General features: G+C 43.4%; 2 protein-coding genes across 6 annotated transcripts in view; both read left to right on the top strand.

Moving 5' to 3' along the window:
- The window catches only part of LOC135552044 (protein unc-45 homolog B-like), an 11,012-nt gene extending 380 nt beyond the window's left edge, over positions 1-10,632 (top strand). The window contains exons 3-19 of one of the 3 annotated variants that reach the window (XM_064983541.1): positions 96-271; positions 482-571; positions 724-891; positions 1,070-1,235; positions 1,470-1,640; positions 1,867-2,038; positions 2,297-2,597; positions 2,776-2,870; positions 3,262-3,403; positions 3,541-3,681; positions 4,335-4,462; positions 4,597-4,663; positions 4,812-4,925; positions 5,060-5,175; positions 5,668-5,785; positions 5,906-6,061; positions 7,982-10,632. In XM_064983541.1, the coding sequence (XP_064839613.1) occupies positions 96-271; positions 482-571; positions 724-891; positions 1,070-1,235; positions 1,470-1,640; positions 1,867-2,038; positions 2,297-2,597; positions 2,776-2,870; positions 3,262-3,403; positions 3,541-3,681; positions 4,335-4,462; positions 4,597-4,663; positions 4,812-4,925; positions 5,060-5,175; positions 5,668-5,785; positions 5,906-6,061; positions 7,982-8,254 (2,594 nt within the window). In that variant the 3' untranslated portion in view covers positions 8,255-10,632. Of the gene's footprint in view, positions 1-95; positions 272-481; positions 572-723; positions 892-1,069; positions 1,236-1,469; positions 1,641-1,866; positions 2,039-2,296; positions 2,598-2,775; positions 2,871-3,261; positions 3,413-3,540; positions 3,682-4,334; positions 4,463-4,596; positions 4,664-4,811; positions 4,926-5,059; positions 5,176-5,667; positions 5,786-5,905; positions 6,062-7,981 lie in introns of all 3 variants that reach the window. The other 2 variants (XM_064983456.1, XM_064983614.1) reach the window with 2 other exon arrangements.
- A 15,167-nt stretch (positions 10,633-25,799) lies between these two features.
- Positions 25,800-61,980, top strand: LOC135542693 (kinesin-like protein KIF2A). Of its 3 annotated transcripts, none has more exons than XM_064969822.1 (21): positions 25,800-25,988; positions 39,284-39,378; positions 40,234-40,356; positions 40,703-40,757; positions 40,862-40,978; positions 45,757-45,857; positions 46,060-46,155; positions 46,238-46,292; positions 46,476-46,638; positions 46,893-46,983; positions 47,206-47,269; positions 47,371-47,462; positions 47,870-48,012; positions 48,140-48,344; positions 49,646-49,756; positions 50,039-50,106; positions 50,380-50,502; positions 58,915-59,059; positions 59,213-59,314; positions 59,569-59,704; positions 59,969-61,980. In XM_064969822.1, exons 1-21 carry the CDS (start codon positions 25,928-25,930, stop codon positions 60,055-60,057), a joined length of 2,235 nt encoding a protein of 744 aa, XP_064825894.1. In that variant the 5' UTR covers positions 25,800-25,927; the 3' UTR covers positions 60,058-61,980. The 3 variants fall into 3 exon arrangements, with proteins under 3 accessions (XP_064825894.1, XP_064825911.1, XP_064825902.1); XM_064969830.1 differs by lacking the exon at positions 25,800-25,988 and adding an exon at positions 26,463-26,868; XM_064969839.1 differs by lacking the exon at positions 50,380-50,502.
- Positions 61,981-62,411: the final 431 nt, after the last annotated feature.

The following is a 62,411-nucleotide window of genomic DNA, read 5'->3' as shown; positions in this document are numbered from 1 at the left end:
CATAACATAAACTGACAAATCATGGATTATGCTCATACTACAGTGGTATTTTCACTTCAACCATGACACTTGTATTATTCTCTGCTCTCCATCAGCCATTGACGTGGATGCAGCAGACGTCAAAGCCCTGTTCCGGCGCTGCCAGGCTCTGGAGAAGCTGGACAAGCTGGACATGGCCTTCAAAGACGTCCAGAGGTGTTCCACCATCGAGCCCAAAAACAAGACCTTCCTGGAGACCCTCAGGAGGCTGGGGGCGGAGATCCAAGCCAAGGTGTGCTACCAACTGGGACCATTTAGACACAAGCCATTGGTTTACTTACTGATAACTATGTGATTATAATATTTGTTTGACTTATGAACAAGACATAAAAACACACATTACGGTACTTATCTGCATCTCTCTTTCCCTCTTATGCTCTCGCTCTCTCTTATGCTCTCTCTCTCTCTTATGCTCTCTCTCTCTCGCTCTCTCTGTCTACAGCTGAAGACAACCTTCTCCACAGACTCACGGGTCCAGAACATGTTTGACATTCTGCTTGATGAGGAGATGGACAAGGACAAGAAGGAAAAGGTTTGAATGACACTGAAGTAGAGATCAGTTCCATTGATTCCACTTACTGTGATAAGCATGATGCTGTGGTCTTTAATATTTTTACAATCTGATATCAAATGCAATGTGTGTAACGTTTATGCCAGTATGAATAGTATTTACTTCCCATGTAGGCTGCTAACAATCTGGTGGTTCTGGCCAGAGAAGATGCTGGTGCTGAGAGAATCTTCCAGAACAACGGAGTGCCTCTGCTGCTGGATATGCTTGAGACCGGAAAAGTAGAGATGGTCCTGGCCGCTATCCGTACCTTCGCGGGAATGTGCACTGGACACAAAGCACGGGTGAGGGGCAGGTGAAGACAGGGCAGTGCATAAGGGATTCTATAGGAAGGGGAGCCAATCCTCCCAATTCCTGGTCCTTTGTGACAGATATGGATCCTTTTCAAAGTTTCTATTGTAATGTCTAGCCATAGTCCCCCTTGTGTACACTCAGTTGACCTGTATGTTTGTCTCTAAACAGACCATGGCCATTATCCACCTGGTGGGCATTGACAAGCTGTGCAGCATCATGGCTGTCGACAATGAGGACATTGCCTTGGCAACTTCCGACCTGTTCCAGTGCATCAACGACTCCCTTACCGGAGGAGACCGGAGGATTTATGGGAAGGAGGAAGCCCTGGTTTTGGGTGAGACATCCACTTATGTTTCTGCATTCCTATCCTGTTCCAGTCAAAAGCCCTACATTTATATACATGTATGTAGGTTTTTTTTACCCAATGCGAATTGCCTCCGAATAGCATCTATTAGCTATATAAACACATTGTTCTGTTTTATATTTATTTACTTGTTATATAGTTACTTGTTTGTGTTTTAAAAACGCTTCATAAAAGTGGTCTGACACTTATTCTGTTCCCCTGCAGATGCAAGCAAGGACTTGAAGAGCATCCTGATGGCCCTGCTGGAGATGGTTGCCAGTAAGAAGGTTTCAGGACACGGCAGAGACCAGGCCCTGAACCTGCTGTGCAGGAACGTGCCTCGCAAGGACAAGAAAGACCATGACCACTCCAAGAGCCTCTTCACCATCGACCATGGTGAGCGAGCCGGTTAGCTTTGATCATGATCTGTGACACTAAGTAGACCTTTGACAAATGTTTGTCATGGAAATTCTTACACAGGGACACTGATTGTTTATGACACCAAAGACGAGATGAACATTCTCAAGACTGTTTCTTCACAAAGTAAAATTTTCTTCCTCACTGTTGTTCAACTTAATTTCGGGACGTTGTCATTCATCTGGCTTTGTGAACCCCCCGCCAGGTCTGAAGAAGATACTGAAGGTGTGTGGCCAGATACCTGACCTCCCAGACCAGCTGCCCATGACGGAGAACACTCAGCTCATCGCCAGCGTGTTGCTTGACAAGCTCTGGGACGACCTGCGCTGCGACCCCGAGAGAGACCACTACAGGGAAGTCTGTGACGAGTACATCAAGTGAGTTACATATTAGTAACATAACAGTAACATACGAGTAGCATATCTAATCAGAGTAACATCATACAGAGATTGATAGGTATCTGTGATGCACGTGTGCCTCATGAGTAATGTTACAACGAGGGAAGTATCTAACGGCACTATAGTTGATGATGGTGACGAGTACTAAATCAGCTGACTAACATTTATTCCTGACCTCTCCCCACCTCCCTCATCTACCCTTAACACTACTCCCCCTGACCCTGACTCTCTCCACAGAGGCAAGTTTGACCCCAACGACATGGACAGGAACATCCACGCCATCAACGCTCTGTCAGGCCTGCTGCAGGGGCCATTTGAGGTTGGCAACCAGCTGGTGGGTCGCCAGGGCATCATGGAGATGATGGTGGCGCTGTGCGGCTCTGAGCGTGAGGTGGACCAGATGGTTGCCGTGGAAGCGCTGATCCACTCCTCGACAAAGATGAGCCGCGCCTCCTTCATTATCACCAACGGCGTGTCGCTGCTCAAAGACATCTACAAGAAGACCAAGAACGAGAAGATCAAGATCCGTGCGCTGGTGGTGAGTGAGCTGTAGATTTCCATACTTTAGAATAGAAATGTGCTCTTTTTAGGGGTTCATTGATAGTTCTTCATGTTTGGTAACGTTACAGTGACTCTTCAGATTGATCTAAGTGTAACTTTCCCTCCAAGTTCATGAACTCACTTTTGTGTGTGTGTCTGTGTGTCTCTTTCTCCAGGGTCTGTGTAAGCTGGGCTCAGCAGGTGGAGATGACTATAGTATGAGGCAGTTTGCTGAGGGCTCCACTGAAAAACTGGCAAAACAGTGCAGGAAGTGAGTCTGTTTTTTGGAGTCGGTAGCTTTGAAAGCTTATCTGCCATTATGTAACTTTGTGGTCTTAATATCACTGAAGTATTCATAGACACTGTCGATCACAGACAACAAAAAAGTATTATGGACTACAACTATCAGGAGTAATAGAATGTGAACATATCTGTACCCTTATACTTGACTAATTACACACCAAGTCCAGACAATTATGACTCTTTATCTGGATAATTATGTGCTATTTGTATTGATATATTGACGTGTTTCAGTTTGCAGAGAGAACAATATTATATTCCCACAGTGTGATTTAGAAATGGCTTCCCATTGTCATAATCTGAAGATGTAGGACCATTTCCTGTGAGCCCGGTTCCCTGTTAACCCTCTTCCTGTGTGTCAGGTGGCTGTGTAACTCTGCCATGGACACGAAGACCAGGAAGTGGGCTATAGAAGGTCTGGCCTACCTGACCCAAGACGCTGATGTAAAGGATGACTTTGTTGAGGACGAGCCTGCTATGAAAGCCATGTTTGAACTGGCCAAGGTAGGTACTGTACTATTAAAGACAGAGCAGAGACCCAACTCATAGAAGATGACCGGAGCATAGTGGCATTAAAGGGTGAATATGGGACCTGGAGGAGAGTACCTAACTTCACTCTTCCCTGTTTCCCTGTGATACAGTCTAAAGATAAGACCATCCTATATGCTGTGGCCTGTACCCTGGTGAACTGCACCAACAGCTATGAAAAGAAAGAGATCATGCCTGAGCTGGTTCAGCTGGCCAAGTTCTCCAAGCAGCATGTCCCAGAGCAGCACCCCAAGGTAAGATGAGAGAAAGACACAGTCTGTCCAGCAGGCAGGGGGAGGCAACTTACGCACAGCTCTGACACACACACACACACACCAGACATGCCACCAGCTGTCTTTTCATAGCCCCCAAATGCAGAACAAATTCAAGACAGCATACATTATATAGAGCCATTATTGCATGAAACTCCCTTCCATCACAAATTGCTCAAATGAACAGAGAACCTGGTTTCAAAAAACAGATAAAGCAACACCTCACGTAACAACGCCTCTCCCCTATTTGACCAAGATAGTTTGTGTGTATGTATTGATGTGTAGGCTATGTGTGCCGTTATTAAATGTATGTAGTTCTGTGCTTGAGCTGTTGTTGTCTATTAATGTTCTGTATTATGTCATGTTTCATGTTCTGTGTGGACCCCAGGAAGAGTAGCTGCGGCTTTCACAAAAGCTAATGGGGATCCCAATAAAACAAATACCAAACAAGTCATCCTTATTTATATCAGGAAATAACTGGACACCAAGTCAATGTAAACTAAACTAGTATAAAAGCTATATACATGTGACTATGCTGCTCTCTACAGTTAGCAAAGTTTATTATTTCTATTTTGAGGTCCTAGGTATATTGACTGGGGGAGGTGCTGACAATACACACGCTTCTCTGCCCTTAGGACAAGAAGGATTTCATCCAGAAGAGAGTGAAGAGGATGCTAAAGGGAGGGGTCATCTCAGCTCTCACTGTCATGGTGAAGGCTGACAACCTTCTCCTGACTGACCAGACCAAAGAGATGCTGGCAAGGTGAGCAACCTGGGACTGTACTAGGCTTGAACATTTAGCTTCTTATCCAGAGCCAACCTACAGTCAGTACACGCAATAAGCAATGCTGCAGAACAAATCAGATTGAAATCAATGGTGTTTGCTTTCATCCGCAGGGTGTTCCTTGCCTTGGCAGATGATGCCAAAGACCGTGGCACGATTTGTGCCCATGGAGGGGGCAAGGTGAGTGACAGACACAACAGACTCATCAGATCCTCCATTCTAGAATCATCACTATTTCCTATAGCCAGCCTTACATTTGATGTATTACTCTTATCTAACCAGAGGGTTTCTGACTGTCTGAACCTCTGATCTCTTGTGTGTTCCCCAGGCTCTGATCCCATTGGCTCTGGAGGGATCAGCTATAGGGAAAATAAGGGCCTCCCACGCCCTGGCCAAGATCGCTGCTGTGTCCAACCCAGAGATTGCCTTTCCAGGAGAGAGGGTAAGAACCTGTCTGACCACTTCCTGTTACGTGGGGGAGAGGGTGTGGGTTCTTTCTCATTCTGCTTCCTGCTCTCTTTCTCTCTCTTACCCTACCTCCCTCACCCTGCCTTGTCATCTCTCTCTCTCTGACAGATCTATGAGGTGGTGCGTCCTCTGGTCAGCCTGTTGCACCCTGAGAGAGACGGGGTGCAGAACTACGAGGCACTTCTGAGTCTCACCAATTTGGCTGGTCTCAACGACAAACTGAGGTGAGGCCTGTTAATTTACCAACCACACCACAGTATGTATAACCCAACTAAACACCTGAGACTATTACAGATTATTCAACAATCACTATAAGGTAGTCGATGTGTGAGAGGATAAGTGTTCAATAAGTTTGTCAAAATAAATATGACTCTAAGCAGAAAACAGCTGTGAGCTCAGATATGCTCTGGGGACATTCCAGAGTTGTTAGTGTTTTTTCACTGTTGCTGTCAGAGCGTTTTGAGTGGAGGAGATGAGATGGTTGCTGTCAGAGTGTTTTGAGTGGAGGAGATGAGACGGTTGCTGCCAGAGAGTTTTGAGTGGAGGAGATGAGACGGTTGCTGCCAGAGAGTTTTGAGTGGAGGAGATGAGACGGTTGCTGCCAGAGTGTTTTGAGTGGAGGAGATGAGATGGTTGCTGCCAGAGTGTTTTGAGTGGAGGAGATGAGACGTTTGCGTGGTTTCTTAACTATTACTTCCCATCCTCCACGGCTCCAGAGTGAAGATCCTGAAAGAGAAGGCTCTCCCTGAGATTGAGCAGTACATGTTTGAAGACCATGATCATATCAGACAGGCAGCCACAGAGTGCATGTGCAACCTGGTGACGTGCAAAGAGGTGAGAGGACACCCCTCAATCTTAGGGAACAGTGTCATCACATACAGTGTGTTGTGTGTGTGTGTGTGCAGGTAACAAACGTGTCACCCAGTGTAACTAACATCACCATTGTGTGTTCAGGTGCAGGATCGGTACCTGGAGGATGGGAATGATAGGCTGAAGCTGCTGGTGCTGATGTGTGCTGAGGACGATGAAAAGCTCCAGAGAGCTGCAGCCGGAGCACTGGCCATGCTCACTGCCGCCCAGAAGAAACTGTGCACCAAGATGACCCTGGTGGTATGTCTGTCTGGTTGCATTCACACTAGTACACTCACCTTGGGGTGACCCAAAGGCAGTTCCTGTGCAAAGATATTAACTGATTTGAACTGCCGAATTGTCCCAATCAATCACAACGCTGTATCATCGCAACATCGATTTATAGTTGTGACAGTCGGTATGTATCATGACAACAATGACTAGTTATGTGCTACGTAATCAATACAGTGCCTTGCGAAAGTATTCGGCCCCCTTGAACTTTGCGACCTTTTGCCACATTTCAGGCTTCAAACATAAAGATATAAAACTGTATTTTTTTGTGAAGAATCAACAACAAGTGGGACACAATCATGAAGTGGAACGACATTTATTGGATATTTCAAACTTTTTTAACAAATCAAAAACTGAAAAATTGGGCGGTTTATTCAGTTTATTCAGCCCCTTTACTTTCAGTGCAGCAAACTCTCTCCAGAAGTTCAGTGAGGATCTCTGAATGATCCAATGTTGACCTAAATGACTAATGATGATAAATACAATCCACCTGTGTGTAATCAAGTCTCCGTATAAATGCACCTGCACTGTGATAGTCTCAGAGGTCCGTTAAAAGCGCAGAGAGCATCATGAAGAACAAGGAACACACCAGGCAGGTACGAGATACTGTTGTGAAGAAGTTTAAAGCCGGATTTGGATACAAAAAGATTTCCCAAGCTTTAAACATCCCAAGGAGCACTGCGCAAGCGATAATATTGAAATGAAACGAGTATCAGACCACTGCAAATCTACCAAGACCTGGCCGTCCCTCTAAACTTTCAGCTCATACAAGGAGAAGACTGATCAGAGATGCAGCCAAGAGGCCCATGATCACTCTGGATGAACTGCAGAGATCTACAGCTGAGGTGGGAGACTCTGTCCATAGGACAACAATCAGTCGTATATTGCACAAATCTGGCCTTTATGGAAGAGTGGCAAGAAGAAAGCCATTTCTTAAAGATATCCATAAAAAGTGTCGTTTAAAGTTTGCCACAAGCCACCTGGGAGACACACCAAACATGTGGAAGAAGGTGCTCTGGTCAGATGAAACCAAAATTGAACTTTTTGGCAAAAATGCAAAACGTTATGTTTGGCGTAAAAGCAACACAGCTCATCACCCTGTACACACCATCCCCACTGTCAAACATGGTGGTGGCAGCATCAGATGGTTAAAATTGATGGGAAGATGGATGGAGCCAAATACAGGACCATTCTGGAAGAAAACCTGATGGAGTCTGGGATGGAGATTTGTCTTCCAACAAGACAATGATCCAAAACATAAAGCAAAATCTACAAAAGGAATGGTTCAAAAATAAACATATCCAGGTGTTAGAATGACCAAGTCAAAGTCCAGACCTGAATCCAATCGAGAATCTGTGGAAAGAACTGAAAACTGCTGTTGACAAATGCTCTCCATCCAACCTCACTGAGCTTGAGCTGTTTTGCAAGGAGGAATGGGAAAGAATTTCAGTCTCTCGATGTGCAAAACTGATAGAGACATAGCCCAAGCGACTTACAGCTGTAATCGCAGCAAACTTAAGGGGGCTGAATAATTTTGCACGCCCAATTTTTCAGTTTTTGATTTGTTAAAAAAGTTTGAAATATCCAATAAATGTCGTTCCACTTCATGATTGTGTCCCACTTGCTGTTGATTCTTCACAAAAAAATACAGTTTTATATCTTTATGTTTGAAGCCTGAAATGTGGCAAAAGGTCGCAAAGTTCAAGGGGGCCGAATACTTTCGCAAGGCACTGTATGTATAATCACACTACTGAATATTGTTATATATTACTTAATACATTTGTATCATCACAACACTGATTATATAGTTATACTTATTCAAAATGTATGGTGAGGCCTCATCCACTTCATCACTTTGACTGACCAGTGTTTTCTCGGTTCACTCCGCAGACTTTGCAGTGGATGGAGATCCTTCAGAGGCTCATTCTCCATGACCAGCCCCAGATCCAGCACAGAGGTCTGGTGATTGTGTACAACATACTGAACTCGGACGACAACGAGCTAGCCAAGAAGCTGATCGAGAGCGAGATCCTGGAGATCCTGACAGTGATTGGCAAAGCAATGGACAACCCCAAGAGGCAGCTTGTGATCGATGTGGCACGCACCTGCCTGGTCAAGGCCATGGACCTCGGCCTCATCAAGCCATTCACAACCCCTTCTTAAAGCAGTGTTTCTTAAGCTTTTTATAGTACTAAGGACTGGCTTGCAATGGACCTACTCCCTTCAAGGCACGACCCAATCAACCAGAAACAAATCACACAGAAATAAGAACATGTATGACAGTTCCATTTTAGTCCAATGAGTGTGTATATTTGGTGGGTACACTTGCAAACGCCCATACCCCTCACTGCCCACAGTCCTCCCAAAGTGTCAGGCCAACACTTGTTACAGTACATTGGACTTACAGTTTGTGCCTTTTAATGAAAACTGCAACGTGTGAGCTAATTACAGTCTGCCTAACTTGCTGATCAGATACACCCCACAGATTGAGGTCCAGAGACTGAAGATTGAGAAACTCTGTGTTGAGTGTGGGCCTATGGACAGGGAGGCCAGGAGATGGGACTGATGGTGCACCTGAACAGCTACCTATCATGAAATCAGAGACAGTACAAATTAATCTCTTGAGATATTTTATTTAGAATTTTCAGAAAGAAAACACCACGTGAACCATTTATTAGAAAAGATAACAATGCCTGTCTTGGCATTAGAGCTCTGTCCTGCAGGGTAGCTCACTGCCAGATCCAAGCGTCATATGAATGTTATAATAAAACTATAGGCAGTGAGCACGCTACGCTATGTCAAATCCCCCCCCGATGGAAGAAACAGAATCCACAGGTGGAGGCTGGGCTGGTCGATGGATATCAGAAACAGAACCCACAGGTGGAGGCTGGGCTGGTGGTGGGATATCAGAAACAGAACCCACAGGTGGAGGCTGGGCTGGTGGTGGGATATCAGAAACAGCAAGCATAGCGAGTAACAGCTAGTTACAGCAGCAAGAGACATCAGCGCATGAGAGCGTGTGACATACAGCATTGGGGAAGCATGTGCAGAAGTGGTGGACTTCAATAGACCGCATGTATTAATGGGAATCCAACTGGTGCAATATCCGCTGATGCGATCAGCTGAAGCCACCACACTCATGTTTCCCTTCTGAACCGGCTACACTTTATATAGATTTTTTTGTAAGTTAAGTAGAGTTTATTTGTGTGAATAAGAGGTGTTTGTTTAATGTTATTTGTATTTTACACTTAAGGATAAAGATGAGAATTTTGACTATTGTCTATCTTGATTTTAGTGGACAATTTTATTCTACTGTTTGTCAGTACAGCCTCGTATGATTTTCAACAGTGGACATTGGTCATGACTGTTTTTGATAAGCAGTTTAAAACAGTCACATGGGCAAAATATATATTCTTTTAAGGTTTGGACTTTTGCAGCAGGAAGAAGAGGAAAACATTTGTAGCCCGTGAAAGCTCAAAGTTGTCTGGCTAAAGGCAAACGGAAGAAATGGGCGGGGCTGTCGGCATCCAATGACCATGAAGTGGGAGTGGCATTTTTATTTCCATCCACTGTGTTCACTTGGTTTTTAACAACAGAGATGGAAGAGGATGTGAGACACCCCCATCAATTTTTTTTTAATGGTTGAATGAAAGTCAATTAACTAAATAGACCAGACACAACTGCTATTGCATTGGTGTCTATGGGAGACACCCAGTTAAGTAGACCGGAACTGAACATTTCTTTCAATGGTAAAAAGCCTGAGTGTAATATTTTCAATTATCCACCATCTTGGTATACAGCTTATGTCAGAATTGACCTCCAGGTGACCCCTACCCCCGCAAAAATAAGACTTCCATCTTGATGACTTCCAGAAAAAGAAGGCAAATAGCCTCACACAGATGTTGATGTGTGTGTGTGTATTTTTGCATGTGCAGTAAGCCCACAGGCTGATTCTTTCCTCCTTTCTTGGCAGAGATCTCAGAAAAGGTTCATTTGTAAACCCCAAATTGATCACGTAGAATGTACACTGAGTGTACAAAACATTAGGAACACAGACTGACCAGGTGAAAGCTATGGTCCCTTATTGATGTAACTTGTTAAATCCACTTAGATGAAGTGGAAGAGACAGGTTAAAGAAGGATCTTTAAGCCTTGAGACATGGATTGTGTATGTGTGCCATCCAGAGGGTGAATGGGCAAGACTAAATATTTAAGTGCCTTTGAACTGGGTATGGTAGTAGGTGCCAGGCGCACCGGTTTGAGTCAAGAAGTCAAGAAGTGCAATGCTGTTAGGGTTTTCACGCTCAACAGTTTCCCATGTGTATCAAGAATGGTCCACCACCTTAAAGGCATCCAGCCAACTTGACACAACTGTGGGAAGCATTAGTCAACATCCCTGTGGAATGCTTTCGACACCTTTTAGAATTGAGGCTGCTCTGAGGGCAAAAGGGAGTGCAACTCAATATCTTAATGTTTTGTACACTCTGTGTATATGGAATATCTCACATCAGGCCTTTTGAATAAAGTAATGTTTTGCTGTGACACGTTCATTTTTTCCGTAGGTCTGTATTATTCCACAAAGTTCTGTCTAGCACTGCTCTGAGGGGGAGGAGCGCATAACCTTGTGATGTAGCGCCAAAGATTGTCTATTATATTGACAAGATATACATGTGACCGCTCTAACAAAGGAAATACATGGCCTCAAAGATGGCAGGCAGGCGGGAGGAGGCGAGATCAGGTGGGACCATTCTAGCCAATGAGAGTGCAGATACGATTGAAAACAACAGGCCAGCGAGATAGAGGACTCATCTTTGTATCTGTTCCATTACAGCTTTTGTGACAGCATTGGCAGCACCATTGAGCCTAACTCCATTTTAAAGTAGATGCATGCCAGCAAAGCCACTACACAACACTAAATAATACATTAACTGCACTATAATTGTGACAAATGGTGCCCACAAACTATTAGGGCCTACATAGAACTGTCCCAACAGAAAAGCTTTCTTTTCAGCACCATGGAGTGAATCCTTACCACCGCTACTCCTGGCAGATACTTATCTGGCAGCAAAGCAGTTATTTCAGCCTCATCTACTGCCTTTTAAAAAACATAGTTGTTATTTTAGTCATTAAATTGAACCTTTATTTAACTAGGCAAGTCTGTTAAGAAACAATTATTATTTACAATGACAGCCTACACCAGCCAAACCCAGATAACACTGGACCAATTGTGCTCTGCCCTATGGGACTCCCAATCACAGCCAGTTGTGATACAGCCTGGATTTGAACCAGGGTGTCTGTAGTGACCCCTCTGGCACTGAGATGCAGAGCCTTAGACCGCTGCGCCACTTGGGAGCTATGGCTGACTTGTGTCACGCCCTGACCATAGTGAGCTGTTTTTTCTCTGTGTTGGTTGGGGCGTGATAGTGTCTAGGGTGGGTCATCTAGGGTTTTTTGTATGTCTATGTTGGCCTGATATGGTTCCCAATCAGAGACAGCTGTTTATCGTTGTCTCTGATTGGGTATCATATTTATGTAGCCATTTCCCTTTTGTGTTTGTGGGATCTTGTTTAGTTGCCTGCCTGTTCTTTATTGTTTTGTTTAGTGAGTTTCTCTGTATTAAAATTATGTGGAACTCTATGCACGCTGCGCCTTGGTCTCATCATTACGATGATAGTGACAACTTGCTTAAACAAATGTGGTTTCTACTGACAATTGAGAGGTACAAACTATGGCATAAGGGAATGTCGAGCAGATTAGAAGCAATCCGTAATTTCGATTACGACATTAATGAGCGAGCTAGGACGGACGTAGTCAATAAAATTATTTGTTCAGCACTTTTGAAATGTACAGCGACAGAATTCAGAACATGGGCCATTCTTACAGTATTCTCCCTGTACACCAAGCCAGAACTGTAGGCTATGTTAAGAGGGGGAAAGGGACCAAATTATTAGGGTGAGACATATGGGTTACTTACAGCTTACTACACAACATACACAGTATTACTTTCTAAGCTACAGTATACATATCTACCTGGCATATTACATCATCATACAGTAGCATACAATGCATTTTTGGACTCACCTTGTTCTGTACTCACTTGAACAGGAAGGTGGCGCAGCAGTCCTTCTTGTGGGAAAATTTTGACATCAAACTTTGTCATTAAAGTGTGGCATTCTCTAGATTTATGGTGCTGTCACGTCTACTCCCGCTCCTCCATGCATTTGATGTTGCCGGTTTACTAACCACCGGCTCTGGCAACCATCGTTAGGCACACCTAGTATCCACCATTACGCGCACCTGTGTCTCATCATGATTCCCACCTGGACTCTGTCACTTCACAGAATACCTCCCCTATATCTGTCACTTCCTTAGTTCCATTCCCCAGGCAGTATTTACTACGTGTTTCATGTCTATACGCCACTCGTGGTTCTTGTATTGTTTGTTTATTATTAAACTCATTACCTGCACTTGCTTCCCGACTCCCAGCGTATACGTTACAGAATACATCCTCAACAAATGGAAGAGGCAGATAATCAGGACATCTCCCAGACGGTTGACGAACAGGGATACCTACTCACGCAACCGGGGAAGGCTGTGGAAGAGGTTCTTTGCCGCCTTCAACGTCTCGAACATGCCCAAGCGGCGTTGCCTTCATCTAGAGGAGGACTGTGCCACCAGTCAACCTAGTGAGGTAGCACCAGTCCACTCAGTAGTCCCACCCAGGTCAGCGATGCCTGTCTGTCCCTCCTGGATAAATATAACAGAACCCCATCTAAGTGCCAGATCTTCCTACTCCAATTATCCCTCTATTTTGCTCACCAGATGGGAGCTCCCATACTGAGAGGTCCAAGGTTGCCATTGTTATTTCTCTGCTGACTGGGCGGGTATTGAAATGGGCTACAGCCGTCTGGGAGAAAGGAGAGGAGGAACTGGGGGTTCGTATGGGGGGTTCATGGCTCTGTTCAGAGGTATCTTTGATCATCCACTGGAGGGCAGAGAGGGTGTGAACACTTATTCCAACGAAGGCAGGATGACCAGACTGCTGCCGAGTATGCACTCACCTTCAGGACTGTAGCAGTATCCAGTGGATGGAATGAGCCGACGCTCCGTATGCTATTCAGAAGAGGACTGCGCGAGGAGGTCCAAATGGAACTGGCATGGCGAGATGACAACCTCTCCTTGGACGCACTCATTGTGATTGCCATCTGTTTGGAAAACCTACTTTGGGAATAATGTCAGTACCCTCATCACTTCTCTCCCTCCCTCATTGACCACTCTGTATCAGAGCCTGACCCCGTGGAGGTAGAGGTCACATGCCTCCCTGCGGCTGAACGACATAGACGGAAACAGCTTGGGCTCTGTCCCTATTGTGGTCAAGGAGGACACCAGCTTCAGCAGTGTCTGGTACGTCCCAACTCGGATTTCACGAGAGCAGAGGGACGGTCACGTAATCTTCCACCTCCTGGGGCAGGCGTGAGTATTCCATCTTCATCATTTTCTGCCAGTCTGTTTTTGTGTCGATAGCTGACTGTCCCTCAGGTACTGTTTCTACAGCAAGTGGACTCCGGTGCCGCAGGGAGCTTTATTGTCCATTTCCGGTCCAAGCTCTTGATAATCGACCACTAGGATCCGGAACCATCACACACATCACTCACCCCCACCCTGTAGTCCATTCATCAGGACAATATTCCCTTCCTTATCAGTAGTGCATCAGCTCAAAAGATCATCCTCGGCCTCCCATGGCTTCAACACCATAACCCCACAATCTCACGGTCGAGGATGAAAATCACAGACTGGTCACCTGAATGCCGGAGGACCTGCTATCCCTTTCCATCTCATGTCGTATCTTCTGTGGTCTGGGACGTAGATGTGGACATTCACCAGGCTCTGGAGAGGGAACCCGCACCCACTACCACTACTACTGAGCTCATCTACATTCCCACGGGGATAAGGTAGTGGATGTTGACCTGGGCACACACAGCTGTCGTCGAGATCCTGAAATCACCCATACCATCCAATATCTCTCCGAGAAGTATTGGTGGCCCACCTTGGCACAGGATGTTATTCAGTACATCAACTCCTGTTCTGTGTGTGCTCAAACTAAGTCCCTCTGGCACACCTCAGCAGGGAAGCTCCTTTCCCTTCCCGTGCCTCGGGGTTCCCTGGTCTCATCTGTCCATTAACTTTGTTACCGATCTCCCCTCCTCTGAAGGTTACAGATTTTCAAAATAATGCGGGTTGATTCCTCTCTCTGGTCTCCTCGCAGCTCTCCAGGTTGCTGAGGCACTGTTCCAGCAGGTCTTCCGGCACTATGGCCTTCAGGAGGACATCGTCTCCGACTGTGGGCCCCAAGTCAAGTCACATGTATGGAGGGCGTTCATGGAGAAACTGGGGGTCACGGTTAGCCTCACTCCCAGGTACCGGCCTCAGTCCAATGGGAAGGTGGAAAGGATGAACTAGAAGCTGGGGAGGTTCCTGAGGAGTCAATGCCAGGACCGGCAGAGAGAGTGGGCCCGATTCTTTCCCTGGGCGGAACACGTCCAGAAATCCTTAGGTCTATACCTAGGAAATGCATTCATCTTAACATAGATATTGCGACCTGCTAATGAAATGGGAAGAGACAACCACCTTATTAAATCCTGCTTAGTGCGCTCCAGGACTGTTTTGAAGTTCCAAAAATAAGTAAAGACCTGATGCTCCACCTTAAAAGGCAAATGGTCATACCCAATCCCTTCTGCTAACGGGGAGGAGCACACTTTTTGTTAGGTTTAACTTATAACCAGAGAATTTCCCAAAACCTTGTAGTATGTCCAAGTGATAGGGTATAGACTCCACAGGGTTAGAAGTGTATAAAAGAAGATCGTCTGCATATAAGGGCACCCTGTGAGTTATGTCGCCCCTTAATATTCCCTCCTCTCCTCCACCCGCAGGGCGGTATCAAAAAGCTCAATAGCTATATCAAATAGGAAAAGGGATAAACAACAACCCTGCCTGGCCCCACTGTGGAGAGGGAAGAAGCTGGAGGTAACATTGTTGGTGCGAACAGAAGCCACTGGGGACGAATACACAATCTTAATCCAGGAAAGTAATGACGGGCCAAACCCAAATCGGAGGACGCATGACTTTCGACCTTCGTCTCTCCCGAGCCCGTACTGGAGTTGTAGCGGTGAGACAAGATAGTAGCTACTAACATTTGGATGTCACAAAATTGGGGAGAAAAAGGAGGTAAAATTCAACAAAAAACCAAACAAAAAAAGGAGATGAATACATCTTCTTATTTAATGAAACGAAGAACATTTAAACAAACTTACAAAACAACAAAACAAATGTGAAGCTATATATGATAAGTGCAGGCACAGGCAACTAACACATAGACAATCACCCACGAATTACCCAAGGAATATGGCTGCCTAAATATGGTTCCCAATCAGAGACACCGATAAACCGCTGCCTATAATTGAGAACCAATCTAGGCAACCATAGAGATACAAAACACCTAGACTAGTATACAACCCCATAAACATACCAAAACCGTTGACAGGTGTCACGTTCTGACCTTTATTTCCTTTGTTTTGTCTTTATTTAGTATGGTCAGGGTGTAAGTTGGGGTGGGCAGTCTAAGTTTGTTTTTCTATGTTTGGTTTCTGTTTCGGCTTAGTATGGTTCTAATCAGAGGCAGTTGTCATTAGTTGTCTCTGATTGAGATTCATACTTAGGTAGCCTGGGTGTCACTGTTGGTTTGTGGGTGTTTGTTTCCGTGTCAGTGTTTGTCGCCACACGGTAGTGTTTCGGTTTAGTTTCTTCACGTTTCTTTAGTTATTTTTGAATTCAGTGTTCAATGCTTTCTTTGATTAAAGTTATGGACACTTACCATGCTGCATCTTGGTCCGATCCTTACTCCTCTTCAGAAGAAGAGGAGATCTGCCGTTACAACAGGACAAAACACAACAAAACACCCCTTGTCACACCCTGACCTAACCAAAATAATAAAGAAAACAAAGAATACTAAGGTCAGGGCGTGACAACCAGAGCTAGACGGCTAGCTAACAAGCATTGTGAAGAGTGGCACCAGAATTAAAATAAAACACATCTTACTTTTTGTACTTAATAAATCCAATGTGAAACGTGATAACTATAATATCTTTAACTAGCATTGAAAAGGTGTATTAAAAAAAAATCTCTCCTTAATTTCTGAATCATGTTTGTAACCTCAGTAGCTACAGTAGACAATGTTTCGGAGGGAGGAGGGGCAGATAGCCTACACACTAACACACACACTGGCAAAGGTTTTCAGCTGGCAGCCAGTTTCTGAGTGACAGAGTGGGGGCTTTACATAGGCACTTTGTTGCTTTTTTTGTGTGACTGGAAAAAAATGCCCGGAACATAAAACAATGTTATCAACCAATTCCCTTGCTTTTAAAATAATGGTTCTGTTTTGGAACAATATGTCCGCTCACTGTCAACTGCATTTATTCTCAGCAAACTTAACATGTTTAAACATTTATGAACATAACAAGATTCAACAACTGAGAAATAAACTGATCAAGTTCCACAGACATGTGACTAACAGAAATTGAATAATGTGTCCCTGAACAAAGGGGGGGGGGGGGGGTCAAAATCAAAAGTAACAGTCAGTATCTGGTGTGGCCACCAGCTGCATTAATTACTGCAGCGCATCTCCTCCTCATGGACTGCACCAGATTTGCCAGTTCTTGCTGTGAGATGTTACCCCACTCTTCCACCAAGGCACCTGCATGTTCCCGGACATACCTGGGGGGAATGGTCCAAGCCCTCACCCTTCGATCCAACAGGTCCCAGATGTGCTCAATGGGATTGAGATCCTGCCTCTGCGCTGGCCATGGCAGAACACTGCCATTCCTGTCTTGAAGGAAATCATGCACAAAACGAGCAGTATGGCTGGTGGCATTCTCATGCTGGAGGGTCATTTAAGGGTACCACATGAGGGAGGAGGATGTCTTCCCTGCAACGCACAGCGTTGAGATTGCCTGAAATGACAGTAAGCTCAGTCCGATGATGCTGTGACACACCGCCCCAGACACTGACGGACTCTCCACCTCCAAATCGATCCCGCTCCAGAGTATAGGCCTCGGTGTAACGCTCATTCCTTCAACGATAAACGCGAATCCGACCATCACCCCTGGTGAGACAAAACCGCGACTCGTCAGTGAAGAGCACTTTTTGCCAGTCCTGTCTGGTCCAGGGACGGTGGGTTTGTGCCCATAGCCGACATTGTTGCCGGTGATGTCCGGTGAGGACCTGCCTTACAACAGTTCTGATGTAACTCGTTCCTGATGTAACTCGGGCAGTTGTTGTTGCCATCCTGTACCTGTCCCGCAGGTGTGATGTTTCGGATATACCAATCCTGTGCAGGTGTTGTTACACATGGTCTGCCACTGTGAGGGCGATCAGCTGTTCGTCCTGTCTCCCTGTAGCGCTGTCTTAGGGGTCTCACAGTACTGACATTGCAATTTATTGCCCTGGCCACATCTGTTGTCCTCATGCCTCCTTGCAGCATGCCTAAGGTACGTTCATGCAGATAAGCAGGGACCCTGGGCATCTTTCTTTTGGTGTTTTTCAGAGTCAGTAGAAAGGCCTCTTTAGTGCCCTAAGTTTTCATAACTGTGACCTTAATTGCCTACTGTCTCTAAGCTGTTAGTGTCTTAACGACCATTCCACAGATGCATGTTCATTAAATGTTTATGGTTCATGGAAAAGCATGGGAAACAGTGTTTAAACTGTTTACAATGAAGATCTGTGAAGTTATTTGGATTTTTACGAATTATCTTTTAAAGACAGGGTCCTGAAAAAAGGCTGTTTCTTTTTGTGCTGAGTTTAGATCACTTTAGTTCTGTTCCTCGAATCGGTTCCAACCCCTGCATGTTACCATGACTTTCTGGCCCTCTAAAATGCATAAAAAAGACCATGTTACTCACAATGTTTGCAGTGGAATTTATAAAAAACTATCTGTAGTTAAACCAGATTTTGCTTACATTGTGTACAGACAGATTATATTGAACATAATGCACAGGGTTACTGACTGAACATTTGTTTCAGTTGTTTTTGATAATATCTCCACTGTTTTTTGCGCTGCTGTTTAACACTACACAGAAAAGGTTTTCACTAGTCTGGCATATGTTTCTAGATGTGCCGGATGGAGATTATACCAGTACATGGCCAAGATGTTCAAACGTTCATAGATGACAAGCAGAGTCAAATAGTAATAATAATAAGTGGTTGTAGAGGGTGCAACAGGTCAGCAGCTCAGGAGTAAATGTCAGTATGCTTTTCATAGCCTGTCATTCAGAGTTAGAGACAGCAGGTGCGGTAGAGAGAGAGGGTCGAAAACAGCAGGTCCAGGACAAGGTAGCACATCCGGTGAACAGGTCAGGGTTCCATAGCCGCAGGCAGAACAGTTGAAACTGGAGCAGCAGCACGGCCAGATGGACTGGGGACTGCCAGGAGTCATCAGGCCAGGTAGTCCTGAGGCATGGTCCTTGGGCTCAGGTCCTCCGAGAGAAGAGAAAGAGAGAGAGAGGCATATGACATTTGAAATGTCTTTATTCTTTTGGAACTTCTGTGAGTGTAATGTTTACTGTTCATTTTTATTGTTTATTTCCCTTTTGTTTATTATCTACTTCACCTGATTTGGCAATGTTAACATATGTTTCCCATGCCAGTAAAGCCCCTTGAAATGGATTGAGAGAGAGAAAGAATTAGAGGGAGCATACTTAAATTCACACAGGACACCGGATAAGATCGGAGAAGTACTCCAGATATAACAGACTGACCCTAGCCCCCGACACAAACTACTGCAGCATGAATACTGGCGGCTGAGACAGGATAGATCGGGAGACACTGTGGCTCCGTCTGACGTTATCCACGGACAGGGCCAACCTGGCAGGATATAACCCCACCCACTTTGCCAAAGCACAGCCCCCACACCACCAGAGTGATATCTTCAAACCACCAACTTACTACCCTGAGACAAGGCTGAGTACAGCCCACGAAGATCTCCCCCACGGCACAAACCCTTCCTAGGGACGGCATAGAAGAGCACCAGTAAGCCAGTGACTCAGCCCCCATAATAGGGTTAGAGGCAGAGAATCCCAGTGGAGAGAGGGGAACCAGCCAGGCAGAGACAGCAAGGACGGTTCGTCGCTCCAGTGCCTTTCCGTTCACCTTCACACCCCTGGGCCAGACTAAAAGGTTGAGAGATTCATTAAAGACTTAAAGGTCGAGACCGAGTCTGCGTCTCTCACATGGGTAGGCAGACCATTCCATAAAATGTGAGCTCTCTAGGAGAAAGCCCTGCCTCCAGCTGTTTGCTTAGAAATTCTAGGGACAATAAGGTGGAAAGCGTCTTGTGACCGTAGCGTACGTGTAGGTATGTTCGGCATAGATGTGTTTATTGCTAAAAGAATGTATAAATTATTTCCCAGTTTTAGTTCTGCTAGTGCTGTTGGAGCTGGAGTTCTTTTGGAGGCAGTTTGTTGTCATCAGTACACATAATTGCTTGTTAGGCCTATACAGGATCTTAATTTGACCACCGTGTTGCAGGAGAAATGTTCCTGCGCTGCATGAAATGAAAGCTTGTAGTTTATTCGAGGTTAAAAAAAAGGCTCATGTTTGTAATTTCCATTTTCAATGAAAGAATGTATCAACCCATACAGAAATATCCATTCATATTAATCCACATAGGAATTCACATTTCCTGTTGAGGCAGGATTATTTTCCTGCTGTGAGAAACTGATCAAATTAAGATCTTATACCTGGATAGGTGTCTCGGATGACATCTCCATTAACATTTGCGGGAACGTTCCAGTAATGTTTTCTCAGAACAAATTTAATTGAATCCAGACATGATTGCTGAAAAATGTTTAGGGAACGTTACTGGAACAATCATGTAATAACGTCACACCATAACAACTCTCTTAAAGTTATAGGTGTTTTTAATTCTTGATCGTACCCATACCGGATCCAGTATTGTGAATACAGCCTCAGGCTCATTACCATAACACAACGTTAATGATTTATGAAAATCGCAAATGAAATGAAATAAATGTGCAAGCTCTCAAGCTTAGCCTTTTCGTAACAACACTGTCATCTCAGATTTTCAAAATATGCTTTTGAACCATAGCAAAACAAGCATTTGTGTAAGAGTATTGATAGCTAGCGTAGCATTTAGCGGGCAACATTTTCACAAAAACCAAAAAAGCATTCAAATAAAATCATTTACCTTTGAAGAACTTCAGATGTTTTCAATGAGGAGACTCTCAGTTACATAGCAAATGTTCAGTTTTTCCTGAAAGATTCTTTGTGTAGGAGAAATCGCTCCATTTTGTACATCACGTTTTGTACATCACAGACAATATCTTTGCAGTTTTGGAAACGTCAGAGTGTTTTCTTTCCAAAGCTGTCAATTATATGCATAGTCGAGCATCTTTTCGTAACAAAATATCTTGTTCAAAACGGGAACGTTTTTTTTATCCAATAATGCAGTAGCGCCCCCATAGCTTCAAGATTAATAGTGTGTGCATCAACATTACCAGAACCTTCCGGCAAAGTTCTCAGAACCATTTCTATTGCTCTTACATTTTGTTGTCACACTATGTTCTAAAACCATTACTGTTACATTGTGTTATTGCATTACCTAGAGTACATTCCATCGAAATACATACTGCTGTTCATTTACATGGGTATTCATTCATCATGCATTATGATGTTCTCTACAGAGACAAAAGAGCAGCAGGGTACATAAAGAATATGTTACATAAAGAATATAACTCGGATGGCACTAGCTGTCTCTCCATAATCTCACTCCTTTGCTGTCTCCGGAGTTCATTCTGTGATTTACACCTCCATACTCTCTCTTAATGTTGCGTTTACGCACTGAAGGTAGGTAGGTAAGGAGTCAAAAGCAGGAGAGCAGAGATGTTAGTGTAGCGTATATTTTAAAAACAGCAAATCCCCAAAAAACGGTACAGTACAATACCCCAAAACTACGCCCAAGACAATGGGTACTAACAGTACTCCCGTAAAGCGCAAATAAACAATGCACTTACTGTACTAAACACACTCGAAATACACTGGGGAAAGCCTCCACAAGAAACAAGAAAATAATCCCGCACAAACCTAAACGGGGAAACAGGGGTAAATATACACACAGAAATTAAAGCAAATGAAAACCAGGTGTGAATGAACCAAAGACAAAACAAACAGAAAAAGAAGCATGGATCGATAATGGCTGGAAGCCGGCCGCCGAGCACCGCTCGAACAGGGAGCACCGCCCGAACAGGGAGAGGAACCACCTTCGGTGGGAGTCGTGACACTTAATTTCTTCTTCCATACTTTCAACCTCAGAACGCAGATGTGCAGAACCCAAATGAACAGGAGCCACTGAAAGGGAATGCTGCTCCTACAAAAGATGATGGAGCCCTTCTGAATGGGAATGCTGCTCATCCAAATCGGAATGTTGTCCTTCCGAACGGGGATGCTGCCCTTTAGAACTGTGATCCTGCCCTTCCAAAAGACCACTGGGAGCCCTTCTGAATGGGGATGCTGCCCTTTAGAACTGTGATCCTGCCCTTCCAAAAGACCACTGGGAGCCCTTCTGAATGGGGATGCTGCACAAATGAAAAGGGATGCTGCCTCTGACTGGAATTGATACAAAGAAGACTTCTAAAAGGTACAGTGGTAAGAAAAAGAACCCTTTGGAATAACCTGGATTTCTGATCTTCATCTAAGTCACAACAATTGACAAACATAGTGTGCTTAAATAATAACACACTAAATTATTTTATTTTTCTTGTCTATATTGAATACATAATTTCAACATTCACAGTTTAGATTGGAAAAACTATGTGAACCCCAAAAGCTAATTGGAGTCAGGAGTCAGCTAACCTGGAGTCCAATCAATGAGACGAAATTGGAGATGTTGGTTAGAGCTGCCTTGCCCCATTAAAAACACTCACAAAATTTGAGTTTGCTATTCACAAGAATCATTGCCTGATGTGAACCATGCCTTGAACAAAAGAGATCTCAGAAGACCTACAGTGGGGCAAAAAATTATTTAGTCAGCCACCAATTGGGCAAGTTATCCCACTTAAAAAGATGAGAGAGGCCTGTAATTTTCATCATAGGTACACTTCAACTATGACAGACAAAATGAGAAGAAAACAAATCCAGAAAATCACATTGTAGGATTTTTAATGAATTTATTTGCAAATTATGGTGGAAAATAAGTATTTGGTCAATAACAAAAGTTTATCTCAATACTTTGTTATATACTCTTTGTTGGCAATGACAGAGGTCAAACGTTTTCTGTAAGTCTTCACAAGGTTTTCACACACTGTTGCTGGTATTTTGGCCCATTCCTCCATGCAGATCTCCTCTACAGCAGTGATGTTATGGGGCTGTTGCTGGGCAACACGGACTTTCAACTCCCTCCAAAGATTTTCTATGGGGTTGAGATCTGGAGACTGGCTAGGCCACTCCAGGACCTTGAAATGCTTCATACGAAGCCACTCCTTCGTTGCCCGGGCGGTGTGTTTGGGATCATTGTCATGCTGAAAGACCCAGCCACGTTTCATCTTCAATGCCCTTGCTGATGGAAGGGGGTTTTCACTCAAAATCTCACGATACATGGCCCCATTCATTCTTTCCTTTACACGGATCAGTCGTCCTGGTCCCTTTGCAGAAAAACAGCCCCAAAGCATGATGTTTCCACCCCCATGCTTCACAGTAGGTATGGTGTTCTTTGGATGCAACTCAGCACTCCTTGTCCATTCTTTGTCCTCCAAAAACGACGAGTTGAGTTTTTACCAAAAAGTTCTATTTTGGTTTCATCTGACCATATGACATTCTCCCAATCTTCTTCTGGATCATCCAAATGCTCTCTAGCAAACTTCAGACGGGCCTGGACATGTACTGGCTTAAGCAGGGGGACACGTCTGGCACTGCAGGATTTGAGTCCCTGGCGGCGTAGTGTGTTACTGATGGTAGGCTTTGTTACTTTGGTCCCAGCTCTCTGCAGGTCATTCACTAGGTCCCCCCGTGTGGTTCTGGGATTTTTGCTCACCGTTCTTGTGATCATTTTGACCCCACAGGGTGAGCTCTTGCGTGGAGCCCCAGATCGAGGGAGATTATCAGTGGTCTTTTATGTCTTCCATTTCCTAATAATTGCTCCCACAGTTAATTTCTTCAAACCAAGCTGCTTAACTATTGCAGATTCAGTCTTCCCAGCCTGGTGCAGGTCGACAATTTTGTTTCTAAAGTCCTTTGACAGCTCTTTGGTCTTGGACATAGTGGAGTTTGGAGTGTGACTGTTTGAGGTTGTGGACATGTCTCTTTTATACTGATATCAAGTTCAAGTTCAAACATTAATACAGGTAATGAGTGGAGGACAGAGGAGCCTCTTGAAGAAGTTGCAGGTCTGTGAGAGCCAGAAATCTTGCTTGTTTGTAGGTGACCAACTTATTTTCCACCATAATTTGCAAATTAATTAATTAAAAATCCTACAATGTGATTTTCTGGATTTTTTTCCTCATTTTGTCTGTCATAGTTGAAGTGTACCTATGATGAAAATTACAGGCCTCTCATCTTTTAAGTGGGAGAACTTGCACAATTGGTGGCTGACTAAATACTTTTTTGCCCCACTGTAAGTTTAAGAATTGTTAACTTTCATAAAGATGGAAAGGGTTACAAAAGTATCTCTAAAATCCTTGATTTTCACCAGTCCATGGTAAGACCAATTGCCTATAAATGGGGAAAGTTCAGCACTGTTGCTACTCTCCCTAGGAGTGGCGTCCTGCAAAGATGACTGCAAGAGCACAGCGCAGAATGCTCAATGAATGCTTAAGAAGAATCCTAGAGTGTCAGCTAAAGACTTGCAGAAATCTCTGGAACATGCTGACATCTCTGGTGACGAGTCTACGATGCGTAAAACACAAAACAAGAATGGTGTTCATGGAAGGACACCACGGAAGAAGCCACTGCTGTCCAAAAAAACATAGGCCACTCCAGAAGGCGTATTTTCTTCTGTTGAAGCCATTCTGTTGTTGATTTACTTCTTTGTTTTGGGTTGTTGTCCTGTTGCATCACCCAACTTCTGTTGAGCTTCAATTGGCAGACAGATAGCCTAACATTCTCCTGCAAAATGTCTTGATAAACTTGGGAATTCGTTTTTCTGTCGATGATGGCAAGCTGTCCAGGTGCTGAGACAGCAAAGCAGCCCCAACCATGATGCTTCATCCACCATACTTTACAGTTGGGATGAGGTTTTGATGTTGTTGTGCTGTGCATTTTTTTCTCCACAGATAGTGTTGTGTGTTCCTTCCAAACAACTCAACTGTAGTTTCATCTGTCCACGGAATATTTTGCCAGTAGCGCTGTAGAACATCCAGGTGCACTTTTGCAAACTTCAGACGTGCAGCAAGTCAGAGTCCTGACCTCAACCCGATTTGAGATGCTGTGGCATGACCTCAAGCGAGCAGTTCACACCAGACATCCCAAAAATATTGCTGAACTAAAAAAAAATTGTGAAGAGGAATGGTCCAAAATTCCTTCTGATCATTGTGCAGGTCTGATCCGCAACTACAGAACACTTTTGGTTGAGGTTATTACTGCCAAAGGAGGGTCAACCAGTTATTAAATCCAAGGGTTCACATACTTTTCCCACCCTGCACTGTGATTGTTTACACGGTGTGTTCAATAAAGACATGAAAACGTATAGATTTTTTGTGTGTGTTATTAGTTTAAGCAGACAGTGTTTGTCTATTGTTGTGACCTAGATGATTAGATCAAATTTTATGATCAATTTATGCAGAAATGCAGGTATTTCCAAAGGGTTCACATACTTTTTCTTGCCACTGTATGTCAACACCATTGATACATTTTGTTGCTCAACAAACATCAACAACATCACAGATTGTTTAAAGGGGCAATCTGCTGTTCAAACAATAATAAAGCGTACACCCCACCACTTTTTTGGTAAACAGCTGAGGGATGGGGCTGGAGAAATGTAAACACTCAAATTCATAGACAGAGCTATGGATGCGCCAAGGACTGAACATCTATGATATCAAAAGGATATTTTTTAACCATGACATACAGTGTTTGTTTACAATGACATTGTTTACACGCTTATATTTTGGGTCCTGATGGGGTAAGACAGTTGAACTAAGATCACGAGGCATTTGTAAGTAATATTCTTCAAGAATCAATGGCTATATATCATGAATTTAAAAGTTCAAAAATTGATGTAGAAATCACAGATTGACTCTTTAATTTACAAGCGCATTCCCGGCAACTTTGAGAAAAAACTCTTTATATCGAAGATGGCTATGCATATTAATGACATGCGGCTAGTTGGATAGGGTCTCTCTCCATTGAATACAAGCGGTTGACGTCAACGACCCTCGTCGAATATTCAAAAACAGATAACAATATTAAGATGTATGCACCAATCCAAATAAAGGATAGGCGGGAGCTAGACAACCTGACTTGTTGCTTTGTGTACAACGACTCCCATCGTTAGGGCGGAGAGACATTTATTTTGTTAGTATATCCATAATCGTTGGTGATTCATCGTATGCCACCATTCACCTGTACAGTAGGCCTAATTTGAATTTGGAATGGATGAAAACCTGAAGTTGGTCAACACCTTACACAAGGCACCTCTGAGCATGCGCAGTTACACCGTTTGATCACTTCCTATCTTGCTGCTGTCGGCTTCCTCCTCTCCCGGTCAAAAATTTTGATATTTCAAACACAAACAAACTAGCTGTATTTTTCTGAATATTCTCTTCACTGATGAAGAATGGCGGGTAGTTTTGGAAAGATCATCGTTGGCGTATATGTTGAAATAAAGAGAAGCGATGGTAAGTTCTCAGGTCTCGATACATTTCGCTCACTGGGAGTTGTTGGGGAAGCTTTTGTGTTGCTGTGGTGAACACACAGCAACCGTAGACGCCGAGACTGAGGCAGCTGCTAAGTTGGGGTGGCTTTATTGAGTAGCTAGCTAACGTTAGTCAACTTAGCTAGCCTAACTTTAACTAACGTTAGCTCACGAGCTAGCCAACGTTACTAGACAACCAATGCACATTAATAACCTATTAGCTCATCTGTATGCGTATCAATTAAACTAGCATGTATTGTTATAGCAGCCTAACTTGGTTAACGATGTGATTGCCATAGTTAGTTATGTCTAAATTAACACATTAGTTAAAGTTAGCAGCTTGTTGCTAGCTAAAGGCCCTGCCGCGGATGTAACTAAAGGTTACGGTAGCTAGGTATTTTAACGCCAGTCTGGTAAACTTGACTAGTTAATGTAGCTAACGTTAGTTAGGTTAACTACTTGGCATGTACGTACATGACTGGCTAGTTATTGTGTATATATACTAATATTCGCTATCCGTGTGTCATAGCTAGCATAAGTTACATATAGGTCTATTGGTGGGTATAACGGTAATCAACTGGGGTTTTGTCCTTTAGCATATTCTAACGTGCAAACGTAATGTGAGGCTCCACATTTAGCTGTTACAGGTTAGGTACTGTTTGGTGTACTGTTAGCTATCACAGATCATTTTCGACCAACCTTAACTTGGCAATACTAACGCTAACCCGACTTGGAAGACAACCAATGTCTTCTAAACGTCCATGTCTAGTTGCAGGGTGTTCGTTTGAATTTTTTATTTTTTTACATTATTAAATTAAATCAAAGTTTTGCTCCATGAAGGAATCCAATAATGTGTACGTAAGGTTGGTCGAAAATTCTTTGCTATGCCAAGCATTATTGTTAGCTTTCTATCTACAGTAATAACACTGTTCAGCCACCTGGAAAATTGTAAGTTAATGGTCTGACAAAGCGATAATTTTTATTAATTGTTGGGCAAGTACTATTGATTGTCTAGCCATGTCATGTATATAGATGTTAGCTAGTAGGCAAGCAATGGTCGTAAAAAGATCATATTGACAACCAGCCAGGTGGAATCATTATTTTTCTGTGAAATCCAGAGGACAAGGAGACCTGCTGTTTTATATATTAAGACCAACTTGATCTTATAACATGGAGTAAGTTTGCAGTGAAACCAAGATGAGCTTGAGATGTCATGGGAAGGGGAGAGAGAGGCTGTTCTTTTGATTTGTCTGTCTGAATGCCAGCTTCATTCTAGCATCTCCATACCATCAATTGTACTGTGGTGATTACAGGCAGCCAAAACCGAGTAAAGACTCATGAGGCTCCTGCTGTTCTGAGGTGTAGCACAGCAACATGCAGGAACCACCATATCCCTAAAGATTACTACAAACTCTGGGTAAAGAGACTTGTGGTTTACTTTGGTGTTCATCTATAATGGTGTGCATTATTCTTGAGTGCATCATAGCTAGGTCTAGCCCCCCGGCCTGAATGGGAAGTGAATCTTATCTAGCCTAGCATACGTACCATAGGCAGGCTGACTGATGTGGCATGGTGAGTACGGATTGCCCTCTCTGTGGGGGGTTGGTGGCTGGGGAAGCCCGATTCAACCTATTAACAACCACCCCATCTGTTGTAGGCAGCTCTCTGGAATATGCCAGGAGGACTCTCCTCTCTTGATCACTATGCCTACCATTAGCAAGGCAGTGATGGGCTCTAAGTGTGTGTTCACACATGGTCACTTTCAGACAATTTTTGTGAACTCAGTGCAGTTCGCTTAATTGTTTGTGCAGTGTGAACACTCCAAAGGAACTGAGACCCCTCCCAAAGGGACCGAACTAATTGTCAAGGATGCACAGAAATTCCAAAATGTGTTGAGTTTTGTACTGACACAATGTTAAGATGATTTATTTGCAATATGTGATCTTTGGGCTAAGAGAGCTTCATACTCTATTTATTCGATCATTGGGTTTGAATAGTGTGAGTAGATATATTTTGTGAGAGTCATAAGAGTACAAAATCAAGGTCCTCCCTATCCGGCTTGGGACATCCCAACTCTGACGTTACCCCATTGAAGTTGATATTTTAAAATGGTTGGGGTAGGGGTTCGGATTTTGGTTTTAGATGTCCCAAGGATCCCAGATAGCACTAACCACAAAATCAATGCTATCTCTTAAAGGGACAGTAGCCTACATTGAGTGTACAATTGTATTATTTAATCTGCCTTATTCTTTTGCTATTTATTCTGTTACCAATAATATTTACATGTTAATATTATCATATTCTAATTATTACGTCTAATCTTTTAACTAAATGCAATCTATTAGCTTCCAAAATGGTAGGTATATCTAGATGGCATGATCTGATGGAATGGCTTCTCTTTCCTTTTGTAAAAATCCAGAGTGCATTGCATGAATGTTGGGAAAAAGATATTGGTTCCTTTCTAAAGATAGCAATGTGAATGTAGAGAGGACTCGGACCACAAAATAGGTGAAGTGAACTGGCAAAAGAGTCCTCATTCAAAGGCAAGGGCAATGTGAATACAAAGAGAGGTTGAATTCTTTCGCTTTTCTTTATCCCAGAGTTCACTTTAAAAAAAGGCCTGAGATAGGTTATTTTAAAGGGGACTGTATCTGAAAACAGGCTCAGATTAAACACTCAACCACAAAATACCGCTTGCCTGCCATAATGATAGCTGACTATCAAGTTCAGTCTTCTTGCCATCCTAAATTATGTTTACATTTACAGTCCAGTCTACTAGTATTTTAACTGAGCAGGGTGTATCAGACACCAGCATTAATTTTAATCCCAGCTAAGACAGGAAAAACTTTGGCCATTTTTCAATGGGATAAGATATATTTAATCTTCATCATGGATTATCTACTCTATTGTACCCATTTCTGCATGAAATTATCCCCATTCAGTGTCTTTCAAAGTAGATGGATTCCTCATTTTGGAACAATGGAATGCTTAGCACCAAGCAGTCAGTAAAGTAAAGATTGTGGAATTCTTCCCCGTTGATGTCATGATGACAGATTCAGATTCTGACAGAGTCTTTGTTATGGGAGTGAAACTAATGTGTTCAGAGCTTTGTTCCTCCTGCTAAGCAGTGTAACCCCCATTAAACATACGGGTGGTGTCAACACACCCACTCAGCCAGGTTTCAGCACTAAAGTGGCCAAACATGGTTAACAATGCAGCCAGTCTCATCTCTGCTATTTAAGGCACCCGCATGCTTCCCATCTGGAACAGTTTGGAACAGTTAGCATATTCGTTTTTGTTGGTCCTGGTGTTCGGCAAGGGTTTTTTCACTGTCCAGCTGGCAACCAAGGTCAGCTTGCAGGTGCCCAGCCCGCCACAAGGAGTCGCTAGTGTGCGATGGGACAAGGAAATGGCCAACCCCTCCCCTAACCCGGACGACTCTGGGCCAATTATGCGCCGTATCATGGGTCTCCTGGTCACGGCCAGCTGTGACACAGCATGGGATCGAACCCGGATCTGTAGTTACAAAGTCCCTTAGACCGCTGTGCCACACGGGAGGCAACAGAAGGGATATTTCAATGAGAAGACGACTCATTTTCATGCACATTTTTTCACCTGAGATATATACTGCACAAAACATCTTAGTTAGATGCAGAATTGCGCAACTAAGATCTCTTTGGCAGTTATCTTAGATTAATTGTGACTTTTTGAGGAAGTGTATACTGGCTACGGCGTCTCAGGATGGACAAACAATATTATTGTCACTTTTTTTCAAGCGAAAGTCTTTTAACCTCTCGCGTCGAGCAATCCCGTATCCGGGAGCGTAATCATAGCCTCAAGCTCATTAGCATAACGGAACGTTAAATATTCATGAAAATCGCAAATGAAATGAAATAAATATTGGCTCACAAGCTTAGCCTTTTGTTAACAACACTGTCATCTCAGATTTTCTAAATATGCTTTTCAACCATAGCTACACAAGCATTTGTGTAAGAGTATTGATAGCTAGCTATGCTTTTCTTGTTTTTGTGAAAATGTTGCCTGCTGAATGCTAGGCTTAATGCTAGTATTCAGCAGGCAACATTTTCACAAAAACAAGAAAAGTATTCAAATAAAATAATTTACCTTTGAAGAACTTTGGATGTTTTCAATGAGGAGACTCTCAGTTAGATAGCAAATGTTCAGTTTTTCCAAAAAGATTATTTGTGTAGTAGAAATCGCTCCGTTTTGTTCATCACGTTTGCCTAAGAAAAAGAAAATTCAGTCATTACAACGCCAAACTGTTTTCCAAATTAACTCCATAATATCGACAGAAACATGGCAAACGTTGTTTAGAATCAATCCTCAAGGTGTTTTTCACATATCTATTCGATGATAAATCATTCGTGGCAGTTGCCTTTCTCCTCTGAACCTACTGGAAAAGTGGACGCAGCTGGAAATGGCGCAATAATTTAGACGGAGGACCCCAAGCGGACACCTGGCAAATGTAGTCTCTTATGGTCAATCTTCCAATGATATGCCTACAAATACGTCACAATGCTGCAGACACCTTGGGGAAACGACAGAAAGTGTAGGCTCATTCCTGGCACATTCACAGCCATATAAGGAGACATTGGAACACAGCGCATTCAAAAACTGGGGCATTTCCTGTATGAAATTTTATCTTGGTTTCGCCTGTAGCATTAGTTCTGGGGCACTCACAGACAATATCTTTGCAGTTTTGGAAACGTCAGAGTGTTTTTTTTCCAAAGCTGTCAATTATATGCATAGTCGAGCATCTTTTCGTGACGAAATATCTTGTTTAAAACGGGAACGTTTTTTTATCCAAAAATTAAAAGAGCGCCCCCTATATCGAAGAAGTTAAGGGAGTATGCGAGCACACTTGTTTGGTTCTCCCATCCGAGTTTGGCAACGCGCCAGCCAAACTGAAGCATGCTGACACCTTTAGGCACCATTTTAGGTCTGTTTTCAGGCAGTTAGGGTGACAGCAGTATTATTCTCTCTTTTAAATATGCTACTTTACAATTGTGTCCATCGGGAATAGAGGAGTCATGTGATTGAGCTGCATTGTACTGTATCATCTAATTGAAAGAACTGAACATATGGATATGCGAGTCCATAGACTACACTGTAACAGGTTAGACTGGCCTCTCTGCATGATGCAATCAGCTTCCAGGTGTGTTCTTAGTGCTGGTGGTGTAGGGTGGACCGCATGCTCCATTCGTGGCGAACATGGTGTAGGCTGTTTGTCACATTTTCACCCCACAGTATTTAGGCTAATCCGTTCCCCTATGATTTGTTCCCCCAAGTCAGTGACTGAGGTTCTTTCTGAATGTGACACTGTGCCCTTTGCAGCTTACCTGGGGTTCTGCCTCTGTCATCATCATGCCTTGGGAGGCTCTGCTGTATCTGTTGACCTTATGGCTGAAGTAGAGTGCAGGCCCAAGGCAAACTTAGCCAATGTACTGTTGCAACTTGCAACAAAGCAAGCAGATGCAATTTACATCCTTCAGCCCTGTGTTGTCAGTTAATGACCTTTGGAATAGAACTAAGAGCCAGAGTATGGCACTGCAGTCAGTGCACAGGGACAGGGTACCATTCAACGGTCTGTTGACATGTTTACAGCTGAACATGATTAACTGGATGTATTCTATACAGTGCTTTCAAAAAGTATTCATACCCTCATTCAGGTCTGAAAAGCCAATTTCAGGCAAAATATGTATAGAATGTTTCATTCAAATCAAAAGGGGTGCGGTCAAAAACTGATTTGAAATCAAATGCAACGACCCTATAGCATGCCAACTTCTTGTCACCCAATCTTTGGTATGTTCTCCCAGCAAGACAGCCTATATCCACTAGTAGTCTGGTCAATGTGGACTTGTTTCACTATGACTAGTGACTACTAGACTTTTGATATGCTTGCTGGCTGTTGCCCATGCTCCCTTCAATCAGGGCGAGTTGGTGGTTTCTGTTCCTAAGGTGTGTGTCCTCGTCAAATCCTCCTGAAAACTGGGCTCTGTCACCTTTCAGGTGTCCCTTCTCTTAATATAACGCTGTCTGTCTGAGGTCGGGTGTCCACAGTCTCTCCTTTTGTTGCCAGGGTAGCTTGGCAACCAACCTGATGATCCACCATGGGATTTAACAGCCTGCTACCTGGCTCTGGTCCAGCTCTACCCGTACAGATCTCTGGAGACACAGCTGTCAGAATCCCCACACACACACACAGTCTATGTAGCAAGACACTAACTAGCGGGGGCTAAGAAAATCAAGACTGCATGTCAATGTAACCGGTGTGAAATGGCTAGCTAGTTAGCGGTGCGCGCTAGTCATTTTTCAATCAGTGACGTCACTCGCTCCGAGACCTTGAAGTAGTTGTTTACCTTGCTCTGCAAGGGCATCGTCTTTTGTGGAGAAATGGGTAATGATGCTTCGTGGGAGGCAGGTTGATGTGTCCAGAGGGTCCCTGGTTCAAGCCCAGGTTGGGACAAGGAAAGGGACGGAAGTAACATAGTTACACCATGGCATTCAGGCTATTCCACTTCAGCAAGTTGTATTTCTTCAGGTAGTAGTGCATAGGCCCACACAGAAACACACCAATTGGTGTGTGTAAAGTTGGACCTAATCCCTCTTGACCAGAAGTATGTTTGTCTAGAGCAGATATTTGTCACATGCGCCGAATAACACAGGTGTGGACTTTACTGTGAAATGCTTAGTTGAAAAGTATGAATACAAATAACGAGGCTGTGAAAAAGTATTTGCCCCCTTCCTGTTATCTCTATTTTTTTTGCACATTTGTCACACGTTAATGTTTCAGATCATCAAACAAATGTAATTATTACACAAAGATAACTCAAGTAAACACAACATGCAGATGATTTTATTTAAGGGATAAAAGCTATCCGAACCTTCATGGCCCTATGTGAAAAAGTAATTGCCCCCTAAACCTAATAACTGGTTGTGCCACCCTCGGCAGCAACAACTGCAATCAAGTGTTTGCGATAACTGGCAATGAGTCTTTCACGTCGCTGTGGAGGAATTTTGGCCCACTCTTTGCAGAATTGTTTTAACTCAGCCCCATTGGAGGATTTTCGAGCATGAACTGCTTTTTTAAGGTCACGCCATAGCATCTCAATCGGATTCAAGTCCGGACTTTGACTAGGCCACTCCAAAACCTTAATTTAGTTTTTTTTAAGCCATTCAGAGGTGGACTTGCTGGTGTGTTTTGGATCATTGTCCTGCTGCAGAACCCAATTGCAGTTCAGCTTGAGGTCACAAACTGATGGCCGGACATTCTCCTTCGGAATTTTTTGTTAGAGAGCGGAATTTTTTGTTAGCGAGCAGAATTCATGCTTCCATCAATCACAGCAAGTCGTCCAGGTCCTAAAGCAGCCCCAGACCATCACACTACCATCACCATATTTGACTGTTGGTATGATGTTCTTTTTCTGAAATGCTGTGTTACTTTTACGCCAGATGTAACGTGACGCACACCTTCCAAAAAGTTCAACTTTTGTCTCGTCAGTCCACAGAATATTTTCCCAAAAGTCTTGAGGATCATCAACATGTCAGACGAGCCATCAGGTGGTTCATGGTCAGCAGTTGTTTTCGCCTAGGAACTCTGCCATGGATGCCATTTTTGCCCAGTCTCTTTCTTATGGTTGAGTCATGAACACTGTTGTGGGTTCTTTTGTGACCTCATGGATGAGTTCTCGCTGCGCTCTTGGAGTAATTTTGGTAGGCCGGCCACTCCCGGGATGGTTCACCACTGTGGACAAAGGCTCTCACCGTGGTTCGCTGGAGTCCCAAAGCTTTAGAAATGGCTTTGTAACCATTTCCAGACTGATAGATGTCAATTACTTTGTTTCTCATCTGTTCCTGAATTTCTTGCTTTTTGAGATCTTTTGGCCTACTTCACTTTGTCAGACAGGTTCTATTTAAGTGATTTCTTGATTCAACAGGTCTGGCAGTAATCAGGCCTGGGTGTGGCTAGTGAAATTGAACTCAGCTTTCCAAAATTGTGATTAACCACAGTAAATTCATGATTTAACAATGGGGGGCAATTACATTGTCACACAGGGCCATGAAGGTTCGGGATAGCTTTTTTCCCTTAATAAATAAAATGATCCCTTAAACTGCATTTTGTGTTTACTTGGGTTATCTTTGTGTAATATAAAAATGTGATCTGAAACATTTAAGTGTGACAAATGTGCAAAAGAATAAGAAATCAGTAAGAGTGCAAATACTTCTCCACAGCACTGTACAAAGAGCACCGGTACCGAGTCAGGGTACGAGGTAATTTGTACATGTAGTTAGGGGTAAATGCGACCTGGCAATCAGGATAGATAATAAACAGAGTAGCAACAGCGTATGTAGTTTGTGAAAGTCTGTGTGGCATCAATATGCATGTGTGTGTGTGTTGGAGTGTCAGTGTAGTATGTGTGGGTAGAGTCCAGTGAGTATTCATAGACCAGTGCAAAAAATAAAAGGGGGTCAATGCAAATAGTCCGGGTTTTCACTTGATTAACTGTTCAGCAGTCTTATGGCTTGAGGGTAGAAGCTGTTCAGGAGCCTTTTGGTCCCAGACTTGGCGCTCTGGTACCCTTTGCCGTGCGGTAGCAGAGACAACAATCTATGACTTGGGTGGCTGTAGTCTTTGACAATGTTGAGGGCCTTCCTCTGACACCACCTGGTATTTATTTAACCTTTATTTAACTAGGCAAGTCAGTTAAGAACTAATTGTTATTTTACAATGACTGCCTACCCTGGCTAAACCCTCCCCTAACCTGGATGACGATGTGTCAATTGTGCGCCGCCTATGGGACTCCCGATCACGGCCAGTTGTGATACAGCCCGGGATCGAACCAGGGTCTGTAGTGACTCATCTAGCACTGAGATGCACTGCCTTAGACCACTGCGCCACTCGGGAGCCTGGACGTCAAAGTAGAGGTCCTTGATGGCAGGGAGCCCAGCCCCAGTGATGTACTGGGTTGTACGCACTACCCTCTGAAGCACATCGCGGACGGATGCCAGGCAGTTGCCATATCAAGCGACGATGCAGCCAGTTAAGATGCTCTCAATGGTGCAGCTGTTGAACATTTTGAGGAGCTGAGGGCCCATAACCAAATATTTTCAGCCTATTGAGGGGGAAGAGGCATTGTGCCCTCTTCACAACTGTTTTGGTGTGTATGGACCATGATAGGTCCTTAGTAGAGGTCGACCGATGTAGGATTTTTCAAAGCTGATACTGATTCCGATTTTATTGGGGGGACCAAAAAAGCCGATACCGATTTAATCGGCCGATTTAAAAAATAAATAAAAATAAATAAATAAATATAATAATAATAAAAAATGTATTTGTAATAATGACAATTACAACAATACTGAATGAACACTTATTTAAACTTAATATAATACATCAATAAATTCAATTTAGCCTCAACTAAATAATGAAACGTGTTCAATTTGGTTTAAATAATGCAAAAACAAAGTGTTGGAGAAGTTACGTTAAAGTGCAATATGTGCCATGTAAGAAAGCTAACGTTTCAGTTCCTTGCTCAGAACATGAGAACATATGAAAGCTGGTGGTTCCATTTAACATGAGTCTTCAATGTTCCCAGGTAAGAAGTTTTAGGTTGTAGATATTATAGGACTATTTCCCTCTATACCATTTGTATTTCATTAACCTTTGACTATTGGATGTTCTTATAGGCACTTTAGTATTGCCAGTGTAACAGTATAGCTTCCGTCTCCTCGCTCGAACCAGCAACACAACGACAACAGCCACCACATCGAAGCAGTGTTACCCATGCAGAGCAAGGGAAACAACCACCCCAAGGCTCAGAGCGAGTGAAGTTTGAAACGCTATTAGCGCGCGCTAACTAGCCAGCCATTTCACTTCGGTCACACCAGCCTCATCTCGGGAGTTGATAGGTTTGAAGTCATAAACGGTGCAATGCTTGACGCACAACGAAGAGCTGCTGGCAAAACGCACAAAAATGCTGTTTGAGTGAATGTTTACGCGCCTGCTTCTCCCTACCCCACCGCTCAGTCAGATACTTAGATACTTGTATGCTTGTATGCTCAGTCAGATTATATGCAACACAGGACACGCTAGATAATATCTAGTAATATCATCAAACATGTGTAGTTAACTAGTGATTATGATTGTTTTTTATGAGGTAAGTTTAATGCTAGCTAGCAACTTACCTTGGCTTACTGCATTTGCGTAACAGGCAGTCTCCTTGTGGAGTGCAACAAGAGGCAGGTCGTTATTGTGTTGGACTAGTTAACTGTAAGGTTGCAAGATTGGATCCCCCGAGCTGACAAGGTGAAAATCTGTCTTTCTGCCCCTGAACGAGGCAGTTAACCCATCGTTCCTAGGCCATCATTGAAAATAAGAATATGTTCTTAACTGACTTGTCTAGTTAAATAAAGATTAAATAAAGGTGTAAAAAAAAAAATCTGCAAATCGGTGCCCAAGAATAACGATTTCCGATTGTTATGAAAACTTGAAATCGGCCCTAATTAATTGGCCATTCCGATTAATCGGTCGACCTCTAGTCCTTAGTGATGGTGACTCCAAGGAACTTGAAGCTTGCGACACGCTCCACTACAGCCTCATTCACAACAGCCCCCTCGGCCCTCCGTTTCCTGTAGTCCACGATCAGCTCCTTTGTCTTGATGATTTTGAGGGAGAGGTCTCCTTCCTCCCTATAGGCTGTCTCATTGTCGTCTGTGATCAGGCCTACCACCACCACCGTCGTGTCGTTGGTCAACTTAATGATGGTGTAGGAGTCGCGCGCGGCCACACAGTCGTACGTGAACAGGAAGTACAGGTAGGGACTAAGCACGCACCCCTGAGACGCCTCCGTATTGATGGTCAGGTGCTGTTGCCTACCCTCACCACCTGGGTGCGTCCCGTCAAAGTCCAGGATCTGGTTGCGGAGGGCAAGACATGATGGTGAACTGACGTACATAACTTCCTACGGTCTTATTACGCGGACATCTGACCACGTGTTCCACATTTGACTTGCCTCCTCTCAGCCAGTGGGATGTAGGCTGTTTTACATCACTGACACTTACTACCTATGGGTCTCGCGTGCCATTGATATGAAAGAGTCAACTCAAATCTTCGCAATGATAGTCAGCCAAAGGGTTTCCTTATTCTCTTACTGAGTCATTTATTTAGCCTACACTGTGCTTGTGCTGAAGTAGAATCATTGCACGGGTAGAACCCACCAGAGAACAGTCAGAAGACTTAGAGCGTCATAGAGCTCAGGGCTCTAAATAATAAATACTGGAACATGTCGTCGTCCCGAACAGAGTAAGCAGGGAATGTTTGTGTCAGGGACCAGGGTTAGGCCCTCACAAAGACATGGTGGAGGGAGCAGTAAGCTTGCTGGTGATTATGGAGCAGGCTAAGCTCATGCTGCCTGTGTTGTGTGTATTTAGACCAGCAGCTGGGAGGGAGGACAGGGAAAGGGTGACTGATTTCATCATGGTCCCTGATCTGTACTGAACCAAAATGCATAATTATGGATATGATTGTCATTCTCTTCATGGTGATGTATCCTAAATAGGTACACATATATAAATATGCAATATCCTTCTTTGCATATTTGTGTATTATTCTACACACGGGTTTTTTTTTTAATGACCTCTGCCAAACAAGATCAGTTTTGGTTGGACCAGACCAAATCTGAACCAATCATATATGTCTAAAAAAAAAAGAGGGTAAATTCAGTGACATTTGTTTTAATCACTTAATAAATCATAAACAAAATTGTTATCAGTAAAAAACATAACTAATTAGGTTAACTTGTTACTTCTGTGAACTTTCATTTTCCTCCACGAGGGAGAGAAATGAGAAAATATCTTAAAGCTATGTGAGTTTTCGTTAACCTTGGGTTAGGCATGCCGCTAGCGAGACACCTCGACAACATCCAGTGAAAATGTAGAGCGCCAAATTCAAATGACAAAGAGAGTAGAAATAATAAACATTAATAAAAAAAGTTATTAATCGGTTAAAATATTAACTTCTTGTTAATCCAGCCTCTTTGTCAGGTTTCAAAAAGGCTTTACTGGCGAAAGCATACCATGTGATTATCTGAGGACCGCGCCCTGCTTACAAAAGCATACAAACATTTTCCAACCAAGCAGAGGCGTCACAAAAGTCAGAAATGGCGATAAAATAAATAGCTTACCTTTTGAAGATCTTCCTCTGTTGGCAATCCAAAGTGTCCCAGCTACACAATAAATGGTTGTTTTGTTTGATAAAGTCCCTCCTTATATCCCAAAAACTCAGTTTTGTTGGCGCGTTTTGTTCATTAATCCACTGGCTTAAAGGTGGTCAAAACATGCAGACGAATACATCCTAATAGTTCCGGTAAAGTTTGTCGAACCATGTCAAACGGTGTTTATAATTCATCCTCAGGTTATCAATTATCGAAATAATTAATATTTCAACAGGACAATAGCGTATTCAATAGAAAGGAAAAAGAACGAAGAGCGCGCACAGTCACGCGCGCAAACCAATACTGCGTGATTCCATAGACCACTTACCAAAAGGCCTTATTCTAAGTCGTTTTTCAAAAAATAAGCATGAAACCATGTCTAAAGACTGTTGACATCTAGTGGAAGCCATATGAACTGCAATCTGGGCTAAACCCCTTTATAGTCAATAGGCTTTCAATGGAAAACCACTCACATAAAAACAATCCCATTTCCTGGATGGATTTTCCTTGGGTTGTCGCCTGCCATATCAGTTCTGTTATACTCACGGACATTAATGTAACAGTTTTAGAAACTTCAGAGTGTTTTCTATCCAAATCTACCAATTATATGCATATCCTAGCATCTGGGCCTGAGTAACAGGCAGTTTACTTTGGGCACGTTTGTTGTCAAAACGCTTGTCAAAATACTGCCCCCTAGCCCAAAGAAGTTTTAGGAATTTCAAAGCACAGGGCAATGTTTATTAAACTTACTGAAATAAAATGAGTGTTGATATTAGTTGGCAGGCGTCTTCAACATTGTGTGTTGATGTATTTCTAATAACTTTTAAGACTTTTCTGGTATCTGTTTTACCAGAAATCAAAGCCTTTTTTTATTTCAAATTTTCATGATGGAAAAGGGTTGAAAAATGTATATATACCTTTAATTTCTGAAAAATAGACACCCAATTTGACATGCACCTATGAACCTCAGATTTTGGGGCTCATGGATCATTTTACGTGGAAATGACCTTAGATAATGACCAACCACACATGCTTTCTGTTACAGGACGAATACACCAAGCCATGGTCACATCGTTGAATGAAGACAATGAGAGCGTCACCGTGGAGTGGATAGAAAATGGAGACACAAAAGGGAAAGAGGTAAAGAAGCCTAGCGAGGGCCTTGCACCACAGCTGGCATCCACTCAGCTCTTAGGCATTGAGCTCTATGAATAATGCATCTGAAGACATTGTAGAGCTTTGGAGATCAGTCTTCCTGCATGTTCTACAGTTCCGCCAGACAGCACTCTCTGCCCTGAATATACATGAGTTCAGAAATCCTTACAGCAGTCATATTTCCTGAGCTTTGCTGTTGAATACAGATGTTTCTTGTCTTACTGCTCTGCTCCTCTGAGCTACACAGATGTGCCTCCCTGCCCTCTATACACTGTAACATGGGCACATTCTTCACTTTCTAGCTCAGCTAACCAAACCATCAGTCCTCCTAACTTGCTATTATGAAAAATGTAATTAAACAATGCCTGTAATGCTTTCAGTTTGACTTTTGCTTTCAAAAGCAGCTCAAACAGAGAGTGTAAGAATGAACTTCATAGCTGTTGGTTATTTCCGTGCATTACAGAGAAACAATGCATACTCTAGATTGTCCTTTCAGCCAAGCAGTGCCGTGGTATGATATGTAAAGTATATTGTATTAATTCTCCTGCTGAATATTGACATTGAAGAATATGGCTCGAAGGATAATTAAAAAGGGTGAAACCAACTGGTGGTGGACTCCACAGGAAGTTCCAGTGACATTGGTACAATTTTCTGTTAGAAGGTGTGGTAATGACCATTAGGAGACAGATGTACATTGACAGTCCACACTTTCATTGCCACACCACACAGACAGACACGCACACACACCAGAAGGGTAAAGAGAACAGACTAGTGGAAATGTTGAGAAACGACTGTATCAGTTATCTACAATTACAGTAACACATTCTTCTCTCTGTCCAGATTGACTTGGAGAGTATATTTGCACTAAACCCAGACGTGGCCCCAGAAGAGGAGACTGCCCCCAGCCCAGAGACCCCACCTCCACCAACGCCGACCTCTGTGAAGGTCAACAAGATCCCCAAGGTGAGCTCAGTTTTGTTTAGTTTTTTTGTTTTCTGTTATGGACTGCTAGTATAACCACCGCAGGGTGAAGTCTGCTTGTGCAGTGAGTGTCCTCAGTGGCAGAAGAACCACTGAACAGAACAATGGACGCTCCAGTAATAAGAAGTCATCTGATTCTCAGTATTTGTCCATTTTTATAACCCTTATTTTGCAGTCATGTGAGGTAGAAGTGTTCAACTCTTCAGGCTTGTGTTCTAGCAAGCTCGGTGAAATATCTCTCGTAAGCCATGGCTACTGTTTAATCCTCATGTACTTCAGTTATTTTTGTCTAAGTGTTTATCTTACCTCCATCTTTTTTCTTTTGCAGAACCGACGAACAATAGCACCCACTAAGAATGACACTCCGTCCAGGGATAACAGAGGTGTTTTGAGTGACCATTGACAGTTTTTCTTTTATTTGTCTTGGGTGCCATGTTTGATGTGTATAATATAACTCTAACCTCTGTTGTTGTGCTGGGTTCCACAGTGGTGTCGACCAGGGCCAGACCAGCTCAGCCCCAGCAACTAGAGCCTGCTCCCCCTCCCCCTGTCCAGCAGCCAGCCCAGCCCACCCAGGCCCAGACAGCCCAACAGTTAGCCAACGGTAGGAACTACCTACATCCATTTTTGGAGGATTTACATTTTGAGTTATTTAGTCTTTGCAAAATGGAATGTTCTTTCATTTTCACCCTCTTAAACAAGCACTGGGACCTTTTTTTGTTATTTCATGTGTCGTGTGTGTATGTTATAGAATTTTACCAAAAGACTTGATGTTCCTGAATTTCTAAGTTTTGTCGATCATATGTGTATCACAGAAGCGTCAATGCATCATCTAACAAGAAAGGAGTTTGGACAGCTTTGTATGTATCAACTCTCCCAACCCCAATGGTTCATGTTGTCGTGAAACCCTTCCGCTTGCCTCTGAAGAACCTGTAGTTTGTGATTATTACTCACCTTAAAGGCTTCCGCTATATTCAAAGCAGTAATAGGAAAGTATAAATGTAATTCAGCCAGCAGACAGGCTTTCTGGATTTACAGCAGAAAACACTGATTATAGCGCTGCTATGGTCCCCTTTTAAATTCCATTGAGTCTCTATCTCTCTCTCACACACACACACACATATGGGCTTGTGGTAATGGCTGGAGTGGAATGGTATCACATACATTTTGTTGTTACAGCCTGAATTAAAAATGTAATTCAATATTTTTTTCTCACCCATCTAGGCACATAGTACTCTATAATGGCAAGGAGAAAACATGTTTTTAGAAATGTTTGCAAATGTATTGAAAATTAAATTACAGATATCTAATTTATTCACACCCCTGAGGCAATACATGTTAGAATCACTATAACTAGGCCACTCAGGAACATTCTATGTCGTTTTGGTAAGCAACTCCAGTGTATATTTGGCCTAGTGTTTTAGGTTACTGTCCTGCTGAAGGCTGGATTTGTCTCCAGTGTCTGTTGGCAGGCAGTCTGAACACCAGGTTTTTATCTAGGCTTTTGCCTGTGCTTAGCTCTATTCCCTTTTTATCCTAAAAAAACCCTAGTCTTTGCCTATGATAAGCATACCCAATAACGAGAGTGGTAATCAGTGATGTGTTGGATTTGCACCAAACATAATGCGTTGTATTCAGTATATAAAGCTGCATTCTTTGCCACTTTTTTTTGTGTGCACTTTTTGAATATTTTTTGAATTCTTCCTTTTCACTTGATTTTAGTTTTGTAGAGTAACTACAATGTTGTTGATCCATCCTCAGGAGAAAACTATCACAGCCTTTAAACTGTAGTTGTCTTAAAGTCACCATTGGCCTCATCTACCAATAGGTGCCCCTTTGCGAGGCATCGGAAACCTCCCTGGCCTTTGGTTGAATCTGTGTTTGAAATTCACTGCTCGACTGAGGGACCTTACAGATAATTTTATGTGTGGGGTACAACGATGCGGCAGTCCTTCAAAAATCATGTCGAACACTATTATTGCACACAGTGAGTCCATGCAACTTATGTGACTTGTTAAGCACATTTTTACTCCTGAGCTTTTTTAGGCTTGCCATAACAAAGGGGTTGAATACTTAATGACTTAAGACATTTCGGGCGTTAAAAAAATTTATTACAAAATAAAGCTTATTTTTAAAATATTTTTTTCATATATAAACACAGCCATTATGGGGTATTGTGTGTAGGCCATTGACACATTTAAATTAAACAATTAAAAATTAATTCTTTAACACAACAAAATGCGGGAAAAGTGAAGGGGTGTGAGTACTCTCTGAAGGCATTGTACGTACAGTACCAGTCAAAGGTTTGGACACCTACTCATTCAAAGGTTTTTCTTTTATTTTTTTAATATTTTCTACATTGTAGAACAAAACTATGAAATAACACACATGGAATCATGTAGTATCCAAAAAAGTGTTAAACAAATCTAAATCTATTTTATATTTGATATTCTTCAAAGTAGCCACGCTTTGCCTTGACCGCTTTGCACACTCTTGGCATTCTAGTTTTGATGTCTTCACTATTATTCTACAATGTAGAAAATAGTAAAAAATAAAGACAAACCCTTGAATGAGAAGGTGTGTCCAAACGTTTGACTGATACTGTACATACAGTGCATTGGGAAAGTATTCAGACCCCTTGTCTTTTTCCACATTTTGTTACGTTACAGCCGTATTCTAAAATGGATTAAATACACATTTTTCCTCATCAATCTACACACAATACCCCATAATGACAAATCAAAAACAGTTTAAATTTTTTGAAAATGTATTACAAATAATTCAGAGCCTTTGCTATGAGACTCAATTGAGCTCAGGTACATCCTGTTTCCATTGATCATCCTTGAGATGTTTCTACAACTTTCTACAATTGGATTACACCTGTGGTAAATTCAATTGAATGGACATGATTTGGAAAGGCACACACCTGTCTATATAAGGTCCCCCCATTGACAGTGCATGTCAGAGCAAAAACCAAGCCATGAGGTCAAAGGAATTGCCTGTAGAGGCCCGAGACAGGATTGTGCCGAGGCACAGATCTGGGGAAGGGTATGAAAAAAATTGAAGATCCCCATTTAAAGGTCTCCAAGAACACAGTGGCCTCCCATCATTCTTAAATGGAAGAAATTTAGAACCACCAAAACCCTTCTTGGAGCTGGCCGCCCGGCCAAACTGAGCAATCAGGGGAGAAGGGACTTGGTCAGGGACGTGACCAAGAACCTGATGGTTACTCTGAAGGAGCTCCAGAGTTCCTCTGTTGAGATGGGAGAACTTTACAGAAGGACAACCATCTATGCAGCACTCCACCAAAAAGGCCTTTAGGGTAGTGTGGCCAGACGGAAGCTGCTCCTCAGTAAAAGGCACATGAGTTTGCCGTTTTGAGTTTGCCAAAAGGCATTTAAAGACTCAGTTTATGAGAAACAAGATTCTCTGGTCTGATGGAACCAAGATTAAAGTCTTTAGCCTGAATGCCAAGCGTCACGTCTGGAGGAAACATGGCACCAACCCTACGGTGAAGCATGGTGGTGGCAGCAATATGCTGTGGGGTTGTTTTTCAGCGGCAGCGACTGGGAGACTCGTCAGGATCGAGGGAAAGATGAACAGAGATCCTAGATGAAGACCTGCTTCAGAGCGCTCAGGACCTCCAACTGGGGCAAAGGTTCACATTCTAACAGGACATTGACCCCCAGCACACAGCCGAGACAACGAAGGAGTGGCTTCGGGACAAGTCTCTGAATGTCCTTGAGTGGCCCGGACTTGAACCCGACCACCAGACCCTCTTGAGAGATCTGACAATAGCTGTGTACCAACGCTCCCCATCCAACCTGACAGCGCTTGAGAAGATCTGCAGAGAAGAATGGGAGAAACTCTACAAATACAGGTGTGCCAAGCTTATAGCGTCATACCCAAGAAGACTAGAGGCTGTAATCACTGCCAAAGGTGCTTCTACAAATTACTTTATAAAGCGTTTGAATACTTATGTAAATGTGATATTTCAGCTTTTTATTTTTAATACATTTGCAAAAAATCAACTGTTTTTACTTTGTCATTATGGGATATCGATACAATCCTTTCTTGGAGCTCTACGGACAATTCCTTCGACCTCATGGCTTGGTTTTTGCTCTGGCATGCACTGTTAATGGGTGGGACCTTTTTATATAGAGAGGTGTGTGCCTTTCCAAATCATGTCCAATCAATTGAAGTTACCACAGGTGGACTCCAATCAAGTTGTAGAAACATCTCAATGATGATCAATGGAAACAGGATGTACCTGTGCTCAATTTCAAGTCTCATAGCAAAGAGTCTGAATACTTTTGCAAATCGTTCTAAAACCCTCTCTTTGCTTCGTCATTATGGGCTTTTGTGTGTAGATTGATGAGGGAGAAAAACAATTTCATCAATTTTAGAATAAGGCTGTAACATTAATGTGGGAAAAGTCGAGGGGTCTGAATACCTTCCGAATACACTGCACACGAACACACACACAGTAGCCTTTGACACTGCAGTTTCCCCTCAGTAGGTCCTAGCAGAAACAATTGTATTTTTAATTTCCTTCCACTCCCCCTTTGTGTGGTTATCTGCTACCACCGGTGGAATCAGAGACAGACAATCTCGTAGCGCTCTCAATCCCATTCCTGCCTAGCCTGTCTCTGACCTGGCCCTGCTCCCCCAGATTACTGCAGATTATTAATCTTTGCTCTCTGCTTTGAATGACAAGCCTGCAGGCGTTCGGATGGGCTGTATGCTGGAGTAATGGTTGCAGTGGTGCTCAGCCGGATATCTTTGGGTCTGGTGGAATCAGAAGGGATTACTGACCCTCATTTTATACTGCCCTCTTTTCTTAATCCGATGTGGGTGTTCAATTGATGAATTGGGTTTCTATGTTCTAATAATCATATTGGGTGTTTCTGTGCATTTCAGAGTCAAACTAATGTGAGGGGGGGATTTATTGAACTTTTGAGGAACCGAGAATGAAAGTCCCCTATGTACTCATGTCTCAGCTTTCCCCAGTCAAGAAGCAGCGATTTGACTTGTTGTATCAGTGGTTTGTCAGTCAAGAAGAGCCCTGTACTGGTGTAATAGTATAGTAATGTGAATTGTTAGCAGGGAGCTGCAGGATCTGTCATAAAGCCCTTTAGAGATGCAGACTTTGAGAGCTGGAGGCCATGTGTGTAGAGCTGCTGTCCCCCTGGGTGCTAGCCCAGTCCCCCAGCCAGACACCACTCTGTCTGAACAGCCCTAGAGTTAAGGGAAACGCCAGAAGATGGCGAGAGGAAGAGATCCCTTTCAGATAGGCTGAGGATGTGTATGTTCTGTGAAAGGCAGCATTTGTGACGGCCTTTCCTGTTCCTTTTGCCTGAGTTTTCTGTTCCTCTGTGGCAGCGAGGAGGAAGTCCAACTGTGTGAAGGAAGTGGAGAAACTGCAGGAGAAGCGGGAGAGACGACGGATACAACAACAGGAGCTGAGAGAGAAGAAAGCACAGGTACAGGGGAATCCTCCTATCCTCTGACCGCCTCCCTCCACATCTTCTCGAATACCTTTTTTATTTTATAAAATGAGAGAATTGGCTGACTTATTTAATCCCTCTATAGCCATGTTAGTCGTTGAAAACATTGTCTTTCGTGGTTACTTGAAAAATGAATGAACGCATACATTGAACAGTATCTTAACTCTTTCCGTCTCAGGAGGTGGACACCACCGTCCCGAACTATGAGATCCTGTATATGATCAGAGACTTCCGTGCCAGTCTGGACTACCGGCCGCTGTCCACCGCAGACCTGGTGGGTATAGACGACACTGCTCTCTCTGTCCAAATAGAGGATAACCCACAACGGCCTGATCAATTTGTTTTTATTTTGTCAGATTGAAGAGCACAGAATATGTGTTTGTGTGAGGAAACGTCCACTCAACAAGAAAGGTAAGGAGGACTACCTTCATCAAACAGAGCCTTCAATCATAGATGAGGAACGGATCATGAGTTTCCCTACAATGAGCCTTTGGACGGTCCGAATCTGTCATATTCAGGTATTTCCTTATGGCCCGCGCTCAGGGAAACGATCTTCTTTGTATCCTTTCGTTAACATGGCCGTGTGTGTTCCAGAGCTGACCATACGGGACCTGGATGTGATCACCATCCCCAGTAAGGATGTGGTGATGGTCCATGAGCCCAAGCAGAAGGTGGACCTGACACGCTACCTGGAGAACCAGACCTTCCGCTTCGACTACGCTTTCGATGACAGCACCACCAATGAAATGGTTTACAGGTCAGACAGAGAGCGGGCGGTTGTTGCAGTAAAACAACTGTTTTGTTTGACTTGTGGTAATGTATGTTTTTACTGGAATTCAGTCCAGGAGGACTGCTTGCTTTGGATTAGTGTGTGTGTGTGTGTAAACTATTTTGATGGCGTGTGTTTGTTAGGGTGTTTTAGATGGAATGTGTTCAAGCGTGTGTTTTGCTAGACAGTGTGTTTACACACATACACTGATGCTTGGATGTGTGTGTGTGTTTCCCATACAGGTTTACTGCCAGGCCCCTGGTGGAGACCATCTTTGAGAGGGGCATGGCCACGTGCTTCGCCTATGGACAGACTGGTAGTGGCAAAACACATGTGAGCCAGACACACACACCACACACACCAGCCTCCTCATCTTGGCTGCTGATTCGTGCCAGTTATTTCAGCACTCAATTAACAATAACATACATCAGCGACATCCAAGTTCAGTGTGTACAAGCGTTGTTGCATTTCCATTTCTTAAAGGCCTAGACATTTTTTAAATTCATCTTCCAACCCACAAGCAGAACTGTGAATATTGAGGTCTTTGTTTTTCAGACTATGGGTGGAGATTTTTCTGGAAAGAACCAGGATTGTTCTAAAGGAATTTACGCATTAGCAGGCAAGTGATTCTTAGTGGACTATTATGAGGTTTAGTGGTGTACTGCTCAGATCCTATTAAAATGGTAAAACTCTTTATATTTCCCCTTTGTCCTCATTCAGCTCGGGATGTGTTTGTCATGTTGAAGAAACCCTGCTACAGGAAGTTAGAACTTCAGGTGTACGCAACTTTCTTTGAAATCTACAGTGGAAAGGCAAGTGATTTAATGACTTGTTTATTGAGCATCAACTTGTGTTTGACCCGGACTGTAATGGGAAGGTATGTGTATTGATCCAGTGGGTGGTTATGTCGACAGAGTGACAAACTAGTTTTGTGTTAAGTTGACCGTGTGTGGTTGTGTTGTGGTCTTATAGGCGTTTGACCTGACTGTGGCCGTATTGTGGTTGTGTAGTTATTTGATCTGATGGTTGTATTAAACGTGTGTAGTTACAGGTGTTTGAGGATGGTTGTCATTTGTTCACCTGTGTGTGGTTGTGGTCTGTTGACCTGAAAATGTGGGGTTGTGTTGCGTTGTGTAGGTCTTTGACCTGTTGAACCATAAAGCCAAGCTGAGTGTATTAGAAAATAAGTCTGTGGTTATGGTGTGGTCCGGTCCTATAGGTGTTTGACCTGCTGAACGGTAAGGCTAAGCTCCGGGTGTTGGAGGATGGGAAGCAGCAGGTGCAGGTGGTGGGGCTGCATGAGAGAGACGTCAAATGCACAGAGGAAGTCCTCAAACTCATAGAAGTGGGCAACAGCTGCAGGTATTTGTGCAACATCCCAGAGTTGTGATGACATAAACATTGATCTTTTAAAATGTTATTGTGCATTACATTTAAACTCTGTCTCTGTTCCTCTTTCTCTGTACTTCTCCATTTCTGTCTCTCTCAGAACATCAGGTCAGACTTCGGCCAACGCCCACTCGTCCCGTAGCCATGCAGTGTTCCAGATCATTCTAAGGAGGAAGGGGAAAATGCACGGCAAGTTCTCCCTGATCGACCTGGCGGGGAATGAGAGGGGTGCCGACACGTCCAGCGCTGACCGCCAGACACGCCTGGAGGGAGCCGAGATCAACAAGAGCCTGCTGGCACTAAAGGTCAGAAGGGAGAGGTCAGCGGGAGCTGCAGAGGAATCTGACAGAGCCCAAATTGACCAGTTTATTAGGTACACCCATCTAGTTATGGCTTGGACCCCCCTTTGCCTCCAGAATAACCTGAATTCTTCAGGGCATTTAAATGTTGCTCAATTCGTATCAAGGGACCTAACGTGTGCCAGGAAAACATTCCCCATACCTTTACATGACTCAACATGAACCGGGATTTGTCGGACCAGGCAATGTTTTTCCACTCCTCAATTGTCCAGTGTTTGTGATCTTGTTTTTAGCTGATAGGAGTGGAACCCGGTTTTGTCGTCTGCTGCAATCGGCTGACGACTGACGAGTTGTGTGTTCAGAGATACTGTTCTGCACACCACTGTTGTAATGCGCTGTTATTTGCCTGTTTGTGGCCCGCCTGTTCGATTGCACGATTCTTGCCATTCTCCTTCAACCTCTTATCAACAAGCTATTTTCTCCCACAGGACAGCAGCTTACTGGATGGTTTTTGTTTGCTGCACCATTCTCGGTAAACCCTAGACGTGTGTGTGTGTGTGAAAAGCCCAGGAGGCCGGCTGTTTTTGAGCTACTGAAACTGGCGCGCCTGGCACTGACGATTGTACCATGCTCAAAGTCGTTTAGGTCACTGGTTTTGCCCATTTCTAATGTTCAATCGAACAGTAACTGAATGCCTCGATGTCTGTCTGCCAGCTTTATATAGCAAGCCATGGCCACTTGACTCACTGTCTGTAGGCGTGAACCATTTTCAGGAATGGGTACCTAATAAACTGTCCACTGAGTGTATGTCGCGCAGCTGAGAGTGGAGTGTGGTGATGAATGGGTTCAGTCTATCGTCCTGATGAGCCCTTCCCTGCTTGTTGGCAACAACAGCAGCATAACGCTGGTTAAAACTTGTAAAAGGAAGTGGGGTTTATTTCTACGTGCGAGGGAGAAATAACTTGTTAGTATTGGTCACCATTTAGATTTGGTCACTATCTCTGTTTTGTTCCATCCCACTTGATTGTAGTTTGAGTAGGATAGCAGCCAATACACGAGAAATAACTTGTAATATTGGTAGTACCATCAGCGATTACAGCTCCATCGTGTGCTGTCTGACATGTTTCTTTGATTCAGCTGAGCAGAACTAACAGTCCTCGTTGGAAATAACCTAATGTTATAGAAATGGTCAACTGCATTTTTCCTGTCCCCCTCTCTCAGTATGTGTATATCTGTCAGTCAGCCAGCCAGTCAGGCCTTGCAGTAGACCGACTGTAGCTCATCATGTCTCTCTTTAACCCTACCAGGAGTGCATCAGGGCGCTGGGCCGGAACAAACCTCACACTCCTTTCAGGGCCAGCAAGCTCACCCAGGTCCTCCGAGACTCTTTCATAGGGGAGAACTCCCGCACATGCATGGTGAGTTCATCATTAGTTATTGGATTTGGTAATTGGTGATTTCACTCTCCTCACTGGCATTGGGCTCAGTCATCTCTGATTTTATGAATAATTTCTATTAAAATAAACTTTAAGATTCCTGGGCCTATGACTACACTGAACATGTAGAGGTCAGTATACAGGGTATATATTCTCCTCACTTTGAAAGTAAACACACTTTATGTAAAAGACAGGCTTCCTTACTAGATCTTTTGTATTTCCCTTACTGCCACTGAGTTTCTCCTTACCTCTTGTCCCATCCAGATAGCAACTATCTCGCCTGGTATGACGTCCTGTGAGAACACCCTCAACACGCTACGCTATGCTAACAGGTGGGCACACATGTTACAGCTGGCCATGGGAATATGTCTCGTACACCTGTGCTTTCCAGCTGCGATCCGCAGAGAACTCTAGTCTGGGTACATCTGCCGGCAGCAGTTTGATCAGATGTAGGCTCCATATGTGAAAGACTGAAGGAGAGCCGCTGTGGTGATGGTGAATGTAAAATAACTCTTGTCTGTAGCTCTGTGTCCTGACCCTCGTCTCTTCTCTCGTCTTTCCTGCTCGCCCTCCCCTCTTCCTGCTCTGGGCCTGGTGCTGTGCAGAGTAAAGGAGTTTGGGATCAGTCCCTCAGACATCCCCTTCTCCCAGGGCGGTGGAAGTCGCTCGGAGCTCTCGGAGCTCTCGCCCACCTATGAGTATGATGACTTTGCTACCTCTCCCAGCAGGTCAAGCACTTTCCCATTGCGTGCGCGCATAACACACACACTGCACACGTAACTTTTCTGCTGCCCACACATATACTTATCTACATGCATTTCCTGTATGCATATATTAGTTGTAAAATACACATGAAACACTTCTTCTTTGTTCCATCGTTCTCACCAGTCTCTGTGGAGGACTTGTTCACACGTCTTCTTTTCCTTCCCCTTTTATTTCATCTCCATGACATGTTCTTTCATCCTTGGCATGCACTTCTCCTTTCATCTCTTGCTGAGGTTGTGCTAACTGTGAATGCTGCTGTTCTTCTCATACTCTCTCATGGATGATAACAGGCGCCCTATTAGTTAACCCACTAAGGTCAATGTCCATGCCCCCTGCGGAAATGTAATTAGCTTAATCAAAAAAAAAAACATTTAAAAATCTGTCTGTTTTAAGCTAGAGATGGGCAGTGGGTGCGTCTCAATCCACCGCATCCGCTTATATAAGACTTCCACATCTGTGGTGGAAGGTGACAGAGCTAGAAAGGTGTTTGTCAGACCCTGCGACATCCCGAAAATCGGTCTTCTCACAAAATTGTCCGTAACGTCTGAACGGTTTGGCTTACAAACTATTACGTGTTTCTCTTCAACCCCCACAAGCATCTTGGGACTCGTCTGAAGTTGTTTTGCTCTAGGATGCCCACGGGCCTCACAAGACTCGTCTGAAGTTGTTTTGCTCTAGGATGCCCACGGGCCTCACAAGACTCGTCTGAAGTTGTTTTGCTCTAGGATGCCCACGGGCCTCACAAGACTCGTCTGAAGTTGTTTTGCTCTAGGATGCCCACGGGCCTCACAAGACTCGTCTGAAGTTGTTTTGCTCTAGGATGCCCACGGGCCTCACAAGACTCGTCTGAAGTTGTTTTGCTCTAGGATGCCCACGGGCCTCACAAGACTCGTCTGAAGTTGTTTTGCTCTAGGATGCCCACGGGCCTCACAAGAGAACTAGGATGCCCACGGGCCTCACAAGTCTGAAGTTGTTTTGCTCTAGGATGCCCACGGGCCTCACAAGACTCGTCTGAAGTTGTTTTGCTCTAGGATGCCCACGGGCCTCACAAGACTCGTCTGAAGTTGTTTTGCTCTAGGATGCCCACGGGCCTCACAAGACTCGTCTGAAGTTGTTTTGCTCTAGGATGCCCACGGGCCTCACAAGACTCGTCTGAAGTTGTTTTGCTCTAGGATGCCCACAGGCCTCAGGTCCACCGGTATCAGTTGAAAAAATATATGGAAGTACTGTATATATGGAGACTGTTTAGTGACAAGAATAAGGGGTTAAATACATAGAAAATGACATGTTTCCAGATCTTATGTCTCTCAGATATAGGATAGACACTTCAAAACAAACTATCTTTTAGTTTTTTTGTGGGGGGGGGGGGCGCGCTCTATCTGTTCCATGTAGGGAATCTGTTATTCAATGCGTTTGTATGGGCGAATAGCAGTAAGGCCAAATACAACTTTTCATTAAATAATTGTTTTATATATGTATTTATTTTTTAATATTTCATGGGGTCTTATAATTCAAAATCAAATAGCAAAATTATCCTTGATATTTGGTATTTATTAGGATCCCCATTAGCTGCTGCAAAAGCATCGGCTACTCTGCCTGGGGTCCACATGAAACATGACAGTACAGAAATAGATGCATTTCAAATGTCACGCACGGCCTACATATCAGTACATACACACAATATCTAGGTCTAATACATAGTACATTGCAAATTACAATACAATATATAGGTTCTGTCTCTTCACAGTCCCCTTTGTGCAGTAAGGTGTTATTTTATTTATTTTTTAAATGGTTTTATTGCTAGCTTGAGTTACCTGCTGTGGCAGAGTTCCATGTAGTCATGGCTCTTTTAATACTGTGTGTTACCCAGCCTCTGTTCTGGACCTGGGGACTGTGAAGAGACATCCGGTTGCATGTCTTGTGTTGTACCGATGAGTGTCTGAACTATGTGCCAACTGCTTCAACAGACAGTTCGGTACCTTCAACAGATCAATCCGTTGCACAAAGACCAATAGTGATGCAGTCAATCTCTCCTTTTTGAGCCAGGAGAGACTGAAATGCATATTACTGACACTTTCCCTCAACGTACATCTAAGTGCGATACATGCTGCTTTGTTCTGGACCAACTGCAATTCACATATGTCCTTCTTTGCCGCACATGTCCACACAGCTGGGCAGTACTCCGGGTGCGATAAAACTAGGACCTGTCTGGTCAATTGAGATGTCAAGAAGGCAGAGGAATGCCCCATTATGGACAGACCTCTTCCCATTTTAGCAACCATTGAGTCTGTTTTGACCATGACAGCTTTCTATCTAGGGTTACACCCAGTTTAGTCTCCTTAACTTGCTCAATAGCCACATTTTTCAATATTAGATCTAAACGAGGTTTAGCGTTGAGCAAGTGATTTGTCCCAAAAAGGTTTTTGGGTTTTGAGATATTTAGCACAAGCCTATTACTAGCCTATTACTATTACCCATTCTAAAACTGACTGGAGCTCTATGTTAAGTGTCAGTTATTTATTTTACTGTTGTAGCCGTCGTGTATACGGTTGAGTCGTCAGCATATATACAGTTGAAGTCAGAAGTTTTCATATTCTTAGGTTAGTCAATAAAACTTGTTTTTCAACCACTCCACAAATTTCTTGTTAAACTATGGTGTTGGCAAGTCTGTTAGGACATCCACTTTGTGCATGACACAAGTCATTTTTCCAACAATTGTTTACAGACAGATTATTTCACTTATAATTCACTGTATCACAATTCAAGTGGGTCAGAAGTTTACATACACTAAGTTGACTGCCTTTAAACAGATTGGAAAATTCCAGAAAATTATGTCATGGCTTTAGAAGCTTCTGATAGGCTACTTGACATCATTTGAGTCAATTGGAGGTGTACCTGTGGATGTATTTCAAGGCCTACCTTCAAACTCAGTGCCTCTTTGCTTGACATCATGGGAAAATAAAAAGAAATCAGCCAAGACTTCAGAAAAAATGTTGTAGACCTCCACAAGTCTGGTTCATCCTTGGGAGCAATTTCCAAACACCTGAAGGTACCACGTTCATCTGTACAAACAATAGTACGCAAGTATAAACATGGGATCACGCAGCCGTCATATCGCTCAGGAAGGAGATGCGTTCTGTCTCCTAGAGATGAAAGTACTTTGGTGTGAAACGTGCAAATCAATCCCAGAACAGCAGCAAAGGACCTTGTGAAGATGCTGGAGGAAATGGGTACAAAAGTATCTATATCCACAGTAAAACGTGTCGTATATCGACATAACCTGAAAGGCCGCTCAGGAAGGAAGAAGCCACTGCTCCAAAACCGCCATAAAAAAAGCCAGACTACGGTTTGCAATTGCACATCGGGACCAAGATCGTACTTTTTGGAGAAATGTCCTCTGGTCTGATGAAACAAAAATAGAACTGTTTGGCCATAATGACCATTGTTGTGTTTGGAGGAAAAAGTGTGAGGCTTGCAAGGCGAAGAACACCATCCCAACCGTGAAGCACGGGGGTGGCAGCAGCATGTTGTGGGGGTGCTTTGCAGCAGGTGGGACTGGTGCACTTCACAAAATTGGATGCAATCATGAGAAAGGAAAATTGTGGATATATTGAAGCAACATCTCAAGACATCAGTCAGGAATTAAATCTCGGTCGCAAATGGGTCTTTCAAAGGGACAATGACACCAAGCATTCTTCCAAAGTTGTGGCAAAATGGCTAAAGGACAACAAAGTCAAGGTATTGGAGTGGCCTTCACAAATCAAATCCAAATCAAATGTATTTATATAGCCCTTCTTACATCAGCTGATATATCAATGTGCTGTACAGAAACCCAGCCTGAAACCCCAAAAAGCAAGCAATGCAGGCGTAGAAGCACGATGGCTAGGAAAAACTCCCTAGAAAGGCCAAAACCTAGGAAGAAACCTAGAGGAACCAGGCTATGAGGGTGGCCAGTCCTCTTCTGGCTGTGCCGGGTGGAGATTATAACAGAACATGGCCAAGATGTTCATAAATGACTAGCATGGCCAACTAATAGTAATCACAGTGAACAGGTTAGGGTTCCATAGCCGCAGGCAGAACAGTTGAAACTGGAGCAGCAGCATGGCCAGGTGGATTGGGGACAACGAGTCATCAAGCCAGGTAGTCCTGAGGCATGGTCCTTGGGCTCAGGTCCTCCGAGAGGGAGAAAGAAAGAGATAATTAGAGAGAGCATACTTAAATTCACACAGGACACCGGATAAGACAGGATAAATTCTCCAGATATAACAGACTGACCCTAGCCCCCCGACACAAACTACTGCAGCATAAATACTGGAGGCTGAGACAGGAGGGGTCAGGAGACAATGTGGCCCCATCCGATGATACCCCCAGACAGGTCCAAACAGGCAGGATATAACCCAACCCACTTTGCCAAAGCACAGCCCCCACACCACTAGAGGGATATCTTCAACCACCACCTTACCATCCTGAGACAAGGCCGAGTATAGCCCACAAAGATCTCCGCCACGGCACAACCCAAGGGGGGGGGGGGCAACCCAGACAGGAAGACCACGTCAGTGACTCAACCCATTCAAGTGACGCACCCCTCCTAGGGACGGCATGGAAGAGCACCAGTAAGCCAGTGACTCAGCCCCTGTAATAGGGTTAGAGGCAGAGAATCCCAGTGGAGAGAGGGGAACCGGCCAGGCAGAGACAGCAAGGTCGGTTCGTTTCTCCAGTGCCTTTCCGTTCACCTTCACACTCCTGAGCCAGACTACACTCAATCATAGGACCTACTGAAGAGATGAGTCTTCAATAAAGACTTAAAGGTCGAGACCGAGTCTGTGTCTCTCACATGGGTAGGCAGACCATTCTATAAAAATGGAGCTCTATAGGAGAAAGCCAAGCCTCCAGCTGTTTGCGTGGAAATTCTAGGGAGAATTAGGAGGCCTGCGTCTTGTGACCGTAGCGTACGTGTAGGTATGTACGTCGGGACCAAATCGGAAAGATGGGTAGGAGCAAGTCCATGTAATGCTTTGTAGGTTAGCAGTAAAACTTGAAATCAGCCCTTGCCTTAACAGGAAGCCAGTGTAAGGGGGCTAACACTGGAGTAATATGATCAATTATTTTAGTTCAAGTCAGTATTCTAGCAGCCATATTTAGCACTAACTGAAGTTTATTTACGGCTTTATCCGGGTAGCCGGAAAGTAGAGCATTGCGGTAGTCTAACCTAGAAGTAACAAATGCATGGATACATTTTTCTGCATCATTTTTGGACAGAAAATTTCAGATTTTTGCAATGTTATGTAAATTGAAAAAACTATCCTTGAAACAGTCTTGATATGTAAGGCAAAAGAGATCAGGTTCCAAAGTAACGCAGAGGTCATTCACAGTTTTATTTGAGACGACTGTAAAACCATATATATATATTTTTTTATTTTATTTTTTTATTTCACCTTTATTTAACCAGGTAGGCTAGTTGAGAACAAGTTCTCATTTACAACTGCGACCTGGCCAAGATAAAGCATAGCAGTGTGAACAGACAACACAGAGTTACACATGGAGTAAACAATTAACAAGTCAATAACACAGTAGAAAAAAAAGGGGAGTCTATATACAATGTGTGCAAAAGGCATGAGGAGGTAGGCGAATAATTACAATATTGCAGATTAACACGGGATTGATAAATGATCATGTACAGGTAGAGAAAATATTGAAAACAATAGTGGTCCTAAAACGTAACTTTGAGGATCACCGAAATTTACAGTTGATTTGTCAGAGGACAAACCATTCACAGAGACAAACAGATAAGATAAACCAGGCCAGAACTTGTCCGTGTAGACCAATTTGGGTTTCCAGTCTCTCCAAAAGAATGTGGTGATCAATGGTATCAAAAGCAACAGATTTTTCAAAATTTGTTGAGAGGAATGGGAGATTCGATATAGGTCGATTTTAGTTTTTTAATATTTTCTGGGTCACGGTTTGGCTTTTTCAAGAGAGGCTTTATTACTGCCACTTTTAGTGAGTTTGGTACACATCCGGTGGATAGAGAGACGTTTATTTTGTTCAACATAGGAGGGACACGCACAGGAAGAAGCTTTTTCAGTAGTTTAGTTGGAATAGAATCCAGTATGCAGGTTGAAGGTTTAGAGGCCATGATTATTTTCATCATTGTGTCAAGAGATATAGTACTAAAACACTTGAGTGTCTCCCTTGATCCTAGGGCCTGGCAGAGTTGTGCAGACTCAGGACAACTGAGCTTTGGAGGAATACGCAGATTTAAAGAGGAATCTGTCATTTGCTTTCTTATGATCATGATCTTTTCCTCAAAGAAGTTCATGAATTTATTACTGCTGAAGTGAAATACATCCTCTTGGGGAATGCTGCTTTTTAGTTAGCTTTGTGACAGTATCAAAAATAAATGTTGGATTATTTTCCTCAATTAAGTTGGAAAAATAGAATGATCAAGCAGCAGTGAGGGCTCTTCAATACTGTACTGTCTTTTCAAGCTAGTCGGAAGACTTCCAGTTTGGTGTGGCGCCATTTCCGTTCCAATTTTCTGGAAGCTTGCTTCTGAGCTCAGGTATTATCTGAATACCAGGGATAGTTTCTTATGTCAAAGCCCTGACCTAAATCCTATAGAAAATTTGTGGGCAGAACTGAAAAAGCGTGTTCGAGCAAGGAGGCCTACAAACCTGACTCAGTTACACCAGCTCGGTCAGGAGGAATGGGCCAAAATTCACCCAAATTATTGTGAAAAGCTTGTGGAAGGCAACCCGAAACGTTTGGCCCAAGTTCAATAATTTAAAGGCAATGTTACCAAATACTAATTGAGTGTATGTAAACTTCTGACCCACTGAGAATGTGATGAAAGAAATAAAAGCTGGAATAAATCATTGTCTCTACTATTATTCTGACATTTCACCTTCTTAAAATAAAGTGGTGATCCTAACTGACCTAAGACGGGGCATTTTTAGTAGGATTAAATGTCAGGAATTGTGAAAAACTGAGTTTAAATGTATTTGGCTAAGGTGTATGTAAACTTCCGACTTCAACTGTAGACACACAGGCTTTATTCAAGGTCAGTGGAAGATAATTTGTAAAAACAAACAATAATGGCCCTAGCCGGCTGACCTGCGGAACACCACACTCAACTGAATTTGCATGAGAGAAGCTCACATTAACAACAAAAAAACTATTAGATGGGTAACACTCTCAATCCATAATAAGTATGACTTACTTAAAACAATTCCATATAGCTTAGAAATGTCTAAACTCTCAGATATTGGGCAGACACTTCAGAACAAACTTCCTTTCGACTCTTTGGGGAGACTATCTGTTCAATGTAGTGACTCTGTTATTAAATGTGATTGTATGGGCTAATAGCAGGCCAAAAATATTTTCCCATAAATATTTTGTATATATTTTTCATACTTCAAGGGGTCTTAAAATTCTAAATCCAAAAGCAATGTGATCCTTGGTATGACCTTAAAACAATTCCATATAGCTTAGTAGTACCCTTCCCCGGCTTACAGGGCTTAGACTCTTATGGGTTAACACCTAATATTTGACTGATCAGTTTATACTGTGTTAGAGGATAATGCCGTGGCTAAGTACATACATGCCACAGATGCAATGAGACCAGCCGGTTTGTTCCACCTCCCACTGCTACAGTAGTAATCCCAGTCCCCACCCAGTCAGTCAGTGGGTCAGACACAGGTCAATAAGGTCATTTTCACTGTACTGGACCTTATCAGCTCAGTCACACCCCATTAAATACAAGCCCAGATTCTAGCAGTGTAAACAGGCCTGGCCTTATGGACTGTCCGCAGCACTCATTGTGCTCTACATGCAAGTAGCCTGAGTACCAGTATATTTGTGCTATCATGCAAACTCCTTGTCACTCATTCTCGTGCAAAACATGGCTAACATGCAAGAGCCCCGTTGAAACAGGTTCTATAGCATTATCAGTTAGAGATACTTTAGTGGGGAACAACTGAACAAGCTCTCCGAATTTGACTAACATTAGCTATTCTCATATTGCTTAATTTGGTTTCATCAAGGGAAAAAATAAAAGAGACAGTTTCACTGTGAACTAAAATGGAGTGTCTTTCTGCTGGCTAGAGTTAAAGGCAACCAATAAGACACAGATGGAACCCCGTTGGCTGTGCATGGTGTCATGATGGTGTCTTGGCATCTATTCAATGGGCCAAAACATTCAGTCAGAAATGTATTGCATAGAACTTGCATAACTTAATATACTTAGAAATGACTGTGACTACCTTCATCATTCTGAATGTTGGGCCCTTAGTGAAGATGCCCATGTTGAGTGTAGTGTACTTAACTGGGCTGAGCAGCAGTTTGTTAGCTGACCGAAGGTGTTGATTGACCCACAGAGTGAAGGAGCTGACGGTGGACACTAATCAGGTGATAGAGGGGGTCCGGCCCAACATCCATGTGGTGGACCAGCTGGATGATGACTGGGACCACCTGGGCAGCTCCCCCCAGAGAGATGACCTCAAACTGCTCTGTGAGCAGAACGTAAGCTACACTCTTAATGCACTCCTATGATCACACACGGCATTTATCCTCAATGGTTTTCTTACTGTGTGCATGCATTTGCCTCCATTTCCCCAATAGAGGTGTTGTGTCTGGTGATGCTGGTTGTGTGTCTTGACTGTTTTCTCTCCCCAGCTGGAGGAGGTGTCCCCCCAGCTCTTAACCTTCCATGAGGCTGTCTCTCAGATGGTGGAGATGGAGGAACAGGTGCTGGAGGACCACAGAGCTGTCTTCCAGGTCAGGCTACATTAACAACTGGCTCCTCTTAGATCCTTTCACATATCGTTAGTGAGGAGGCTCGAAATCTGAGATGAATGAATCTGCAAGCTTGAGGTCCTGTGAAGTGTGGCGCCACGATCCATGAAATGCTCTAAATCAGGTTCTTCAAACTAATGTGATGCTGACACTATAGGAGCAGAATAATTGATTGAGGAATATGTTTCAGTGGGAAGATGAGATGAGTAAGTGAGATGCTAATGTGTGTGTTGCAGGAGTCTATCCGGTGGCTGGAGGATGAGAAGGTTCTGCTGGAGATGACTGAGGAGGTGGACTATGATGTGGACTCTTACGCCACTCAGCTGGAGCAGATCCTGGATCAGAAGATTGACATCCTCACGGAGCTCAGAGGTAGGCATGGACATAAATGTTATGTGACATGGTACCGTTTGTCTGATGGAAGATAATCTCTTAGGGATGAGTGAACTCCTGGCCAATACAAGACTGCATTTGTATTATTTACCTCCTGAGGTTCTTTTTCAATCTTTTGTTGGTTTGTCTCTATGCAGATCACCGTTGACATTCATTCGTAGGTTCACTTTTATTAATGTGAATCATGGTATTTTTTGATAAACAATAATATCTAATCCACTGTCTGTGCTCCTCTTTCCTCAGATAAAGTCAAGTCGTTCCGCTCGTCACTTCAGGAAGAAGAACAAGCCAGTAAGCAGATCAATCCTAAGAGGCCACGTGCCCTGCTGTAGACCAGGCCAGGGAGGGGCAGTAGCACATACAGGAACATATACACTAGATGCACTATATATACAAAAGTATGGACACCCCTTCAAATTAGTGGATTTGTGGACTTACTGAAGATCTCAATGACTTCCAATGTGGCACCGTCATAGGATGCCACCTTTTCCAACAAGTTAGTTTGTTAAATTTCTACCCTGCAAGAGCTGCCCCGGTCAACTGTAAGTGCTGTTCTTGTGAAGCATTTAGGAGCAACAACGGCTCAGCCGCCAAGTGGTAGGCCACAAGCTCACAGAAAAGACCCGCTGAGTGCTGAAGCGCGTAAAAAATCATCTGTCCTCTGTTGCAACACTCGCTACCGAGTTCCAAGCGACCTCTGGAAACAACGTCAGTAATAGAACTGTTGGTCGAGAGCTTCATTGAAATGGGTTTCCATGGCCAAGCAGCCGCACGCACACAAGCCTAAGATCGCCATGGGCAATGCCAAGCGTCGGCTGGAGTGGTGTAAAGCTCGCTGGCATTGGACTCTGGAGTATTGGAAACGTGTTCTCTGGAGTGATGAATCACTCTTCACCATCTGGCACTCTGACGAACGTATATGGGTTTGGCGGATGCCAGGTGAACACTACCTGCCCCAATGCATAGTGCCAACAATAAAGTTTGGTGGAGGAGGAATAATGGTTTGGGGCTGTTTTTAGTGGTTCAGGCTAGGCCCCTTAGTTCCAGTGAATTTTAACGCTACAGCAAACAATTATATTTTATACGATTCTGTACTTGGGGAAGGCCCTTTCCTGTTTCATCATGACAATGCCTCTGTGCACAAAGTGAGGTCCATACAGAAATAGTTTGTCAGATTGGTGTGGAAGAGTTTGCCTGGCCTGCACAGAGCCCTGACCTCAACCCCATCTATCACCTCTGGGATGAATTGGAATGCTGACTGCGAGCCAGGCCTAATCGCCCAACATCAGTGCTCGATCTCACTAATGCGCTTGTGGCTGAATGGAGGCATGTCCCCGCAGCAATGTTCCAATGTCTAGTGTAAAGCCTTCCCAGAAGAGTGGAGGCTGTTATAGCAGCAAAGGGGGACCAACTCCATGTTAATGCCCATGATTTTAGAATAAGATGTTCAACGATCAGGTGTCCACATATGTTTTGCATTGTAGTGTACTTAACACAGCTGTCTCACCCTGTCACAACCGCCTGTGAAAAGACAAAGGAAAGGACTCATTTGTTTACCAATCAGGGTCACGGATGTCACCAGAAATAACTGGAGGGGAATGCAACCTTGGATCCATTTTTTTTTTGTTGCTGATTTTAAAATGTTCTGGTTTTTTTTCCTGTTCTATTTTATTTATTTACTTCTCTTTTTTCCCGTATTTCTTTAAATTGAACGGCTGTTGACTTTGCTTCATCATAGACCTCTCCCTTGTTGGTTGTACTTTAGGGTTCTACGATACCAGTGTTGTGGATTCTGGTAGGTCTGACTGACATGTAGCCATGTGCCACTCTGTATGTTGGCCTCCATCATACATGTGGCTGGGTCACTCCTCAGTTAACACTCTACAGCATATAGATGTTACTCTGTAGGACCAGTCTTTCTCTTGCTCCTCTGAGTTTGAGAGGTGTCAAATCAAGCTGTGCTTCTTCTCGTATTGTCTTTCCTCCCTCTTGTATCCATGTTTTTTCCTCAAAGAACAGTCTATAGTTTGATTCAGTTGTTCATGTTTTGTGGCGACCCCAGTTAATTTGTTACCCCTTTTACTTTTATACTGTGAAGTCATTTCACTCACTTTGTAAAAAAATAAATAAAAAATGGAGCAAAAACCACTAACAAATGTATAGTAAAAACCACTGACCTACTGCTGCATATGTTACTCAGTGTTTGCACCAGATGTAACATTGGCTCAATAAAGAACCACCTGTTTTGATTTGAACTTTGACCTGCACCAATGAATTGACGTGTGGTGACATTTAATTCTTTATATGGCATTAGAACCTCTAGTCTTCCCTTGAGCTCTGAAAGAAATGCATGTGGTCAAAATACGACAAAGGATGTAGGTTGGGTATGACAGGGCTGACGAGCCCTGTGTGTATGATGAAAATGTCTGTTTTTCAGTCTTCATACGTAGGTAGTAAAGGCTCTGACAGTGGTTGATAATGATAGGCTTTACATTTGTCTGCTTAGTAAGCAGTGTGATGTTCTGTGTTTGTAGGGCCCAGAGAGACAGCAAAAGTTGCCAGGAAGGGAGACTGTGGTGACTCTGGCCCTGTCACTCAGCAGTAGTAGTCAGTGACACCAGCAGCGCCATCTAGAGGCAGACTTCAGCTTCATCGTGAGGACAGTCCGCACAGGGAGACACCAAGG

Source organism: Oncorhynchus masou, chromosome 1 (genome assembly GCF_036934945.1).
Source record: "Oncorhynchus masou masou isolate Uvic2021 chromosome 1, UVic_Omas_1.1, whole genome shotgun sequence".
NCBI classification, from domain to species: domain Eukaryota; kingdom Metazoa; phylum Chordata; class Actinopteri; order Salmoniformes; family Salmonidae; genus Oncorhynchus; species Oncorhynchus masou.
The sequence above is the reverse complement of the archived record's forward strand: the minus strand, read 5'-3'. Positions and strand labels throughout refer to the sequence as shown.

Excerpts from the sequence above, each read along its gene's own strand:
- LOC135542693 (XM_064969822.1), top strand. The coding sequence starts at position 25,928 with ATGGCGGGTAGTTTTGGAAAGATCATCGTTGGCGTATATGTTGAAATA. Across the intron at positions 39,379-40,233 it reads GAGACACAAAAGGGAAAGAG|ATTGACTTGGAGAGTATATT; the intron begins GTAAAGAAGCCT and ends CTCTCTGTCCAG. Across the intron at positions 59,315-59,568 it reads ACCACAGAGCTGTCTTCCAG|GAGTCTATCCGGTGGCTGGA; the intron begins GTCAGGCTACAT and ends TGTGTGTTGCAG.